The sequence below is a fragment of the Vitis riparia genome, chromosome 15 (assembly GCF_004353265.1).
Source record: "Vitis riparia cultivar Riparia Gloire de Montpellier isolate 1030 chromosome 15, EGFV_Vit.rip_1.0, whole genome shotgun sequence".
Classification (NCBI taxonomy): domain Eukaryota; kingdom Viridiplantae; phylum Streptophyta; class Magnoliopsida; order Vitales; family Vitaceae; genus Vitis; species Vitis riparia.
The window spans coordinates 7701765-7760038 of record NC_048445.1 but is presented as its reverse complement, the minus strand read 5'-3'; the positions used below and the strand labels follow the sequence as shown (position 1 = coordinate 7760038).

The window sequence follows — 58274 nt, the reverse complement described above, 5'->3', positions numbered from 1 at the left end:
AATTGTTAAAAAGCTAAAGCATGCATGTTTATTGGAGAGTTACGGTTTAAGAGAAAAATGGGTTAAGATGCATGATGTGATCCACGACATGGCTTTATGGTTATAGGGTGAATGTGGGAAGAAAAAGAACAAAATTGTAAGTATACGATGATGTTTTTAGGCTGAAGGAAGCTGCATAAATTTCAAAATTGAAAGAGACGGAGAAGATGTCATTTTGGTATCAAAATGTTGAGAAGTTCCCTGAAACATTGATGTGTCCCAATCTCAAGACTTTATTTGTGCAGGGATGTTATAAGTTGACGAAATTTTCGAGTGGATTCTTTCAATTTATGCCTCTAATAAGAGTTTTAAATTTGGCAGGGAATGATAATTTAAGTGAGTTACCTATTGGGATTGGTGAATTGAATAGCTTGAGATATCTTAATTTGTCATCCATAAGAATAAGAGAGTTGCCCATTGAGCTAAAAATTTTGATGAATCTACGTCTAGTAACTATCCCACAAGACCTGATATCAAATCTCATATCTTTAAATTTGTTCAACCAGTGGAATACCAACATTTTAAGTGGAGTTGAAACCTTGCTTGAGGAGTTGGAGTCCTTGAATGACATCAATGAGATAGAAATCACCATATCTAGTGCTCTTTCATGAACAAATTACAGAGATGTATAAGGCATCTACAGTTACATAAATGGGGGGATGTAATCACACTTGAACTATCGTCCTTGTTTTTAAAAAGAATGGAGCATTTGATTGACCTTGAAGTAGACCATTGCGATGATGTGAAAGTAAGTATGGAAAGAGAAATGAAACAAAATGATGTTATTGGTCTCTCAAACTACAATGTTGCAAGGGAGCAATACATTTACAGCCTCCATTACATAGGAATAAAAAATTGTTCAAAATTGTTAGACTTAACATGGGTTGTTTATGCTTCATGTCTAGAAGAACTTTATGTTGAAGATTGTGAATCAATAGAACTAGTACTACACCATGATCATGGCACTTATGAAATTGTGGAAAAATTGGACATATTCTCAAGGCTCAAATACCTCAAGCTCAATAGACTGCCAAGATTGAAGAGCATCTACCAACATCCGCTGCTCTTTCCCTCGCTTGAAATCATCAAGGTGTATGATTGCAAAAGCTTAAGGAGCCTCCCATTCGATTCCAACACTTTGAACAACAATCTTAAGAAAATTAAAGGAGAGACAAGTTGGTGGAATCAGTTGAAATGGAAAGATGAAACCATCAATGACTATTTTACTCTATACTCCCAAGTCCATGAGGCTAAAGCATATTTTGCAGAGGAGTCTGAAACTGGCAGCATAGATGACCATATACAGAAACAGCTGGTATTAAATTAATTTATATCCATCTTTCAGGTATTAATTAATTTTTATGTTATATAGATTACTTCCATAATTTTCTGCCTAGTCCTAATAACTTTCAATCTATTTTTTTCCCTTTTATTTTCTTTCTCTTCTATGTTGCTTTGAATCTTTCGAGATCCAAACAAAGCCAAATCTACACCCCTTTCTATATCATGGTCCTCCCCTTCCAAGATCTTGGATGGGTAATTCAATTCTAGTTGTCCCTTGTGAAATAATTGTTATAAAGCTTCGCCCACATGGCACTTTGAAGGAGGTCTATTGTTTAAAAATGGGATGACATTCCATGTTGGTTACTCGAGAACTCGAAAATAATGCAGAGTTTTAAACCATATTATTTATTTGTCTTAATTTTTTTGATGGATTTCAATCTATAAACAGAAACAGATCGACTTCGTTTCAACTTAGTTCCATATATTTCAAGCTGAACAACAGGGTTTCACAACTACTATAGTTATAGATATTCCATTAAAGAATTATTGCCTTGTTTGATGTGTTTACCAGGACCGACTTCACTTACAAGGGTAATTTCTCTTCTATTGTTATGTTACCTCTATCTGGTTGGCTCTGATCACTTTTTGCTTTTCTGTTTTCTTTTTTTCATTTCTCTTTTTGTTGCATTCAGGGTTGGGGCTGGTTCTAGCAGTTCTGGCAACAGCCGGGTTTTCATTTCTCTTCTATTGTTAATTTGTTGAGGCCGGTGCAGTGTGGTGGGTCTGAAGCTGCTAGTATGCTGCTGCTGGGTCCATGCGGATGTGATATGGGAATGCTTTTGGATCTTTGGGCTTCAGCAGGTTGATTATGTTTCCTCTGCTTACAAATGTTTTATCACCAGATCCTATTGGAGATGGGATGGATTGTTGTAAAAGTGATGGTGTGTGTATGTGATATAATCCCACTGTCAAGTGTATTCAAATGTTTTGTGAGGAAAACTGGTTGATTTTAACATTTGAGGTTGTTAATGGTGATTTTTCTTATTATGATTGTGATTGAAAAAAAGTTGATGAACGGTTGAGATCCCATATATGGTACTTATTTTATATTTTATATATAAATTATTTTTCAAATTTAGGATAGTAATACTTTTAAAAATTGTTTTTTTTTTAATGTAAACTTTAAAAAAAATTATATTTTATATATGAGTTGTTATCATTTTTTGGATTTTCATTTGCATATAACCTAATAATTCAATTAGATAAATAACAATAAATAAAATCAACACCTTGATTATTTAAAAAGAAATTGAAAATAAAATAATTTTTTATTTAAAATCAAGAATAAGAATATTGGTTTTAACGGATATTGATATCTGGATTGTATGAATATATCAGGATATATGGAAAATATCAAAATATGGATAGATATTTTGAAATGATGAAAAATTAATCAAAACTCATAAAATTTATAGAAAAAAACTCTTAAAAATGACAAAAGAAATAATAATAATATCATATTGAAGTTGTCTTGCAGAACTCAAAAACACAAAAATATCGAGAAATATGGATGAAAATTTTGAGAAAAAAATTGAAATTGATCAAAATTCATAAAATTCTCAACAAAAAATTATATATATATATAACAAAGTTATTTTATTAAAAATTTGATAATAATGTATATAATTTAAGAATTTAAAATACATTTAATATCAACATTATGATCTATTTAATATTCAAAATATAAAAGAAATTTATATATATTAAAAAATTGTTATAATGGTTTTTATAGTTTAAATAATTTTTAAATGAAATATGAAAATAAAATAATTAAAATTAATTTACCTATTAATATTTTATTTTAGATAAAGTAAATAAATATGGTAATAAAATAATGATAAAAATGAAAAAGTCGAATGGAAGAAATTTCCATGTCATATCGTTGCCAATTGAAACATGATATTTTAGAGATATTTTTGTGATATATTTAGATATTTTCATCATTGTTTGGGAATAAAACAACATGTAAAATTTCAAGATTTTATGAAAATCATGATTGTATTGTTCAAGTTTCAAAATATCATGTCCTATTAAATTGAAGCTAATATTTTTTCTTTTAAATAGAACAAGTTTTTATAAGTTATTAAAAATAAAAATAAAAATAAAATAATAATCTTGTAGAAAAGGTATTTCCTTTCAATTTTTTTTATGATTTAAGTTATCCTACCAATAGTCTTAACTTCGTTTCATTAAATTATATCAAAATCAATTCAGAACCCATAGAGACCACAATATAACTTGCCACATCATTATTACTTTTTTCCTTTTAATTAGAAAAAGCCGTCTTTTTCTCTTATCCTTCATTGCCAAGAAAATCACTCAAAAAGCATGAAATTTCATGAAAAAGAAGAGAAAGAGACTAATAAAAATGATAACTTGAAAATTGATCCCTCCATGCATGTGGGTTTTGGCTGCAAGATCCTTTCTCATAAACCCTCCGTTTGTTTCCCAAGAAAACAGAGAGAGAAAATAAATTAAAAATCCAATTTATACGATGACTTGGTGCTACCAAAGTCAAGCAAGAGATCCTAAAGTTGAATAAAGGGTGTGTAGTAATAAAATCATGAAATATAGAAAGTATATATTGGATTTGATTCACTTTCCATAATATTATATTCTAAATTTCTTTTTAGTAATTGGTCTTTATAAAATAAGTAAGGGGATTGCTCATAAAGCAAATTACATGAATTCACCATTAAACTACTCTCTACAGTCGACATAGCTCTCTCTCTCATCTTCTTGATTACAATACTTTCCATTCACAAACCCTAACTGCCACCCCCACACTCCCGCCCTGCCACCGGCCTTCTCAGTGCTGAATCTGTCGATAACTTCCTCAAGGAAAATCTTCGCCACTCCTCCGGTTTCTTCCTACGAATCAATGTATGATCTCGGAGCTCAAACAATGAAATCCCTTTAAATGCCTTTAGTTTCTAAATCTTGATGAGTTTAAGAAAGGAATCCGAATTTGAGAGACGAATTCTGATCAACTTTAGGAACCATTTGGTTGCTGAGAAAATCCTAAAAGGGGAAAACGAAAAACGGAAGTCTTTCTTGCAATTAAAGTACCCATGGGTCTGATCAGAATCTATTTCACCTCATATTTTCGTGTTTAGTGAAAGTAATACACAACCATGTCTCTAAATTCATAATGCATCTTTTATAATAAACATTTTTCAATTATCTTATATATATATGTCATCCATGTTTAGCAAATAAATTTATTATTTAAGATTAATCAAAGTAAATATTAATTAAAATTAATAAGGATAAACATGTCATTTTGATGGTTTACAATAAATTTTTTAGAATTATTAATTGCATCCACCAAATCTCTTAACACATCTACATATTTTTTTTTATTAAAAAAATAAAATTTATATTAAATATTTTTAAAATACCATTATCCTTGTTGCTACAAATCATGACAACCAATAACATTTGCGTTATTGCCCATGAACAATAATCAACAATCAAGTTGACAACTTAAAAATAATTTAACTTTAAGTTACCTTAAATCATTAAGTAAGAAATATTAGTTCTTATCAAACACAAAAAAAACTCAATCATATTAAACAGATATAAGGATTTGAAGAATAAAATATTATTATGCAAAAGGTGTATAATCTCTAGCTATTTTAGGAACATTCGTCATCATTTGATTCGGGGTGTATGGAAGTATTGGTGGATGCATGGCAGGCGGGTAGTAGCACGATGATGGTCCAGGATTGCTGTACACTATATTCTCCAACAGTCCCGACGTGGGATCGTAGTAAAATGGGTGTTGCAATGGCAGAGTATACTGAGTGTTGTCAGTGTGGTTGGATGGGCCATTGAATTGAGAACTATTAGTGTTGTCGCTTGCCATCATTGTCATCATCACCTTAGTCATTCTTGGATTCATCATAGGAGTCAAAGGGTTTGGTACTAACGGCATTGAGTCAATCGTGCCCAGATAGGGAACATGCAAGCTCTGTGTTGATGGCATTGCATTGTTGGGATATCTAGGGTTTACCAATGGAGGCCCTTCTAATAGAGCTTGACTCATCTTCAATAACTCAACCCTAGACTTGATGACTTCAAGCTTGGTGCCCAATGCATTCACGAGTTCCCTAAGTTGATCCACTGATAGATCATTTAGTCGGTCGTCCCATGTGGGGTATTTAGTCTGGTCTGCACCTTGGTGGCCTAATTTTGAAATCTCTTTCTGGATCTTCTTAGTCCTCTCCTCGAAAAAGCCTGATAAATCTAGGGTTTTCAACCCTCTTTCCTCCTTGCTATGTTCTTTGTACCTATTGATAATGGATTTCACTTCCTCCGGATTTGAAGGCCAAAATATTGGCTCCATAGGGCGATCATCTGACGTCCAACTATAGATGATTACACATGCATCAACCCCACAAAGAGTTGATATTTCATATGTTTTCTTCTTCAATCCCATCGTTCTCTTTTGGAAGGTAATTTTTCGAGACTTTTCTTTAGGAATGAGCTCCAATGGCAACCTCGATCGACCCATGTTGTGTTCTGCCAAGGAAGAATTCTTCTCAAATTTCCCACCAAAGCTTGTAAACAAATATGTTAAAAAAAAGATAGAATGAAATAATAAAACTAGAGAATCTTTCCGACATGATTTACAAAACATGTTTTTTAAATTTTATCAAACATTTTTTAGACAAAAAACGTTTTCTGTGATTTTTCTCTTTCTTTGAAGAATAAGTATTTAAAAGGATTATATTATAAATTCAATAAAAGAAAGAATTTTGAAATGGATATATGATTTAACTTTAACAAATGCAGGTAAGAAATTGAGAAGTAGATTGAAGATTATATATATGTAAAAGAATTATAAAAGTAAAAAAAAAGTAATACATGTTTGAACATGAAGTAATGCAATAAGGAAAAGGAAGAAGCAAGGAATTTGGGAGAGAGAGAAAGAAAGAGAGATAGAGAGGAAAGTACCTTAGCCGTTAATGGAGAATTTATGTAATTTGCTTTATGAGAACTCTTTCTTCTTTATAGAGGCTAGTGGCTAAAAAGAGTTTAGGATATAATTATATGGAAGGAAAATCAAATCCAATATTCACTTTCTATATATTTGACAAATATATTCCTAACCCACTCTTAATTCAACATTGTTTTATGTGGGTTACAACTTTCAAGTTTGACTTTGGGAGGGCCAAGTCATCATATCACAATCCACTCTCTCATGGATTTTCAAATATTTTTTCCTTCCATTTTCTTGGGAAAGAAACGGAGGGTTAATAATTAACAATGGATTTGAGCAAACAAACAAGAGAGAGAAAATTATATTATGGTATTTTATTGAAAGTTGATTAGGATTTTAAAATGTTTTTGGGCAATAATAGAAAGGAAATATTTTGCCTATATACTTAAATTTTATTAATTTATTTCAATAATTTCGAATTTTATTGAAGGTTCATTAGAATTTTTCTTTTAAAACATTAATAGACAGAGATATTTGAATTTTAAGAATAATAAATATGAATTTTTGAAGTGTATAAAATTAGAATTCAATTAAAAAATATTTGATTTTATTGAATAAAAATAATTTATACATAAATATAATACATATGACATTATAATAGTTTTAGTATCAAAATGAAGATCAATGTGGTTCCATCATATTGTTAGATAAAGAGAGTTAATCTTGTTGAAGACAATATTTATTTTAAAAATTTTAAAATATTTTTATTAAAACACGTTTTATTACATTTTAAATGAAAAATTAAATTAATTTATATAAAATATTTAATTTGAGATTTAATTTCTAAAATTTAATTAAAAATACGTGGTAACAATTTTTTCTATTAATATTAATTTATTTAAATAATTAAAATAATTAATAATTTATTTTATTAAATTAATTTTAATTCATACAATATTGTTGATAAAAACCGAACAATCCATTGAAGTGATTTAATCAAAATATAGATGGGTAATTAATAATTATTTATATAGAGGGAGGAAAATTGTACTCATGATTTGTTTCCTTTTTTATTATTTTTTACTTTTTTATCTCTACTAAATCTAAAAATCAAAAGGGCCACCGCTTCTCTCACTCGGGCCTCGGGCATCAAGAATCCCTTTTCTGAAGTTGCCCTCCAGACGAGAGAATCCGCCCTATTTTTCTCTGCGACTCTCAATCCTCGCAGGTACTAATCTAATCATGTTAAATATTATTATTATTTTTTGCAATCCCCGTTTGATTCCGAAGAAAATCCGTCCCCCATTCGATTTTCGGGAATATTCATCCTCGTTTGATTTCCTAGAAAATCCATGCAAAACCCCCAAGGAAAACCAAAAAAACTGCTTTTTTTTTTTTTGCTCCCTGTGTTTTCTGGATGTTTCTTTGCTTTTGTGCCATTGGATTTAAATTTCACGAACCCTAAATCCACGATTTTTGAGCCAGGCTGAAAAACACAACCTTTGCCTGCAAATCAGGATCAGATTACCAAATGTCATATTATGTTTTTTTTAAAAAAAAAAAAAAATTGGACAGATTTTGTATCCTGTTCGCGGGCTGAACTGGTAGGAAATATCGGGAAATTTCTCGAAATATCGGTAAAAATACCGACAAATACCGAAATATCGGCGATATTTTCGAAAAATTACCGAAATTTTCGTCGACCGATAATCGGTGACGAATATTGTGTTGGAGCCGGCCGATAAATTTTTGACATTTCAATCCTTGCTCTAAACCCTAACCTAAACAGAATCTTCCTTTTATTGCCATTATTAAAATCAAAAGCTAGTTGATCGGCCTTTCATTGGCATCTTCAATGGAGGATCTTCATTTCGATTTTCTAATTTGGCTGCTATTGCAGAGGATTTCTTTTTGAAACCTTGAATGTATTTTCTAATTTCGGTTTTTTATTTATATCCTTGAAATGGGTAGGCTAGGGTTTAGAAATAACATTTGTGTTCTTCTTTCTTTCAAGCTATAGAAATGGGTAGGTTAGGGGTTTTTTGGATTCTTACATTCATATTCATATTGTTTTGGAATGACATGCTTGTTGGGTTTCAAATCAAATGGGTTCTTCTTCCCTAGGCACTTAATTTTGTGGCTTTGAATGGGTCTTTGCCTCTTTTGATTAAATGAAGGTGTGGAAATGGTAATATTTCATCTTTTTATTTGTTCTTGTTAGTTAAATTCTAATAATCTATTTTCCTCTTTTGGTCATGTAGAACATCATTGAATCAAGATTATGTTGATTTTGGTTTCACCTACATTAAACTTGAGGTAAGAAACCTCAAATTTTCCACATATTAGATCTTTAATTACTGGGTACGTTCTGGTTTGCTTTGTGATTTATTGAAGAAAAAGTGTGGATTGTGTGATGGTTGAAATATTTAGTTACTGGGTTTTTTGGTTCTGAGTCTCAAATGGACTTGTCAAGTTGTAAGCATTTGAGATTCTTTGGCTGCCATTTGAATTCTGGACATGCAAATGTGTTGCTCTGGTTTTTAGAGCTGTTTTGCTCCCCACATTCTTTGGCTTTGGTGGGGTTGTTCAGAACAGCTTTTTGGTGATCAACAATAGTTCATTGTCCTCAAATTCCAAGCTCCAAATGTGGAAAGACAAGTTCTTGGAGGTTTCTCAGATTTTATAGGGATTAAACAATCAGAGATTGCATTTGCTAGGGCTTGTCTGACTGCAAGAATGATGAAAGGAACTCTTTTGGCACCTAGCCTAAGTGCAAGAAATTGATCTCTTGCAGCCCAATTCCTTGATTGATTGGTATGGTTCACGGATAAGTTCTTTTTGTATAGAAAAATAATTAAAAAAAAACCTTAAATGAGCAGTTTTAGATGAAACCAGGTATAGTTTGCATTTACATAAATTTGGAGTTGTTTTAGTTCTTGCTGAATTTGTTCATTTATTTTTCCTATCCTCATTCGATATGATGTCATATTTATTTTTTTAATGTCCCTTTCTATAGAGCTTGGTAAACTATAGCTGGTTGTGTTGTCATTTTTTTCTTGGTCTTTCTAAGCAACCAAATGAAGCATTTGTGCATGATTTGTCGGCTATCTTTGACTTGTATAGTTTGATGGAAACCTTGGACATTTCAGGGAAAGTGTCGTGATCTTTTAGAGGATCAAAAGGCATCAAGATCTCTTCAACTACCCTTGTGGGGAGGCTTCATTCTTAAGGTGCATCCCTTTCTCTTCTATCATATATATGTCTCCAAATATGCTGCAAATTGGGCCCCCACAGGTTTAGATGGTGGGTTTAATGATAGAGTCATGTGGTAATGTGTTAGTGATTGCATTTAAAAGGAGGTTGAGTTGGTTAAGGTGGCCCAGGTAAAAAGGTAGATGTAGAGTTGAGCATCAGCCCAATTGTCAAGTACCACTTTGTGGGGTGGGACCTTAATGCTTAATGTTGGATGCTACCTATTCTCTTATGGCAGTGAGTCTTATATGCACTTTAGTGATTAGAATGTAAAAAGAAAGTGTTAGAATATATATATAGATATTTTACTTCATGGTTATCTGAATACTTCTATTTTTTATTATATTATTTATCATGGTTATCATAGAAAAAACCTGGCCAAAGAAAACATTTGCCCTTGTTTCATTTTCTTTGTCTAGCATTAAGTTTTTGCTTTTAAAAAATCATGATAATGATCTAAATAGTTAAATATCTTGGTTGAGGTTGGATCAAAACAATAACTTCATTAGGTTAAAATGATTTTTGTTTTAGGTTTTGCTCCTAAGTTTAGCCTCCATATGTTTTTGCTATATCCATATTTTAATATTTGAGAGTTGGTTTGTTCACCTTTGTTATTAAGAAATAATCTATTATTGTCTAATAAAGGTGTAGTGGCTAGCTTGCTATTAAAATTCTTCATAAAGCTTGATATTTGATTGCTCCTCATTATACATTTTTCTTTTTAATTTGTTAATATGCTCTATAATTCGAAGTTTGGGTGTTGGAAATTTAAGGTTTTCCTGTGAAGTAATGCTTCAAGATGGAGGCAAGAGACTTGGTTGTAGATATATACATGAGCAACTTAATTTAAGTTTATGTATGTTGTCTTATAGTGTGTTTTTTTAATTTCGTTGTATATTATATGAGTTTTTCTATATCGAGAAATTGGGGACAACTTGAAACAAGTTCATTGATTTGTGCTTTAATTAATAATCAAATGTATATTAAATATGTTTTGATTATATATAAAATCATGATAATTTGATTGTCATTATCATTCTTAAATAATATCAAATTGATTATACATGGCAACAAGTTCAATTTTTCATATTAAAAAATAATTTTAAAATTTTTCGAGGGGAACCTTGACAGTTGTACTTATTCCCTACCTTGACATACATTATACTCAAATTTGAGATATATGGGAGCAATCATGACATATGTGGTACCTATCCTTAACAGATATGGTGCCCACCAAGACCTATGTGGTTCATAACCTTGACATATGTTAGAGCAACCTTGACGTATGTTCCTATTAATCTTAACATATGTTAGGGTGATCATGATATATGATAAGTAGTGAAATATACCTACCTTATAGTGTACATATGTCAAGATTGCTTATACCTCAATCTTGACACTGGGATAGATGACATATAGAATCAGAATGCTACAATGACATATAACCCTTACCATTACAGTCAAACACTGTCAAGGAAAGCCTTTTTTCTTGTACTGTATTAGTGTTGTCGCTTGTCATCATCACCTTAGTCATTCTTGGATTCATCATAGGAGTCATAGGGTTTGGTACTAACGACATTGAGTCCATCGTGCCCAGATAGGGAACATGCAAGCTCTGTGTTGATGGCATTGCATTGTTAGGATAACTAGGGTTTACCAATGCAGGCCCTTCTAACAGAGCTTGACTCATCTTCAACAACTCAACCCTAGACTTGATGACTTCAAGCTTGGTGCCCAATGCATTAACGAGTTCCCTAAGTTGATCCATTGATAGATCATTAGTCGGTCGTCCGTCCCATGTAGGGTATTTAGTCTGGTCTGCACCTTGGTGACCTAATTTTGAAATCTCTTTTTGGATCTTCTTAGTTATTTCCTCGAAAAAGCCTGATAAATCTAGGTTTTTCAATCCTTTTCCCTCCTTGCTATGTTCTTTGTACCTATTGATAATGGATTTCACTTCCTCCGGATTTGAAGGCCAAAATATTGGCTCCATAGGGCGATCATCTGACGTCCAACTATAGATGATTACACATGCATCAACCCCACAAAGAGTTGATATTTCATATGTTTTCTTCTTCAATCCCATCGTTCTCTTTTGAAAGGTAATTTTTCGAGACTTTTCTTTAGGAATGAGCTCCAATGGCAACCTCGATCAACCCATGTTGTGTTCTGCCAAGGAAGAATTCTTCTCAAATTTCCCACCAAAGATTGTAAACAAATATGTTAAAAAAAGATAGAATGAAACAACAAAACTAGAGAATCTTTCAGACATGATTTACAAAACATGTTTTTTAAATTTATCAAACATTTTTCAGACAAAAAATGTTTTCTAAAATTATTATCAAAATTTTCGAAACCCTTGATTTTTCTCTTCCTTTGAAGAATAAGTATTTAAAACAATTATATTATAAATTCAATAAAAGAAAGAATTTTGAAATGGATATATGATTTAACTTTAACAAATGCAGGTAAGAAACTGAGATGTCGATTGAAGATTATATATATGTAAAAGAATTATAAAAGTAAAAAAGAAGTAATACTTGTTTGAACATGAAGTAATGCAATAAGGAAAAAGAAGAAGTAAGGAATTTGGGAGAGAGAGAGAAAGAGAGAGGAAAGGACCTTGGCCGTTAATGGAGAATTTCTTTAATTTGCTTTATGAGAACTCTTTCTTCTTTATAGAGGCTAGTGGCTAAAAAGAATTCAGAATATAATTATATGGAAGGAAAATCAAATCCAATATTCACTTTCTATATATTTGACAAATATATTCCTAACCCACCCTTAATTCAGCATTGCTTTATGTGGGTTACAACTTTCAGGTTTGACTTTGGGAGGCCAGTCATCATATCACAATCTACTCTCTCATGGATTTTCAAATATTTTTTCCCTCCATTTTCTCAGAAAAGAAACAGAGGGCTAATAATTAACAAGGGGTTTGAGCAAGCAAACAGGAGAGGGAAAATTATATTATGGTATTTTATTGAACTTTGATTAGGATTTTAAAGTGTTTTATGGCAATAATAGAAAGGAAATATTTTGCCTATATGCTTAAATTTTATTAATTTATTTCAATAATTTCGATTTATTTGTTTTTTTTTTTTGTTGATATTAAAGTGGGGTGCATCAAATCATAAAAATTTGGTCTAATTGGGCAATAGAAATCCATGTTCTTTACAAAAATTTTAGTATTGATTCAAGATTTGAGACATTATATTGTGATATCTTGAAAAACATTTGACGATCTGATCCTATAAAATCTCCAATTTTTATGGGACTTTCCATTCCAAAAAGCTATATTTTGGTGCAAAAAAAAAAATATATTTTATCTTTAATTTCCTTTTTTGAGAATGCTAGAATAAAGGTTTTATTAGGGGGAAAATTTAATAATAATTGAAATTGAGTATTAATGAAAATTATATGTATATATATATATATATATATGGCCTAAATTATTTTTATTTGAATATGTGGAAATATTGAATAATAATTAGAAAAGTAATATTTAAGATTATATTGCAATTTCTTTTATGTTGAAAATGTAAGAGGGTTGTTAAATTATATGATTGATTTTAATGGAAAATATTAAGTTTTAAAAAGAAATTTAAAATAATTCTATAAAATTAGGATTAGATATATAAATTCTAAAAATAAAATATAATTATGTTGTTATATAGAATATGAATGGACATAAATATCATGAATTTTATTTTATATTTAAATTATTTTTAAATTTTAATATTAAAAATTTATAAATAAAAATAGAATTAATAGAGTATATGAAAATTATTTAATTAAATATTAACAAACTCCACTATATAATTTTTTTTTCATGTATAACTTCATTATTTCTTATTTCTCTTAACCATATTATTATAAAAATATTAGAAAATACTAAAAAATGACTTAATAACTTAATTTAAAATCATTAAATATATTTGGTAATATAATTTAATATCATAATTTTAAGTTAAAGATAACTTCAAGTATCAAGTTAAAATAGTTTATTTATTCTTAATCTCAAAATCAGATTCATATTTTTAAATCTGTCTTTGGGACCCACTGTCAAGGGAATAATGCAACACCTTTTACTCGTGTTTTCAAAGCCTTTGTATTAATCTGATCATTAAATTTGTGTTCTGTTAATCTGATCATTAAGTGATATTATTACATACTGCACAATCGTATTTAACACCTTCTTAATTATATCAAAGCATGGTTTAAGCCTTAAATTGATATTTTTTTCATATCCTTATTTGTTTGGATTTACTAATATGATCAGATCGACCATGGAGTAATGTTTTTGACTTATTTGTATGGTTTGTTATAATTATTGCCACTTGAATACCTTGGCTGTTGCTCTAAATCTTGAATTCATAAATTGTAGAACAGATTGAAGTGGGAAAGTGGTTGAGACCCATCAAGAGTTATGTAAGAGTATTGAGTCTGTTTTCTAACAGTGAAATTATTGTAAAATAATAATAATAATAATAATAGGATGTTTAATCTTAGGCATATTTGCATTATGTATTATTGTGTATTTGTTGGAGGAACCATCATCTACAAGAGAAACAATGTATTTTCAACTACATCCAAAGCTGTTTTTCTGGACTATACTAAGCATGAAATTTCTGCCTTTTCCCCTTTCAGAGTTGTTGAATGTTGAGCTTTTCATTGTCAATTAAAGCATCTGCCCCTGCTTCATCTTCACGAGCACAGACCACAACTGCTTCGCCCGTGTTTGGTAACTTTTTTGTCTTCCACATGTTTAAGATGTTCATAATCAACTGCTGCTGAAGTATTAAATATAATAATTGTGGATATCTCTGAAAGACCGTGTTCATGGTTTGATAGTTATTAGCTAAATAGGTTTTATATTGGATAGCAAGAATTTGTATTTTATTTATAGGTTTGGAGGAAAGTTTTTAAGTCTACTGTTTGGATTTGCAGTGTACTTGTTCTTAGCATTCCTTGGCTGTAGCTAAATAGGTTTTCCAGTTGTAGATGAGTGGTCATGGGTGGGCCTGCACCCTATCACTATTTTGACTGTCAAAGATTTGGAACTATGAATTGACTTCTTTTTTTTTTTTTTCCTTTCAAAGTTAAAAATATCTCTGAAATCTACTTTCTCATTAACTTTTTGTTGTGTTCAACTACAATTTCTTTGGAAGTGGAATTAATTCAAAGAATTTGACATGAGTGTCAAAGATGTTTCTTGTATTCTAAGAGATTGATTGGAGATGGGGTTCTTAGCATTCCTTTTTTTTTTCCTTTTTTTCTTTCTTTCTTTTTGATAGGCTGTCCTTAGTATTCCTTTGTATCAATTTTTTGTGGGAATACCATAGGTGGAGCTTTGTTTTATTGATATTTTTCCATGTTTCATCTTATGTAGAGCTTGCAGCTATGCCGTTGACTTATTAATATTGAAATTCTTAATGTTACTAATTATTTGTTTATTTCTTGTCTAAGATTGTTAAATTCAGCAATCAAGTTTCTTTCTAATAGGGCACAACTTGAAATTTTTAATAATCAATACTCTAATTTTGTATTCAAGCAAATGGTTGGTGCTAGCTATGTCCTGTCTCTCCTGGGTGTCTTATTTCTTCTAGAAAAGATTTAGCACCATTATGTTGCTCAGAAACATGGACACTAATAGAATTTTGCATTACAATTTGCTGGTTTCATTTCTTTGATCCCTATTCTTTGTTTTGTGTTGTTACTACCAACCTTTCCTTTCTTGGATGGTTGGCAATCCTTGGTTTTGCTAACAAGAGTAATTAGCCAAGTTGCTGATAATAGGTTTTGACTATCTTCCTTGTTAATCCTGGTAGCTGTATGGTTATTTTGATGTCTGGTTTTCCTTTTACAAACTTTCCTAAAAGTGGAAGAAAAATAAACATTAGGAGAGGCTTGAACTCAAGACATGTAGTAAACCATCACTCTAATCCTATGTTAAGTTCCCTACTTTCTTGAAAACTTAAGTTGTGAAGATATGGGCCTACAATGCATAACAAGCTAGCAATCTTTAAGTTAATAGAAGGTGTGAAGTGCTGCAAAATGTGCCTTGTTCAAAGGTGATGACTCCCTAAAAATGTTGTTTTATACTTTTTCATGGATTGAATTTAGATATGTTTGCCTAGGTTGGTTCATCTTATCCATTTTCTGGCTATTTGGTGTTTGATCGTCTGATACTATTTTTCCCTCCTATGAATTCAGTTACAAAGGTTATTTCTTGTCTTTGTTACATATGAGTGCCTCTATTTGTATTATGTCTGGAGATAGCACCCCTGTCCTGAGGTTTATTAATCTACAATGAATTTTGATTTCTTTATGTTTTCTGTGAGTGCTAATTTCTGCTTTTGTTTTATCCTTTAAGGAACCACATAATACATTCCTGAAATGTTGAGGTTCCCAGATAAAGTAGCACTAGCAGTAGTTTATGCGATCTTGTATATCCTTTTGTAGGTGTTCCTACTTCCACTGCTGCAGCTGTAACAAGTTCCAGTTCGAGTACTACTGCTGTTTAGGCATCATCATCCCTGGTAGTAGCTTCTAGTAGTGGGTCAGTATCCTCCTTCTTGGTAGCTTGACTTTCTTCTGGTGTTTGAACTATATTTTTTTTTTTTTTTTTAAAAATGTTTTAAAATTTTGTTGCTGGCTTTGCTGATATTTTTAGCAAGATGAATTACTCATCAGCTTTGATTATTTCTTCTTCTTCTTCTTCTTCTGCTTCTTTTCTCTTTCAGAATGATGGTTGGTGGCAAATTAAAATTGGAGTTGATTGCTAATGAAAAAATCCGGCACAGAACTTTCCAAAATAGACACAAGGGTTTGAGGAAAAAAGTTCATGAGTTGTCAACTCTGTGGTGTTGAAGCATGTATGATCATATGTTGTCCTAATGGCAACGGCACCTATTCTTCTCAGCCTTGTGTTTGGCCTTAAAATCACTATGAACGGATAATTAACAAGTACATCAAAGAGAGGAAGGAAGAGCATGGAAAGAGGACAGTTGATTTATCTGGTGTTCTTGAAATCAGAAAGATGAGGAAATCAAAGAATGAGTATACGGTGAATACCTAAAGTAAAAAATAAAAGAAAGAAAGAATTGTGTAAAGAATACAGTATACCACAGTCACGATGTTCTACTAAAGCAACTGGGGTTTTCAAATGAAAATTAACCGATAGATGAGTTCAAACGCTGTGCAGCACGTTCAAGACTAAGTTCATGTCATTGTAATCCATGCCACAACTCAATTGAACCACCACCCTCCAACCCAAGCTTTGCTATGAATATACCAACATCCCTTGCATGGTAGGAACAGTGCCCATATTCTGATATGAAGTTGAAGATACCGACATCCCTTGCATGGTAAGAACAGTTCCCATATTATGATATGAAGTTGAAGATACCGACATCCTTTGCATGGTAGGAACATTGCCCATATTTTGATATGAAGTTGAAGGATCCGTGTTATTCTTGAACATCCCATGAGCTGGATCACTACTCTGGTACAGGAGGTCACTGCTGGATGCCCTTCCACCTCCAAGTCGTGGGTATTCATTGTTCTCCATGTTCATCATTATCCAGTTCAAATCAAATTCAACCCCTCCATTACTTAGATCAGTAGAATCCAAATCATAGAAGACCGTTTCAGGGGCAAGAAAAAAAATGGCGAAACCGAAGGCCAGACTTCTGAGACTGGATTGGAATTGGATGGGCTTTCCTATGAAAATTTGATGGAAATTGTTAATAAGTTGGACAAGAAACCTGAAAGTGTGGAGAGTCTGATTGATTTGAAGAAGGGAAAAGCGGGTTTGATGAGTGAGACTCTTGTGAACTGCCTTGATCATATGCCGGGTTTGCCCTACAGTTGAGCCAATTGATATCCATGTGGCCATGGATGACTCACCCTTTCAAGGCTCTGAAATGGTCTTGTATGATTTGGATTTTCCTGAACTAAGTGATGGAGGGGTTGAATCTGATTTGACCTGGACAATGATGAATTTAGAGAATAACGAATGTCCAGAACTTGGAGGTGGAAAGACATCCAACAGTGAGCTCCTCTATCAAAGTGATCCAGCTCATGGGATGTTGGAGGATAACACTGATCCTTCAACTTCATATCAAAAGATGGGGACTGTTCCTACCAAGCAAGGCCCTGAAACGGTCTTCTATGATTTGGATTTTACTGATCTAAGTAATGGAGGGGTTGAATTTGATTTGAACCGGATAATGATGAACATGGAGAACAATGAATACCCACAACTTGGAGGTGGAAGGGCATCCAGCAGTGACCTCCTGTACCAGAGTAGTGATCCAGCTCATGGGATGTTCCAGAATAACACGGATCCTTCAACTTCATATCATAATATGGGCACTGTTCCTACCATGCAAGGGATGTCGGTATTTTCAACTTCATATCAGAATATGGGCGGCACTGTTCTTACCATGCAAGGGATGTTGGTATATTCAACTTCATATCAGAATATGGGCGTTGTTCCTACCATGCAAGGGATGTCGGTATCCGAGAATACGATGATGTTTAACACCAGTCCCATAAATTCCATTCCACAGATGGGGTTATCTCAGAATACGATGCCCGACATTGATCAAAGCATTTATATGCAGCAAATATCGGTGTATATGCAGTACCTCTTGGCATAGCTTCATTTGTTGTAGGTTGAACTTCAAACAATTTTTTGACAGCTGTTTGTTCTTTCATTCTTGTGTCTATAATGCTCTGTGCCAAAAAATTTTACCTGTATTGACACGGTTCATGTACAGTGTAGCTTAGCAATCAATGAAATAAAAAACATTCAAGAACATTCATAAATCAATTAGTCGATTACAAGTAGATATGGCAGTGAACATTCATAAACTTAACATTTTGAGTTACCATTTTGATGCATGCCTTGCTTAGAGATTTGTGTGGCATATCTATCTTTGAAAGAGAGTACATATTAAACGACCCATTGTGATAATGCATGCCTTGTCATAATGCATTATCAACTGTCTGTCTTTGGATTTTTCCTTTTTTGCATTTTTAATTTCAAAGTCCAAAATTATCATGTTTCTTCTATTTTCTCAATGCTTTTTCACTTTTCCCCCCTTTTTTTTTGGTATGATGTGGAATTTCTTGCTATTTTCATTTTTTTATTTTTTTTACCTTTTCAAGGTCTATAATATTTAGATTTTAAGTGAAAATTTTGCCAAGCCTCCATTATTTTGCCATCATGCATATTTGATATCTCATTTGGCACAAGTGACTGAATTGACATAGGTTCATGTGCCTCTAAACACTCATCTGCTTCTTCAACAGCCTCCAAGACGACATGTTCTTGACAGGAAACGGTTTCAACTGATTGACCAATTTGATGGTTTGCAGTTTCATTACTGTTTTCTTCATGCTGCCCTTCACTTCTTTGACTTCCAGTATCATCACCCCCTTCTGCCGGTTGACTATCATCGGACATGGGAGCATCCGATTGTTGATTATGCTGAAGTCTTGAACTCCGGGTTTGCCTTTCAGCGTGAGTGTTTGCTGGAGCAATACTGCGTAATTGAGATAGGAAATGCTCCTCTACTGCTTGTGCGATAATGGTAGCCTGACTACTCCCTGGTGGCTGCTCATCATCAAAATCAAAATCCGAAATTGGCCTTATCAATTTGCAGCCTGTATCGAAACATTCATTTCACGGGATGGATTGTAATGAAAACTAATCTCAATCCCAGCTATGGCAGCGTCCTCACTCGATACCCTCTCCTCCATATTCTAGAACAGAGCAATGAACCCTCAAAGGTTCCTTGGGATCAGACTTAGGAGACTGTCCTTCAAGAACATGAACGCCAGCAATTCTGATAAGCCGTGGCATTGCATCTGAGCCTTGTGAAGAGTGACTTTAGAAAGGACTTCAAAGCAGACTTCTGAACTGCAATGTAATGAGCATGACAGCCTTGGAAGTCCCATCAGAAAAAGCCCAAATTTCCCCCATTGGAAGCCTCAAATTCAACTTCTTGATTCGTCAGAGAGGGTACCCTCATCACTAGAGTTTTCCAAGTGGATGTAAGCATTAGTCCAAGTTGAATAAAGGTGTGTAGTAATAAAATCTTGAAATATAGAAAGTATATATTGGATTTGATTCACTTTCCATAATATTATATCCTAAATTTCTTTTAGTAATTGGTCTTTATAAAAAAGTAAGGGGATTGCTCATAAAGCAAATTACATGAATTCTCCATTAAAGGCATAAGAACTTTCCTCTTTCTTCTTGATTCCTTGATTCTGAGTTTTTTTTTCCACTTTATTGCTTTAAACAAGGTATTTCATTTTTTTTTCTTACTTTTATATATATATATATCATAAGTTTTTTATTCTCTTCTTAATTTCTTTTTGCACTAGTTACATTAAAATCAATTTCTATCTGAAAATTGCTACTTTCAATAGTTTATGTATAACTATCCAACTGCATTATGCATCGAGAAATTAAAGTTTAGTGATTGGGTTAACAAGCACTTAAACACCCTCTTCTTGATGGTTGGTTTTCTAGATGTGTGCATAATAATTAGTATTATAAGCAGACACCACACAGGGATGGCCCTTGTCACGAAAGAGGCAAAAAAGAGGACTAATACCTAACCATGTGCGGGATCCATAAAGTCATATAAAGAATGACCGTGGACGTTAATTTGGAAGCATGGTGGATTGTAATGACCCAATTGCATCCCATATCGAGAAATTAAGGGTTAATAACTGGCTTATGAGTACTTAGGAACCCTCCCATTGATAATTGATTTTCAAATGTGTAAATGTACAACAGATTAAGTTGTCTTCAATCCAAGAAGATGGTAGAGTGCAACTGCAACCAGTAGTGCTTGATAGGTGCATGCATTCAACAAAAGTCACAACTTCAACCTTTAAAGACAAGACTTCTTTTGATGGGAATGGAATATCACAACCAGAATAAAGGATTCTTCAATCTTTAGTTTCCATTTCATCTAGTTTCTTTATTTTAATCTAGTTTCTATTTAGTTTAGTTGCCTTGTCTTTTCTATCCTCTTAAAGGCAAGAAGCCTATATAAAATAAGGAGTGTAATAGGGAATGACATGGAAATAAAATTTTAATAAGAAAAACCTAGAATTCGCATCTTCTCCTTGGATCATTCAAGGGTGGGTTTTGAATTTTGTAAATATTCATTGTTCATAAAAAAGAGAAAAATTATGGTCTTTTGAAGCCATAATCAACCTCCCTAGTGTAAATACACCAAATATGTATGTACGTGTGTATATATATATATACTTATTTGTTTTGTAAGCTATCTAATTATTATGGTTGTGCATTTTTAACATTTTTGGAGAATTCTTCAAAGCACAAGATGGGTCGATCAAGGCTGCCATTAAAGCTCATTCCCAAGGAAAAGTCTCGAAAAATAACACTCCAAAAGAGAGCCATGGGATTGAAGAAGAAGACTCATGAAACTTCAACTCTATGCGGAGTTGATGCATGCTTAATTATCTATGGTTCGAGTTCTGTTGAGCACTTGGTGGAGCCACTATTCTGGCCTTCAAATCCAGAGGAGGTCAAATCCATTATCAAGAGGTACCAAGAACATAGAAATGAGGAAAGAGGGCTGAAAACCTTAGATTTATCAAGTTTTTTTTTAGGAAAGAACAAAGAAGATTCACAAAGAAATTTCAAAACTAGGTCACCAAGGTATAGATCAATCTAAGCCTTCTACTACTTGGGATGATCGACTAAACAATTTATCAGTAGATCAACTTAGGGAACTCGTCAATGCATAGGGCACAAATCTTGAAGTCATCAAGTCTAGGTTGAGTTGTTGAAGATGAATCAAACTTTGTTAGAAGGGTCTGCACTAATGAACCTTAATTGTCCTAGTAATGCAGGACCATCAACACAAAGGATCTATACTCAATATGTGAGCCCAATTGACTCAATGCCATCAGTGTCAAACCCTTATCCCAAATCCAATGATGATTCATTTCAATGATGCATCCAGCTATAATACTCAGTATGCTACACCATTGCACCATGCATTCTATTATGATCAAACAACAAGAATGTTGGAGGATAGGTTTGGACTCGGGGTTTCTACTTTCTTTGGTTTGATGCTTGGAGTTTAATGTTGTTTTTAACCTTCAATTTTATTTTATTTTTGTTTATTAGCTTCTCATTAGACCATCCCTTGATTTCCTTCTTTTATTGGATTGCTTTTGGATAATGTGCAAATGCATGCATGTTATTTAAAGTGAATTATTTTACTTGTCCAATAATTAAAAAATAATAATAAAATAAAAAATAAAAACACGTTTGATAACTAAGAAATTGGTTTTTGTTTTTTGTTCTTAAAAACAAAAAACATGATATTTTTATAAAATATCTTATAATTATTTTATTTTCTGTTCTTAAAAACAAAAAATATGACATTTTTAAATAATATCTTTAAGTTACTTTAAATGATTATAAGAATTTTATAATATTTTATTGTAAGAATTTTATTATGAAGAGGAAATATTTTAAATGATTCATCTTCCATAAAAAAATATTTTAAATATCTTTAATTAAGATTTTATTTTATTTTATTTTTCAAAATTCATCCATTTTGAATTCTAAAATTTATGCAAAAATCAAACGTTATTAATACTCCAAAGTTATAATGGTTAAAGGTTCTTATAACTAATCACAAACATATTATTTCTAAAAAAAAAAAAAAAAATAGCATATTCATTTTCATGTGACATCTAGACACTAAACTATTTTTTCTTATGGGCATTCCGTAGTCATAATAATTTTCTATCGCAATAATTAATTTTAATTTTAGGAAATTAAATTCCATAAATTCTCTGGATTTAATTGCAGATTTCGTTTTATTTATTAATATTATAAAAAGTTTTTTATTTTGAATTATTTATGGATTTATTCTAAAATTTTATAATCATTTTTATTTTAAAAAATAATAATAATTAACTCGCAAAAATTCCAGTCAGGCGATTCATAGCCGGCGCGAGACACGAAATTTGAATCCAAAAACCGCCGCCCGTTGAAGCATAAACCCTAAACTACTCTCTACAGTCTACATAGCTCTCTCTCATCTTCTTGATTACAATACTTTCCACTCACAAACCCTAACTGCCACCAGCCTTCTCAGTGCTGAATCTGCCGATAACTTCGTCAAGGAAAATCTTCGCCACTCCTCCAGTTTCTTCCTACGAATCAATGTATGATCTTGAAGCTCAAACAATGAATCCCTTTAAATGCCTTTAGTTTCTAAATCTTGATGGGTTTAAAAAAGGAATCCGAATTTGAGAGACGAATGCTGATCAACTTTAGGAACCATTTGGTTGCTGAGAAAACCCTAAAAGGGGAAAACGAAAAACGGAAGTCTTTCTTGCAATTTGGGTCTGATCAGAATCTATTTCACCTCATATTTTCGTGTTTAGTGAAAGTATTACACAACCATGACTCTAAATTCATAATGCATCTTTTATAATAAACATTTTTCAATTGTCTTATACATATGTCATCCATGTTTAGCAAATACATTTATTATTTAAGATTAATCAAAATATATATTAATTAAAATTAATAAAGATAAACATATCATTTTGATGATTTACAATAATTTTTATAGAATTATTAATTGCATCTACCAAATCTCTTAACACATCCACATATTTTTTATTTTTTTGTTAAAAAATAAATAAATTTTATATTAAATATTTTTAAAATACCATTATCCTTCTTGCTACAAATCATGACAACCAATAGCATCTTGCGCTATTGCCCATGAACAATGATCAACAATCAAGTTGATAACTTAAAAATAATTTAACTTTATAAGTTAACTTAAATCATTAAGTAAGAAATATTGGGTCTTATCAAACACAAAAAAAACTCGATCATATTAAATAGATATAAAGATTTGAAGAATAAAATATTATTATGCAATAGGTGTATAATCTCTGGCTATTTAAGGAACATTCGTCATCATTTGATTCGGGATGTATGGAATTATTGGTTGCAGCATGACAGGCGGGTAGTAGCATGATGATGGTCTAGGATTGTTGTACACTATATTCTCTAAAAGTCCCGTGGGATCATAGTAAAATGGGTGTTGCAATGGTGGAGTATACTTAGTGTTGTTAGTAAATTGAAGATTATATATATGTAAAAGAATTATAAAAGTAAAAAAAAAGTAATACCTATTTGAACATGAAGTGATGCAGTAAGGAAAAAGAAGAAGCAAGGAATTTGAGAGAGAGATAGAGAGGAAAGTATCTTGGCCGTTAATGGAGAATTTCTATAATTTTCTTTATGAGAACTCTTTCTTCAAGGTGTGTCTGCATGTTATCCAAAAGCTTTCCAATATAAGTAGGAAATCAAGAGGAAGAGGATTGAAGTGGAAAGATGGTAGCCATAGCTAATGTGATACTAATAAGTGAAGAAACAAAGGAAACATGGCAATATCAAAAGGTTAAAAATAACATGAACCCCACGACCAAGAACAAAACCCTAGGTACATATGCAAAAATGGACAATCCTACCATCATACATATCTAATACCTTGCTTGTTATCATTTACATCCAACTCATTCATATCATAATCTCTGGCTATTTGAGGAACATTCGTCATCATTTGATTCGGGATGTATGGAAGTATTGGTGGCAGCCTGGTAGGCGGGTAGTAGCACGATGATGGTCCAGGATTGCTGTACACTATATTCTCCAAAAGTCTCGACGTGGGATCATAGTAAAATGGGCGTTGCAATGGCAGAATATACTGAGTGTTGTTAGTGCAGTTGGATGGGCCACTGAATTGAGAACTATTAGTGTTGTCGTTTGTCATCATTGCCATCATCACCTTAGTCATTCTTGGATTCATCATAGGAGTCATAGGGTTTGGTACTAACGGCATTGAGTCAATCGCGCCCAGATAGGGAACATGCAAGCTCTGTGTTGATGGCATTGCATTATTAGGATAACTAGGGTTTACCAATGCAGGCCCTTCTAATAGAGCTTGACTCATCTTCAATAACTCAACCTTAGACTTGATGACTTCAAGCTTGTTGCCCAATGCATTCACGAGTTCCCTAAGTTGATCCACTGTTAGATCATTTAGTCGATCGTCCCATGTGGGGTATTTAGTCTGGTCTGCACCTTGGTGGCCTAATTTTGAAATCTCTTTCTGGATCTTCTTAGTCCTTTCCTCGAAAAAGCCTGATAAATCTAGGGTTTTCAACCCTCTTTCCTCCTTGCTATGTTCTTTGTACCTATTGATAATGGATTTCACCTCCTTAGGATTTGAAGGCCAAAATATTGGCTCCATAGGGCGACCATCTGACGTCCAACTATAGATGATTACACATGCATCAACCCCACAAAGAGTTGATATTTCATATGTTTTCTTTTTCAATCCCATCGTTCTCTTTTGGAAGGTAATTTTTCGAGACTTTTCTTTAGGAATGAGCTCCAATGGCAACCTCGATCGACCCATGTTGTGTTCTGCCAAGGAAGAATTCTTCTCAAATTTCACACCAAAACTTGTAAACAAATATGTTAAAAACAATAGAATGGAACAATAAATCTTTCAGACATGATTTACAAAACATGTTTTTTAAATTTTATCAAACATTTTTCAGACAAAAAACATTTTCTAAAATTATTATAAAAATTTTCGAAACCCGTGATTTTTCTCTTCCTTTGAAGAATAAGTATTTAAAACAATTATATTATAAATTCAATAAAAGAAAGAATTTTGAAATGGATATATGATTTAACTTTAACAAATGCAGGTAAGAAATTTAGAAGTCGATTAGATTATATATATGTAAAAGAATTATAAAAGTAAAAAAGAAGTAATACATGTTTGAACATGAAGTAATGCAATAAGGAAAAAGAAGAAGCAAGGAATTTGGGAGAGAGAAAGAGAAAGAGAGAGAGAGGGAGGAAAGTACCTTGGCCGTTAATGCAGAATTTATGTAATTTGCTTTATAAGAACTCTTTCTTCTTTATAGAGGCTAGTGACTAAAAAGAATTCAGAATATAATTATATGGAAGGAAAATCAAATACAATATTCACTTTCTATATATTTGACAAATATATTCCTAACCCACCCTTAATTCAGCATTGCTTTGTGTGAGTTACAACTTTCAGGTTTGACTTTGGGAGGGTCAAGTCATCATATCACAATCCACTCCCTCATGGATTTTCAAATATTTTTTCCCTCCATTTTCTCGGAAAGAAACTGAGGGTTAATAATTAACAAGGGGTTTGAGCAAGCAAACTCGAAAATTATATTATGGTATTTTATTGAAGGTTGATTAGGATTTTAAAGTGTTTTTGGGCAATAATAGAAATGAAATATTTTGCCTATATGCTTAAATTTTATTAATTTATTTCAATAATTTCGATTTTTTTGTTTTTTTGGTATTGTTGATATTAAAGTGGGGTGCATCAAATCATAAAAATTAGGTCTAATTGGGCACTAGAAATCCACGTTATTTACAAAAATTTTAGTATTAATTCAATATTTGAAACATGATATTTTAAAATCTTGAAAAACATTTGACCATCTGATCCTATAAAATCTCCAATTTTTATGGGACTTTCTATTCCAAAAAGCTATATTTTGGTGCAAAAAAAAAATATATATATTATCTTTAATTTCCTTTTTGGAGAATGCTAGAATAAAGGTTTTATTAGGGGGGAAATTTAATAATAATTGAAATTGAGTATTAATGAAAATTATATGTATATATATATATATATATATATATATATATATATATATATGGCCTAATTGAATATGTGGAAATACTGAATAATAATTAGAAAAGTAATATTTAAGATTATATTGCAATTTCTTTTATGTTGAACATGTAAGAGGGTTGTTAAATTATATGATTGATTGTAATGGAAAATATTAAGTTTTAAAAAGAAATTTAAAATAATTCTATAAAATTAGGATTAAATATATAAATTCTAAAAATAAAATATAATTATGTTGTTATATAGAATATGAATGGACATAAATATCATGAATTTTATTTTACATTTAAATTATTTATAAATTTTAATATTAAAAATTTATAAATAAAAATAGAATTAATAAAGTATATGAAAATTATTTAATTAAATATTAACAAATCTCCTCTATATAATTTTTTTTTCATGTATAACTTCATTATTTCGAGTTTCTCTTAACCATATTATTATAAAAATATTAGAAAATACTAAAAAATGACTTAATAACTTAATTTAAATCATTAAATAAATTAAATATATTTGATAATATAATTTAATATCATAATTTTAAGTTAAAAATAACTTAAAATAGTTTATTTATTCTTAATCTCAAAATCAGATTCATGCTATCGGATTTTTAAATCTGTCTTTGGGACCCACTGTCAAGGGAATAATGCAACACCTTTTACTCGTGTTTTCAAAGCCTTTGTATTAATCTGATCATTAAATTTGTGTTCTGTTAATCTGATCATTAAATGATATTATTACATATTTAACACCTTCTTAATTATATCAAAGCAAGAGATGGAATTTTGTGCTCAGCGGCTCAAACATGCCTTCATTTGTTCTCTGGTCCTCTGGACTAGAAAGCCCCTTATCATGGGGTCTTCCTTTATATACTTACTCCATACTTGGTCTGCACACTTTTTTATTAGGTGCTTTTAAACAAATATATCTTTGCCTATCAATATATATACATTTTGCAACCATCAAAGACTTCTTAAAAAGGCAAATTATGTATAATTTATCTTGTGTTTTACTTTTTATGATTTTATTGTGTTCCTACTTTTTCTTAATTATTATGTTTCTTTGTATCCTGAAGCATGGTTCAGATGGCAAGGAATTGAGTAAGGAGGTTCTAGATTTAACTCTACATTTGTTTTTACGTCCAAATTTGTCCCATTAGATTTTAATTTTTGGAATAAAATATAATTAAACTGGATTTTCTGTATACTTTTCAGATTTTCTAAATCAAGAAAGCGTATTTGATTTTATGACCGTTATAAAACGGTTCTAAATTCAATCTTTTCTGTAGCTTAGTTTTTTCTATAAATACCACAATGCAATACGCGTCTTTCCATCGACATTGGAGATCATCTGCGCTCAGGTATTTTCTTGATCTCTCTCCTTTTTCTTCCGATTGCTCCACATATTCAAACCCAGAGACTGAACGTGGAGGCGTGCCTAATTATTTCTGATTGGAAAGCTGATGATGAGCGGCCAGTTGAGCCAGTATTCTGGCCTCCAAACCCAGAAGAGGTGAAGTCTCTGATCAACAAATATATAAGGACATAGCAAGAAGGCAAAAGAACTGAAAATCCTGGAAGGCAACCAGAGTACAGAACCAAAGAACTTGTCTGTGGTTCAGCTGAAGGAATTATTGAACAAATGTGATGATAAACTTGAAGCCATTAATTATAGAATGGAAACACTGTTCTTTTGGACGAACCTGATGAACGGGTGATGGACGAAGAGGAGTATGCAGCAAGAACTTGTTGTTGATTCGTTTAGATCCTTTGAAGCTGTGAGGCAAATAGTTTAGCTGCTCAAACATATCTTCATTTGTTCTCTGGTCGTTTGTATTAGAAAGCCCCTCACTGTGGGATGTAAATGTTTGTCAGTTTTAGATTTTCTTGACTGGTTGGGTTTGTTAATAGGAGGATGTTTTCTTTTTCTTTTCCTTTCGCCCTTTATGTGGGTTTTCATCCCTTCTTCTGTATGGTGCTTTTAAATAAACCTATGTTTACCAATCAATATATGATATATACCAACCATCAAATTAATTCTATGTTCTTTTGTGACTGTTACTCATCAATGTAAACACATTTTTTTCTCTAGTATTTGCTTTAGGTTTTACTAGATTTTTCATTTCTGCAAAACCATTTACTAGAAATGATATTGAAATATTGTAATGCTCTACTGATGGTTATGTTGGGGATACTTTTGACTTAATACTTTGCATGACCAAGTGGTGAGTGGATCTATTGGCATTCGAATAGTGGAACTCAATGTCACAGAATGCTTCAGATGAACCCACCCACCCCCCCCCCCCCCCCCATGGACTTATATAGAGCTTAGGAACTTCTGGAAACTCCTACACTTAGCCATTTGTGGGAATAGTGTGAAAAGTTCTAAAAATGTTTAAAGAAGTCCACACATTTCAACACTAGGTGAAAGAGTCCAATGTTTTTTAAAGAATTCTAAAAATCTCTTACATAAGTTGGTACATAGAATTGTGTAAAACATTCTAAAATCTTTTTGATTTGTAAAGAACCCTCCAAAGTTCCAAAGAGTCCTATTGATGCCTATAAATAGGTGAGGCTCTCATTTGGCCAAGACACCACCCAAGCAAGTGAGTTCTCAAAGCACTAGTAAAGTTTCGTTGAGCAATAAAACTTCCATTATTTAAAAGTCACCTAATATGTCTTCTAAAGCTTCGTGAGCATCTTAACCTAACAAGCTAAACATTGGAAGTCAGACTAACTTAGCAAAATCAAGTGTCTTGACTTGTCTAAGTGCCGCACGAGCTTAGGAAAAGACTAAGTCCGTGACATCAAAGACATACCGACTCAACTAGGTCTATCGAAGCAAGGAAACAATCATCCATTTGGACGCTTGTAGTCATCTTTTTTGCCTTCAAAAACATTACCTTACCACTTTTTTTTCTTTTCATTTTATTCATTTCACAATTTCTTTATAATATATTTATCTTTTCAATTAAGATAAATATAGAAGGCCTTAAATAATAATAATAAACACAAGCAAAAACTCCCAATAATGATGGAAGATTTGACATTTTGAGAACCAAAAAAGGGGAATCTGGATTCCATATATGTGGTGTAAACACCAAGCACCTTAGGACCATGCTTCCCAAATCACATTGGACGACCAAACTCCTCTATGAAATTTTGCCTAATTCCCACAAAATTGAACTACCATAATACATTAACCAAACAATAGAAAAATTGGAGAGATTGCTCTTGTTCCCAAACCATATTTTCCATCTCAAACCATGAAAAGGGGCCATTGGAGAAAAACAGAAATGACAAAAAGGCCCTTGTCGTCAATTGTTTCCCCGTAATAATAACAATAATACTGCAATACGTGCAACAACTCCGACGCTGCTCTCCTCTAATCTTCTTCATTCTGAGTTTCATCTTTGACAAGCCTGATCATGTCGTCAATTCGAAGAATTGTTATGGCTGCTTCTGTTGCAAACTGCACACCAGAAAGTTCAGCTGGACTCTTTTGAAACCAAATTTTATCATAAATATTAATTGTTTTGCAGCTTTTACCTGTAGGATCTTCACTTTGCTCATTGCAGGCTCAATAACCCCAGCTTCTAGGTTATTACGGACAGTTCCTTTTAAAAGATCCAGTCCCATGCTGCAAAAATTTTGAAGTCAAAAAAGATTCACATTATAAGCAACTGAAAAATTGCTCCTAGGGTTTCATAGTGTTTCTTTTGTTTTAAACTAGTTTTTTTTTTCTTGGTTGTTTCAGACTAAATATATGTAATAAGAACTGCAAACAGAATACCTTGAGAGATGCTTCTTATCTGCCTTCGTTTGGCAGTGTGGTGGTAAGCCCGTAGTTTTGCAACTAATTCAGTCGCGTCTTTTGCAGCATTCACAGCAAGCACCTGCAGCAGACACATGCCACTAACTTCAATAAAATTCTCAAAACTGAATATGATCAGATGAACAACATGTGTATCATGCACTCAAAGATTAAACAGAACCTTCGGTATTATTAGTAAAGATTCAGCAAATTCTGCGATTGCCAACTGCTCTCGGGATCCTAAAGTTGTTGCAAGGTACTCCAAATACACAGATAAAGCAGCCTCAACAGCACCTCCACCTGCTACCACCTGTATTTCAAATACTGACAAGTTGGTTGACAATCTTAACAATATTTAGCAAACTCTCATATTAATTATTCCTAATTTCTGACATCTTTCAAAACATAAATTAGACAGGATGGCTCATAATAATAACGTTCGAAAGTGATTTTTATCCTAGGAAATTGCCAAAGTGAATATCCATCAAATGCATGCCAGACCCCTGAAGCACATTTCTCATGCTCCAGGCAGCCTTTTAGGAGCCATTCAAGCAGAGCACATAAAAATGAAGCCTCTCCAATTGTCTAAATATCAATAGAAATGAATGTATTTTGATTCACCTGGCAGTAAATGACTCTTGGTTTTTATGACACTGATAATGTAAGATCATTTCACAATTTTCTAGTATCCGTTCTCACTATCAATAAAATGTGCTCAAGCCTACATGAATATGAAGTCCTGTCAAAGTGTTGTGGTTCAACACAAATGGAAAAGAATCAACAAGTTCTTCGTCATCCTTCAAATTTCTATAACTAGTGAAGTCAAATTTTACAAAATAAAATTAGCAAACTCACTCCCATGTCGCATCCAGACGCTACAATTTTTTTGATAGGCATTTAGTAATCATAACACTTTTTGTATTGTATGATGTCAATAACCTCTTCATTTTAGTTGGTATATAATAATGTATCAGGGAAAAAAATACAATGATGCGTCACAGGTGAAATGCCTACACCTTTGCATATAGGCTAAAGATAAGCAGATCCAACCTTCCAGGTAATTAGATTACATAAACTCTTATGAATAGAACACACAAGTAAATAATTTCCTGGCTGAATGGTACAGCTTATTACACCTTATCAGTCTTTTCAGTGTTCCCCTGTTATATGTCATGCCTCCTGTCCTTTCAATTATCCTCAAAGCAGTTTCAGTTTTAAGGAAGAATTTGATGGTAATGGCTCTCAACTAAGATGAGTTCTGACAAAATTGGAATTGGTGGTAAGTACTATCTTGTCCTATTCTTGTCTTCAGTTACCAAGATACGATCAGTATCCATATTTCAGAGGGTAGACAATAAGGGAAGACCAAACTGAGTCCTAACTTAAGCCACTAGATATGTCTGAAGAACAAAGGTAACCAAATGAAACAAATATCAAGATCAATGCTTGATAAGCAATCCAAATTTCAAACAGAAAATGCACAGAAAGAATCAAATTACTAGTTTATTCCACAATTTTTTACATATGTTAAAAAAAATCAAACTTCCAACAGATGGTTACCAACCATGGAAGAACAAAAAACACAATTTTAAGCAAAAGTGGAACTTTAGACTCATAACCATGCATTTCAAAAATAAATTCAACTGCCAAGGTTTACCGTGTTGGATTCAAGGGTCCTCTTGACAATTGATAGAGCATCATGCAAAGCCCTATCCATCTCATCAAGCATATAGTCATTAGCACCTCTGAGGATTAAGGAAACCTGAACAATAACATGATAAGAAGAATCAGATTATAAAATGCAAGAACCTCATGCTGTATAACCATTGAACAGCAGATTGTAGAAGGTTAGTGATATAAATTTGAAATTCAATTATCTTAAACTCTTCAAACATTATTTATGTAACACAAACACAACAATTACTCAGTGCTTGTGTGCATATCTGTCTGTGTTTGTCTGTGTCTGACAGATATGTTTTTTTGATAGGAAGCTATCCTTCAAAGAAAGAGAAAAAGTACCTCATGGCAAACATATAAGTTTGATTAATTTATCTAAACTTCTATAATGAAAATTGAATACCATTATTGAAGAAACAACAAATATAACATGTAGTCTTATTATATTTACCACTGATGTATGCATCTTTTGTCATAATGTTTTTAGTTAGAAGTATATTCTCCTACATCAAAATGGATAGATATAAATATTAAAAGTTTAATGAGAAAGATGATTAGACTCATACTTATATTGTCTCTGATACATAAGTATTTCAGAGGTATCCAAAGCATTCATATCCATTACTACATGCTAACATTCAGCATAATAATTAAAATTAATTACATACGCCGCTAGTCGTTTTGGTTCCTTTTATCATAATAACATCATCATCTGCAATGCGTTCCTCCACAACTTCATCTGCATATCCAAGAAATGATGAATCAAATGTCTCATCCCCTTCCATGTCAGCAAACGTTGAAACCTGCAGAACATCGAAGGGTAACATAACGATAAACAAGATAAGTTGGGTATCTTTGACTATCATAAAAGATAAGCACAAGTAGCATAACATAATATTCATGTCAATACATGTCTACAAGGAAAAAATGTTAAAACAAAAGTGTTAGTGTAACATCATTTGAAAACTTAAAAGATTTTGACAATGGTTAATAGGAAAGAAAATTGACATGTAAGATCTAATGACAAGATCAAAGATGTAAAATTGAAAGCAAAGATTGTTATTGCTGCAATAACTCAAACAAGATTTGCCAGTATCATGCTAATCTGCCACAACAACCCAGTAGCTATTCTATAAACAAGATGTCAGTGAGCAGCTCATGGAGTACCAAAGAGGCAATTGAAAGATGCCATGCATAATGACTTGCATGAGCACCAAATTTCAGTAGCTCCAATAATTTTGAAGCAGAAGGGGACAGCTACTGCTTTATCTTGAGTCTTTCAAGGAAACTGAGGGCCAATCTGGACTGTTGGATTCACAAATTACTGCTCCTTCAAAAGGCTTAGATTGCTCTTTCAGTTTGTTCCTACAGCAGTCAATCAGGCATGAATGGGTTGGCTAGGTAAGGTGATCCAACACAGGAAGGTTTTTTCCTCCCCTCCTTTTAAACAGAAAAAAATCATTTCTATTAATTAAAAAGATCAAAAAGGCAAGCATCCTTCCACAATATGCAAATCTGATCAAAACCAGAGAAATAACTCCTAAAAGAGGTGCAATAAAAGCTGCACAGCTGAGAAAGATAACAAAAATCTAGAAATGGACTAAAATAAACACTAATTACAAGTGAAGGCGGCAAAAAATCCCCAATAAAAGAATCCAAATTTTGGGCTCCTTTTTTTATTTGATTCGCTAAACAAGAAACTCCCAACAAAAGGGATGCCACAACTCTTAACAATATAAAAAAATTTGGTAGACCCACCTATCAAACCTCAATTCACCAATGCAACGACAGTGGCATAATCTCCCTCCACTACAAGATTGGAAAAGCTCAAAGATTTGGTCTGCAGAAAGCCCTCCGGAAAAGCTAGAATTTCAGCCTCAATAGTGAACCCCCACATAAGAGGTTTTTTCAGTAGAAGATTTTTTACCTCCTGAGAAACCTTCTAGGGTCCTCTTAGTTTCCCTTAGCAGACTTTTCAGGATATTTCATCCTTTTTTATTCTGGTTTGAAGGATAAATATTGTGTCCTATAAAAGTAAAAGGTTTCAAGGCTGTACGATAGACCTGAGAACTCATCAGCTCTTTCTATAGATGGCATTGTAAACCATAAGATAGGCCTGAGAACAGACCAGGTCCTCCTATAAGTTAAAAGTATAAATCATACCCCTCAATCTGAGCTCATTGCACTTCAATAAGGCCTCTTGCTAGCAAGCAGCAGCAAAGAGGGGTTTCAGTGCAACATGATTAAATCCAAAATAAACATAAATTTACCAAGAGAACACAAGTTGCAACCGAAAAGCCTCACTACACTGTGATCTGAGTGTTCATATGTGAGGTGTGTCTTGAGCACCATAAAGATATAGCATCTGATAGCCTTGTCCTAAATACTACCAGTCAGCAGTCTCATGATATGCATGCGACTATGGAACCCCCATTATGGACTTAAAACTTAGTTCGTCAAAAATCAACACTAATTACAAGTGCAAAACTCTTGGACCTGTCACCAACAACATTGATGATCATCTAAAAATCCGTCTAAAGAAGATACAAGACCCATTAAGCAAACTATTGCCCTCCATGCTTTCCATGAACAAAAACATTAAAGCATTCTTATTTGTAAATTCCAAGAGCATATTAAAACAACCTCACCCGGTGATATCAATTGGGAAGCAGAGTTAAGAAACATTGAAACCATAGTTGCACCAGTTGCCTTGGCAACATGGCGCATGTCGTCTTTCCGAACACGCCTCACAGCAATTGCCCCAGCCTCCACAAAGTACTGGAATAACATTTAGGTAGCCAAAATAGAAAAAGGAAATTTGTTATCCACATGAAGGAACAACTTTGCATATGGATTTATCAAGGCACGATTACAAAACTTAAACCAGGAAGAAGAAACAGTCACACAAATACAAGAATGTTAACTAAATAATAAGTATAATACACCTACATTACCCAGATACCTAAAAATATCTGGGATACCAATTGGACATAACACTAGGTAGGTATGGGCATGAAAGGTGTCGGATATGCTTGTTTTTGATCCCACACACAGCATGCACAGCCAACTATGGATTAGAGGAATCCATTCTAGTTTTTCCTAGCTATTTAGCATTCTTATTTCACATAGATATTTCAAAATATTAATGGCCAAAGTCAAGCATCCTATGATATGATATGAAAACATTTTATTTTACGTAAGCAAATGATGGGGGAAAGCCTTTTAAAATATATTCAAGAAAGGAAGAGAAAGACATAAATAAACTTTTAAGTAAGATTAATATTAATTGGAGTTAAAGTAGGATTAGTATTTGGAGTCAAATTAGGATTAGCTAATTAAGTTATAAGACAATGAGAATTAGAGTCATAATGGGTTGTTAGAATCCTAGTAGACTTCGGATTTCTTAGAAAATTCTATAAATAAGGCTAATCAATGTAAATTAAAGTAAATTTTTATTGATGTTAATAATATTACATCTTTTTGCAAGTGTTGCAATTTTCAATGGTGAGACTCCATTGATTTTCTTCTAGGTGGGACTCCTAGAAGGCCTTAGTAAGACTCTTAAGGTTTCCATCTCTTCTCTTTTTATCTTCTTTCTATCTATTTTATTTTGTTGCCATGAACTTTATCCCTTGTCCCTCTCCTTAAATCCTAAAAAAGTAAAAGCCTAGCCCACCTACTTGATTGTAGGCAACCATCCTAGGGTTGTCCTACATCAGCAAAGAAAAGGGAGGAATGGATCATTTCCACATTTTAGGGTTCAGAGTATGTGAAGCTTGTATAAACCCAAAGCATTGAACCAAGGTCATGGAGGATAGCAATAAACCCAGAACCAGACCACCACCAATGTGACCATGAGCAGTCATCCCCATGAAAGGCAAAAATATATAGCCAATGCATGCACCTAGGAGCAAACAATATTATCATGGAAGCCAATAGCCAATAAATGCTATGGAAACAGCCATGGCATAGCTAGAATGCTGAAAGGGAAAAAAACACACAGAAACTTGCCTTAAGTGCCATGTCATCAATCCCTTTTGTAGTTAGAACAACATTGGCTCCAGCTTTCAGAAGTTTCTCAATTCGCTCTTTAGTCATATCAGCTTCTCTGCAAAGATATAAGTACAGTTAGTGCTCCATCACAGCAAATCCCCAAAATAATTACAAGAATTAGACAACCATCTTTTGCTGAGAATCATAGAACAATCAGAGAGATCATCTCATAACAAGTGAAGGCAAAAGCATGAGAATCTGTGAAGGTCTCTATCGTTTGCACAGTTTTAATATCATTGGGATATCATAACCTCAGCAACCTTAGAAATTAAACCCATTTAGTTTCGTAACTTGATCTACTGTATTGTGAAACAAAGGTAATCAGCCATAAACATATCCAATTTAGAAGATGTTCTCTTGAGCGGCCAGTTTTAGAAGCATAACACAAAGTCCCAGTACAATAATATCACACATGATACTTTTAAAAAAAAAAACAGATATATCACACATGATAAATTAAAGTTGCTTGAGTACAATGGGATATAGAGTTTGATTTGATGAGATTGATCAGTGTAAATACTCTTTAATAATATAGGGAAAGGAAAAAGATAAACTTATATGAAGCCCAGAAAATTTTCAACATCAAATAAATTAACACCATATTCTTTTTACCAGATATTTTGGGGAAAAAGAAGCAAAAAGTAAAGTCAAATGTATCCTCTAGACAGCACTATAAGTCAGGACTCCACTCTTGGCAAGATAGCAAGCATTGGGTATTAGCAGAGAAAAAGACCCAAATAAAATTGCATTTGAAAATCTTGAAAATATCAGAATGGGTATTCATTGACAAACCGCTGTTACATGGACAGAATTTTTATAAGTCGAGTTTTTTTCAAAAAAGAAAATAAGATGGGACTATTACAGGATTCTCAGCAGAACACTAAAAGCTTCTTCACCCAAGTTGAAGACATTGATGGACATGCCTTCAATCCAAATCTTGGAAAGGGCTATCCCCTTGGCTTCCTAAGAGCCAAAGGGACACACATCTTAGCTTCAATCATCTGAGGCAACAACAAAAATCATTACAGTATCTAATAACCCTGAACCTAAATGTTCCCTCAAACTCTAGTCTCACATTCAGCCAGCTTACAACAAACCATCAAAGTTCTGTCAAGTCCCTACTGGCAGCTTTAATAAAGAAACAATTTAATTCTGAAATAGGACTGAGGTTGCTACCATCCTATAGCTACCAAGAATAAGAGAAACTAGGATGCCCTAGGACCCATTCCTTCTGATGTTCATGAATCAGATTATCAGTCCTGTACAAGTTTGAATCTCAGAATTCATTTTGACCCACTGAAAATATATCAAACTTTGTCGATTTTCATCCAAACATATTGGTATCATCAACATCTATAGTAGGAATACAACTTTTTTATTTCCTCGGCAAAGCAATTCTCTAACTGTTCACTCAAAATATATACAGACTACTCTGCTTTTCCTTATTAATAAAGTCTTCAATTTTTATTTTATTTTTGATAAGCAAGCACATATATTAAAGAAGGCTAAAAAGCCACAAAGCTAAAGTCTTCAATTTTATTTGTCAAAGAAAACAGTACAAGAGGGTTTGAACCTGAACACCCAAAATCTACAAAATAAGCAGATCATTTGTTCATGCTTACATATCAACCATACAAGGGATATGCAACCTCATTCTAGGATTGTACAATGAAAGCATTACAGCTGACAAACAAAGATGCATCATGCTTCAATAGATGTTTTGACAAGAGACTTTTTTTTTTTTTTTTGATTGACAAAGATTTAATATGTTAACAGCACAACAGATAGAGTATATACTATCAACATACAAAAACGATCTCAAGTTATGTGCATTCTAATCTCAAGAAATTTTGAAGCTTATTAACTGATCACCTTTGACGAATTTTCTCAAGCTCCCTTGGATCGGTGACCAATACTTGGACACCCAATTGCATCTTTGTCCTTTGAAGATTAAAGTCAAGGCAGGCAATCCTTGCAGGGGCAACTCTAAGAGGCATTCCTTGGGCCGCACGGCCAGTATTTAGAGCATAACCATTCAACAGGTAGCTATCTTTTGCACTTTTTCCATGAGCTTTCAAAATATTAATTCCCTGTAATATAGCAAAAAACAAGCCAACTCAGATATCTGAAAAACATGCAAGATAACTAACGCCAATTAGTGAGTTAATGAACTGTTATAGTTTAACATGGGAAAAAGCTTGTAATAAAGCCTAAATTCACAATTACTCTCCCACAAATGGGGAAGAGACAAATACCTTTTGGATAAAGCATTGAATCTTATGCAAGTACAAACCTTAATTGGGTATTTAACTTCACCCCGTGCATTGGTTGTTTTTACTGCTTGTACTGCATCTACAACCTGGAAAGCCAAATAAAATGCACAATTAATTTATATATGAATGAATTTCAGAAGTCATTAACTTTTAGAAAATTGTGGAAACCAAGGCTTCATGGGTTTAGCATCAGAAATCATTCTGGCAAACTTTATCAGATATGCAAAAATGCATGCTAAAGATTAACCTATTCAAGATGAGGAATACCAAATGAACACCCAAAAAGCAGATAGGAAATATTGACATATTAAACAGCTCAAATCTTCCATATAATTTTGGAAATAAGTATAGGGTAGACACACAATTCAAGTAATGGGAATGTCTTGATGACCACTTGAAATAGTTAGCATAATACATGTAGCAAACCATAACAATAGCAACAAAAAAATATATGCTCTGGAGCATGTCTTGTAACCAATCAATAACTATTCTTCTCTCCTTTTGATTATTTTTCTCCAGTATAGCCAATAGACAGCAATTTATATGATTTACACCCTTTCTGTGTTCTTAGTCTGCTTTTGATCTTTTAACTATAAAAAAAAAAAGGTGGAACACATACCAAACTTGCGAAGAAGTCACTGTCACCAGCTATCAACTTTGAGGACATGCTTGTCTTGGCACAATTTATAAGTGAATCTTTTCCAAGTTTTTCAACCTAGAAACAGCAAGACAACAGTAAGGTTACAATCACTATACTGAACATATCACGGCTTAACCACGCATTACAGTATGTATACAAACATAAGAGATGGAGGCTTAAAATACCTTTTTGATTGACTGAAAATTTTATAGTTAAAATTCAAACTCAAACATCATATCAATTATTGACTTATTTCTGCATTCGGCATATTTCCCTAACCATAGAAGAGACTAAAAGGAACACTAGACACCACAATTGAAGTTGAACAGCTGTTTACTGTGACTTCAAAGGTGGGGCAACAGAAATGTATTCAACCAATTGACAGTTAAGTTATGAGCTGTCAAACTCGATACTAGTTTTTCATAGGACAGCAATGGTGATGGCATTTTATGAATGCCATGGGTACAAAAATGCCATTTTCAGTGTAAATCATGGTTAATGAAACCAAAAAATAAAGTTCCCAAATGCATTGCACATTGAACATCATTAACCATCCAGAAAACAGATCCTCTTCTCAACAGCTTTTCAAGATCCACTTATTGGATGAACCTTACCTTTACGGCCAATTTTTCATCCACATATTTGCATGCTTCCCTCATAGCAAGCTGTCAGAAATGAAAACAATTGTGTTGCATGTATGAGAAAAATTACAGGACAAAATTCCAAGTTAAAGAAACCATAGGTTATGAAAATACAGACACTTCAAGGACTTTAAAGAACAGACAAACGAAAGACAAATCTTAGAACTACTCACCCTGTATCCGCTAATTATAGATGTTGGATGAATCTTATTTCTCACCAGATCATTAGCTCTCTGCAGAAATTAACGATGAAATCAGAAATTACAAAGTGATCATTCTCCGGTATATCATTTCTGTAAAATCCAAACAGCATTGCAGCAATCAATTTGACAATGCAAATTGGATCAAAGCACTAGTTAGGTGTTACCTTAAGCAACTCTGCAGCAACAATAACCACTGAAGTTGTCCCATCCCCAACTTCTCGGTCCTGAAGTTCAGCCAATTCAACAAGTACCTATATATGCCACAAAAGAAGGTGGAGCAGGCAAAGATATGAAGCCAAAAAGTCCCTTTTCATAAATAAGCAAATCATTTAAAATGATAGAATGGGCATAACCCCACTACACATGAAGTATACAAGCTATACCCAGAAACAAGAGTGTGTCAAAACAATCTTGGCTTTGGATAGCATCATATAAAGCAAGAGCAAGACTAAAGCAACAAACAGAAATGCTCTTTAATCCTACCTTGGCAGCTGGATGCTCAACTTCCAACATCTTGAGTATTGTAGCACCATCATTAGTAATTGTTACATCACCAATATCATCAACCAGCATCTGAAATCATCAATGAACAACATAAGTACAGGGTGTATAAAACACTCTTACAAGCACAGAAGTTAAAACCTTACAACCAATTAAAAATGCACGCTGCCAAAGCCCAGATAATTTTCATTTATAAAGTTGATTGATATGACATTTTTGCTATCAAAATCCTCTGTGAGGAGCAATGATTTAATCCAGATGAAAAATGAAAAACTCCCAGACACTTCTACAATTAACAGTGAATTGGTTTGGAAAAAAATAATTAGCACCAAATTGGCTCAGTTATAGACTTACAGAAGGACATGTATCTAGCGCCTCAAAAAGCTGAAGGATCAAAATAGAGCCACTACCATCCTATTCAATATTCCAAGTTTTGAACCATCTTTTTCAAGTATTTCACTCATCACAATCCACATGGCAAAATTTTCAATATTGAAGTATATGCACCTACTAACTAATAATATAATTAAATTTTATTTCTGGTCTTTAGGGAATGTGGTTATCACCCATAGAAGAGAAACCAAAGGGACCTAAGCATGCCTCTCCACAGTTAAGCAAGTTGAAACGTTTGAAGAAGTTCATTTTTCCACCAACACAATCAAACGCATCTAGGCAACATTGATAATCATCTTGATAATATCAAAATAAATGGCATATTTGATTCAAATTGCCTTCAACTTCCAAAATAATAACCTCCAAGACTAAAAGGAAAAGAAAAAGAAAATTTTCAAAAATTTATTTTTTCCATTAAGACAAAATTATCTTAGAAAAAGTAATAAGTTAAAAAATAAATAATTCTTAAAAATAACTTAAGTTTTAAAACAAATTGCTTTAAGACTTAAGAAAAATAAAGAAAACAAACAACTTAGCACTTAATATTATTTAGACTTCAGTTAAATTAAAGAATAAAGTCTATTTAGATTTAAAACAAAAAAACAAATGCCACCCAAGTCAGTCATTTTTCTATAAAAAACAATGCCCTATCTCCCTTGCAAACTCTGAAGATGCTTCAAACCTTAGACTCTGCTGTTGCCTCTAGCTTATAAAACCTTAGAAAATTTTAATTATTTCCATATAGGAAAGGAGGAAGAAAAATGTGAAATGGTGAAAGTTCTTGAAAATATGCATTAAAGCACTAATAACTGATTTGGGAAACCATCAACCTAGGCCAGCGTTCAACTAATCAACAAAACATTCGAGAGGGATGGGGGGTCTGTGATTGAAACCTAGAAAGTCAAAGCTCCCCATGAATTTTACGAATGACTGACGATCGCAATGTTATTCTATGGAAAACTTTCATTGATATGCACTCTTTTTATGAAATCGATTATATAAATACACCCCAAATTCAACTCTTCCCATATTCCTATGTCTTCTATTTATGCGATAAGAAACTCATACTGTATAAGGCAAAGTCGACTTCCTGCTCAGAAATACACTTGGGCTATGTTCGGTAACGAATGATGGGATTCGACTGGAGGGCTCAGAAAATTTGCAAAAATAAATTAAATCAAATCCACTCTTACTATTTCACAGATACACAATCAAGGTCTCAACTTAAGTTCAATGATTCAAATCCTCGCATTCATTCCAGCAACCAAGTTCAAAGTGTGTGCGAGAAAGAGATATATACCTTGTCCAGTCCAACAGGCCCGAGAGAGGACTTTACAATGTTGGCAACCGCTTGACACGCCACCACTAAAACCCAAACAAATCCACAAAAGAAAAAGCAAGAAAAATCACACCTTTATTCAAAACCTCCAAAACATCAACAACAAAAAGCAGAAACTTTGAAGTAAAATGAAGAGTGGAAGAGGGATACTACCGTTTTGAGAACGGACGTCCTGGCCCGACTGACGTTCGCCCATAATATCGGGAGTTTGTGCTGAGAGAGCCATTTTAAAAGGGAGAGAGAACTGAGTGAAAGGGGGGAAATGGAGGAAACCCTAGATCGGCTGTGTGAGAGAAGAGTGTGTTCTGTAGCTTAGAGTTTAATACTTTAATGTTCAAAAAGAAGAGGCCGGAAGCGAAACGAAGAATTGTATTTCGCGTACAACGACGTCGTTTTGGTCTCCTTTTAACTAGGGATAGCAAATGCCAAATGGGTTGGGGAGGTTGGGCTTGAACCCAAGGGTTATGAAGCCTGTGTCCACCCTGAAATCTAATGTTTTTTTTTTTTTAGTGAAAAAAAATTTCATAAAACTGAATCATCTAGTTGAATTAATTCAATAAAATGTTAGTTATAATTGAAATAAATTTTCTAGATTTTTATCTTTGGTAACTTTACCTATGTAAACTTTTTTCCAAATAAATTTAGTAAAAGTTATCAATTTGAACTAAAATTGAAAAATCATATTTTAATTTACTTATAATTGGATTTTGAAATTGTTTTTATTGGATTCAAAACGAGGTTTCATTAGGATAAAGTCATAGAAAGCATGACATATTATAACAAATGGTTGATTCATTAATAAAATTATGGATTTATGTTTCTTGGCTTCCTTTTTTATCTCGTGTGCATTAATTGGGTATTTGAGCATTTATGTCCATATAACTTATATTATACATAATTTGAGTACATTAAGAGTTAGAAAGAGGATACAAGTCATGAGCTTCTTACAAGATAATAAATAGTTCATAATCGATTTATTAATTTTAGTAATCTAGTATAGATTACTAATCGGTGAGATGATTTATCTTGATCATCCAGATGGGTTTTCCATAATAAATGTACTAGTGAGTACAGTTATATATTGGACAAAACTTATGATAAATCATAATGTAAGGTTATTGGTTGTCATGATGACTAAGGTACTATATAGTATGGATTTTCAATCTCAAGGGAATATTAAGTTTGTATTGAAGTTAACAAGCTTTGGCCTATAGGTAAGACCCTAACAATATGTAATTAACAAGTCACTATTGATGGAAGTTGATAATAATAAGTATTTTCAATAGAGATGTCATGATATCTATTGGGATTGAAATGGTGTGTCCCACTGGGTGATCCAAAAGGCATGTGATAAAAAAAACTATGGTCATAAATTATTTCAGTGTAATTTAACATATGATTCTTAGAGTTGGAATATGTAAATTGATTACTTAATAGGTGGACCTGAAACTCAATTATTAGAAAGGTTGATAGCATTACTTTATTAAATTAGGGACATCATTTCATGAGAAGTTTATATAAAGTGAATAGTAAGACATGGATCCATACTTTGCTTTGTTGTAATTTTATAGGATACTGGAATGTAGTTGATTATCTTCAATGAAATGTTGAATAAACTTTAAAATTCAATTATGCAAAAGTCGCTATTTTCTTATGGGTCTTAGTAGTCCCTGCTCAAACTCCTAATTCATAATGACATATTTTATTTGAGGGATTTAAGTTTATAATTCATAAGTATGCATAAGGGTGTTTTAGTAAAAGTACAAGGTTGCAATAGATCTTTATGGATTGTCTTTATGGACTTGGTCAATTAATTAATTGAAGTTCAATAAAGCCAGTTAGTTAATGAGGACCCAAGTGAACTAGGTTAGGTGACCTAAGCCCAATTTGGGTTAAAGTCACTTAAGCTCACATGAAAGCTTATAAGTACCCCCTTTAGAGTTAGGGCTTCAGACTTTTGACACAAAAATGGTTTTTTCAAAGAGGAACCCTAGTCACCCTCAAGGAAGATGAGAAACTCACGTTTCTCTGGCATGTTTGGGTCCATTTGAGGAGAGATTACATGAAAAAATACTGAATAGACAAGTTCTACAACTTCTTCGATGACTTAAACGGATTAAAAATAATTTGAGAACATCCAGGTCACAAGCATGATTTTATATATTCTCATGATCTGGTAATTTTAATGATTTTTTACTACCATGTTTTCCGCTTTGATTAGATCTAGAGAAGTTTAAGGATATATGCATGCACCTTATTTGATCTAAGGTAAGGGAATAGAGCAATTCAAAATTCATGGTATCCATTTCGTTATTTACATCGTAAACTTAAAATAAATATAAATAACAAAATAACAAACGAGTACAATTATTTAACAACTGAATTTTGAAATTTAGGAAAGAATTATGAAATTTTATTGATTGAATTCTAATAGGAAATCTATACAAGTTAGTATAAATATAAAGGAATATCTCTATCAAACTTGTAATGGACTCTAACAAGCTTACTTGATGTAAATTGTATACTTGGCTAAGCTATGACTAAAAAAGGAAACTTGAACTAACTAATATTCTATTTGAACACATAGAGAAACCATTGATAGATAATTTTCTAAAAAACACTTTTAAAGAAAACACTTTCATTAAAAACACTTTAAATAAAAAGCATTATTAAGTAGTGATTTTAGGAAATGTTTTTAATATTTATAACGCTTTAAATTTTTTATTATTAAAGTATTAGAAATACTATAAACATTTTTAAGAATCACTTCCAAATGCACTCTAAATACATTCGAAAAATTAATTGTAGTACATCATAAATAAGTATTTAATAGATGATTCTCCAAAAAATGTTTAAAAAAAAAACATTTTAACTAAAAACACTTCAAACAAAAAACATTGTCAAACACATTGATATTGAAAATAAGATTCTTGAGATTGATAATAATCGGTCCTTCAACTTGCTCTCCATTTATAAGTTCATAGCCTTCGCGATAACTTCATTGGTGTTATCTCCCTTAAAAAGAGAGAAATATTATTTGAATTAATTGAATATAAAAATAATATATTTTTAAAGAATTGATATATTTTTATTTTAAATTTGTAAGTATCTAATTTTTTAATATTAATTAAAACGACTCAAATGATATAGTCACTATCATGAGACTATTTTAGAAAGAAAGAAAAAATGGGCAAACATTAGGCTCTTTTATATATGTAGTATACTTATCCAAATTAAGTAATTTCTATTGTTCCTATTTTTGAGCAACAATTTATGAAAAGAAATCGATTAAATGTTTTAAAGGAAATAAGAGACAAAAAAATGGACAAACACATAACCAACCTCAATCATATTTGGTTTTTTTTTTTTATTTGATTGAAATCTTTTAATTTTTTGAATTCAATAATTTCACAGTTTGTTTAGAAATTAAATAAATTTTATTTCATGTGAAAAAAATGATTTTAAATATTATAACAAAGTTTGAAATCATAAAAAAAACGATCAAATACAAACAAATAAAACTAATGTAAATAAAAAATAAAAATAAAATACAAAATAATAATATCAAATTTGGGTATAAAACAACACGACCTAAAGTATATATTTGACATAATTGGATTGATATTTTTTCTTTGATATTTATGAAAATCAGTATTGTAATGGAATAGTTATATATGATGTTAAGATAACCATAAATGCAACTACTATATATATAAAAAAGAATTATTGTATAAAATAATGAATTAATTGATTAAAATGGATGAAATGATCCTTAAACTTGTGAATTTAACTCGTGAAAAATAACATATTTTTGACATAAATATCATTTACTATTTCAAGTATTTAAATATAGATTTTAAAAAAGAAGTTTTTTCTTATAATAAAATAATTAGAATATTTTTGTTTAATAAGGTAAAAAAAAAAAAAAAGGCGGAGGGTTAAATTACAAAATTTGTAAATTTTGATATAATTGGACACTAAATTATGATATAATTTTATTTATAAATTATTTTTTTTATGGTAATTTGCACATTTCTTTAATTAGAAAACGCAGCGTTTTGACCCTCCAATCAACTCTCTTGAGCCTAAAGAAAGAGAGAGAAGGAAAAAGAGCAGAGAAAATGCAGAGCTTGAAAGTTTTGTGGAGAAGACGCAGTGGTATTCGCTCCCCTCCCTTTCCCACTCATCACAGAGCTTTTTCCTACGTTCCCAACCCTGCTGCTGCCAATGATTTTGACTCTGAAGTGAGCTTCCTCAAGTACCCATCTATTTTTCACATATTTACACTCATCCAGCACTCACGATCATTTCTCTGGTTGTATACTTGTATCAGGTGCTGGTTGAAGGCGAAGGTTGTTCCAGAACTGCAATTCTCAACAGACCCCATGCTCTCAATGCTCTCAATACTTCAATGGTGTGCCTTCTCTCCCTTTAAAATTGCTTTCCAGTATTTTATTTTTGTTTCATATGTGTAGTTCTCGTAATTTGGGTATATTTGTCACGAGGGTTTATTTATTTTGGCCATTCGTTTGGCGCCCAATACAAATATTATTATCTATTTGGCTTCTTTTCAATTTCCTAGTGACAAATTTATTTATTTATTTTTTTAAATCATTCAATATTAGAAACACATGATTTGTTTTGGGGCAAATTTTTGTTTGAAGCATCTCTAAAAATAATTTTGAATTTTTATATTGAAAGAAATGGGTTTTTGAAAATCTATAATATGTTGATCGGAAGAACAATTGGCAAATTGGATGGAGTAAAGTTAGACCAAATAATTAAAAACAAAAAGGAAAATTTTGGGTTGCACAGAGCTGGCAGACCCCATCAAAGGAAATTTACTACTTGAGGTTTTTATTTGTGGCCTCCAGGGAGCTAGATTGCAAAACCTGTACAAGTCTTGGGAAGAAAATCCTGATATTGGTTTTGTGGTAATGAAGGTAACATCTGTTTCATGTTTTCAGCTTTTGGGTTCGTGTTTGTATGTTAACGAATGACTTAAGGCATTATCTTGAATTTTTGAAGGGCAGTGGCAGGGCATTTTGTGCAGGTGGAGATATTGTTGGCCTCTATAATTTAATAAATAAAGGTACTAAATAGATTTGCTTTGCTGTTTGGGTCACAAAGCAAAATGGTATACATTCAATCTATTCTCAAATTCCATGGTTGTATGGATTATTTCATTTTTCTCATGAAATTTCGTTTCAAAGAAAGTAGCTTTGTTCTTTAGTGTGGAACTTATTAAGATACATTATAGGGATAGATGGAATGAGGAAATTATTGCAGATGATAAAAAAGCTGGAATTCTTGGAGTTGGATTATAATCAATTCTTTACAGTCTAATCTCTATCAAGAAGACAAAAAGGTTCCTCATTGGGTCTGTGGCAATACATGATCCAGGATTACATTCTTTAGGACCATCATTTTTTTCTGTCTAGTAGAAAATGCCTGACTGTAATAAGGACTGAAAACCTTTTGTCATGGGGGCATTCAAAAGGTGAATTTTTTCCATTTTTGAAGGAGCTATATGATACTACAGAGAGAAAGCTTCACTATCTGCATATTTTTTTGTTGGTTAGTTTTGTCTTTTTACTGTCAAATTACCCTCTATGAATGCTTGGGTTATCTAAGCTACAAAATTTCCTAATTAGGTTTATAAATTATTTAAAATTTTGAAATCTCTTCAATTGTTAGTAAACCGAGTATCATAGACATATGAGACACTATAATGGATTTGATTTACAATCCATATTTTCTTTAGGATTCTTTACCCATGAGATTCTTCTTTATGTTTATTTTATTTTCACATTCTATTTGGGGAGAGACTGAATGTTGATACATAATATTGATTGGATGATCAGGTGTAGGAATGCAACATTTTAGACCATTTAGATGGCAGTACGGCATAAATGAATCCATGGAACACCTTTAATGGGGAATAAATATTGGTATGTTCCATAGATTATATAGAAGAAGAGAAATTGGGAAACCAAAGGGTTTCCACTTTCCAGCTATATGATAGAAACAGAGCTCTAAGGAGGACACAGATTTCTAGAAATCAAATACTAGAAACACGACAAGCTTGGCTAATGAAGAGGGGGACTTGGATGATTACTACTAACCATCCCAAGTCCATCCTTGCCCAATAAAGAACTGGACACTGGAGAAGTTGTTTTGCATCTCATCTTCCCTTTTATTATTATTTCTTTTTTTGACTTTTTGGATTCTTGCCTCTTAGTTTAAGCCTGATAATGCCTTTGTATACTTGACACATGACAGACTTCAGCCTTTGTCATTCTTTAACATTTAAAAAAGATTCAATGTACACTCAGATCAATGATTTAAGCTCAAATGTGTTATCTTTTGTCACCACCATGGAAGTGCCATTGTTAGTCCAAGAAACATGCTGTCCAAGCTCTTAGATCTAAGCTTCTTGAAGAATACTAGAGGTTTCTTTTACGAAAAACCTAGAGATTGTATCCACATTCAAAATCAACAAATTCAATATCTGTTTATTTTTTTCTTTCCTTTTGCTTAGAGCTTTATATTTGCGTAGACACAGGGATTCTCTTGTTTTAGTCTTTTTTTCGTCATGCACCTTTGTCTATGCCCCTGTTATTTTTCTACTTCACAATTCAGTTCCTTTCAAAGTCATTATATCGTATGCTTTGTGCCCTTGTTACATGGATGATGCAATGTTTCAGCATCTAATTGATATGCAGGTTGCATTGTGCCCTTTTGTAATGTTTTGGTAATTTTTTATTCAATTTAATTAGTGAAACCGAATTTTGTTTTATAGCAATTTTGTAACCTTTGGTCCACTCTATGCAGGGAGGATAGAGGACTGTAAGGAATTTTTTAGGACAGTATATAGTTTTATATACCTTGTAGGCACGTATTTGAAGCCAAATGTGAGTATTCATTATTTTTATAGCATTTGAAAGTTGAAACATATAGCTGGCTCTACTGTTTGGTGTGCTTTGTTTTGCTTTCAATAATTATTACTTTGGTATGATCATAGAGGTTTTTTCATGAGATTCATGAAATGTTGGTATCATATGTCAATGAGAGAATTATTTGTTTTTAATCTATACTGTAATTACATGCTGGATTTAATGTTTTGTAAGTAGGACTACCTTTTGGCTGTATTGCTGGGTTGTACTTGTTCAACCCAAGGTGGATGATGACTGTTGAATCATTGACATTAAAAAAATCCTTTGAAGTCATAAGAACCAAAATTTGTCTTGCTACATTTAGATGGATATAAAATAATTTAGATGGAACTTCTAGTTTATCTATTTATCTTAGCTACATTAGTCATCATCATTATACTAATGCATTAAGAACCTCCATTTAGGTGGCTATTTTGGATGGCATAACAATGGGCGGCGGAGCGGGGGTTTCGATTCCTGGGATGTTCCGAGTTGCAACTGATAGAACTGTATGTAACAGTGATAATGTGATGGATATTCCCTTTTAACCTCGTCATTAATTACTGGTCCTGATAACTGTAATATATATTTTTGTGTGTGTGTGTCCTTCTACTATTTTGTTTGAGAAATTTGTCAATTACCCTGCAATTCTTAAACAAGCTTGACATATGTAACCAAATTCTTGAACATGTTTGTGTTGTTTAGACATGTAAGTAAACTCTTTTCCTTTTAACTTTTACATGAAATTGAACCTGGAATGTCGTCACCTCCACCCCTATTTTTGCCACCTGAGCCAGCCTCAGGGACTTGTAGTTGAGCTTATATATATGATTCATATCATCTGGTATTTTAAGGTGGTTTTCCCATTTTGTCTTGACATTTAAAGGTGTAAACTGTAAGCATTTCAAGGAAGTAAATAGTTACAGATGCATAGAAGAATATTATAGAAAATTTTAGGAGATAAGAAAGACAAATGAAGCCTTGCATTTTATATACTGTTGGCACTAAGCTCCAGATGGTAGAGTCAGAAGTAGGAAAGATGTTTTTGTTTTTGAGGAAAATATAAATGAAATTTTGAATGTCATTAAATAAACCAAAAAAGTACAAGACAGGACGGAGATATTTCAAGGAGAAAAGACAAGATAAGCAAGAACAAAATGCAGGGGCACAAGTAGATCCAAATTGAACAACCCTCAAGGAAGGGAAGAGACTGAGGGTGGGGTGTTATTACAGTGGTGGTGTTAGGTGTTGTGTGTACATTAGGGTTAATAGTTCCCTCTCTTGCCATCAGCTTCTTGTTTAGCTGATTTACGCTTCCAACTAAAGAAAACATATCAAATCCTTTGACTGGTCTAGAATGAATTCGTCTTGTTCATCTTTCTAAGAGCTAATGTTGGCTGCAGCTGACTTTTGTTCTTCCAATATTTTGTTTCCTTTGCTTCTGTTTCCTTGTACAACTCCCCATGTGCTCAGGATGCTTCTCCTTTGGCATCACAAATTAATTTTTTTCTTCTTTACTTATAATAAAAAAAAAAGTTTGCAGCCTATTCAGTGATAATACCCTCAACACCCATTCCCTTCCTTTGGAGTGCAAGAGATTACCAGCTAAAAAATTTGTTTTTCCTGTGAGGTTTCTAGCTCCCAGTTTGGAGGCTTCCAGCAAAGCTAGCAGTTCTGCTTCGATGGCCATCCCAAAACCCTTCTTCAAAGATTTTTGAGAGTTTTTGGATATACTATAGAGTGATGGCATTATATTTTTTGTTGGCTCAGCATCTAAAGAATAATCTCTTCGTATTTATATAGAGCCCTAGGTTTTTAGGTCAAGATAAATTAGGAAACCTCTTAATTTGAAAAATAGAATTTTTATGACTTTTTTTTTTTTTTGAGTTTCCAAAGCAATATGTGCAGGCTGCTTAAGCATCGAATATACAACCCAAGTTTCCAATATTTCGGCATTTTTTGGATCTTTGAACACTTCAGTCGATGTCCAAACTTCCCTAATGTACTTTTTAATCAAAGAGTGACATTTTCTCAATTGTCTCTATTCCTCTATATCGTGTGGTAGATGGAGTTGTTCTCTTATAGTGTTGTTTGGAATTATAGTGTACCATAAAGGGTTGGCTCTTTTGCATGGGAAGCTACACAAGGGAGGATACCAATCTTGGATTGGTTCTAAAGGAGGGAGTAGAGGATATTGAAGAGATGCTATCGGTACAAAGAAGAAGAGGAAGAAGAAATAGTTGATCACGTCCTCCTCCATTGCTATAGAAAGCAACTATTTTGTGGCATTAATTTTGCTCTTTTTGAAATAAAGTGGGTGATGCATTCCTTAGTGAGACATGCCTTTTTGATATGGTATAGATCTTTTGTTGGAAAGAAGAGGAAAAAAGCTTGGGGAGCTACTTTATTGTGAATATTCTGGACCATTTGGAGGGAGAGAAATAGGAGTACATTTGACAACACCGAAAAATTAAACCAAGCAATTAAACAAACTTTTATGTATAATTTTTTAAAGTGGGTTAGAGTGTATAGATGAGACTGCTCCTTGTCCATGATGGACTTTGTAGAGTGGTTAAACTCTAAGTAAGGTGTGGGTGGTGTTTTTTGTGTATCACCTCACCTTGTTTTGCCTTTTGGTGTCCTTGTATACATTATATATGCCTTTGTGCAGTCTTTTGTTAGGCACCTTTGATATAATTGATCTATGCCTTAAAAAAAGTACTTTTTAGCCCTGACTTGACTTAAAAATTGAATTGAAATCTTATTACTTTTATCTCAATCCAAAATCAAAACATACTTACTTGAGCCTTCAACTGTAGAATCTTCAAACCATTCTTATGGCCTGTGAGTTTCATTGGAAGTGGAGTAGTTCGGAGCAAAATTGCCAACCTAACTATTACATTAACACAAACATCTTATGAATAGGCCTAGACAGAAAAGGCATCATGCTCACCATTTAGTGGCTGATTATGAAAGTTTGTCTTCTTTGTATAGAGGAGACAAAGGGGATACTTTCTTCACCCAATTGATGTGGATGGCAACCTGTCACTCTTCTGTCTATAAAGAGGTAGCCTGCTTTGTCTACACATGCATTGGTTGGTTTACCTGGCCTGTTACTTAGAACTGAACATTAATCAGATCAATTCTCAAATTCTTTATCTGATGAAAATAAGAATCTGCAGTAAACCAAACAAAGTAGCTTGTTGGCTTGGTTTGGTTCCCTGGGGTTTATCTTAGTGTGGATTCTTGAACGTATTTGATATTGCCCTTAATCCGATTTTTTCTTCCTACTGAATAATGAGAAAAAAAAAAAAAAAAAAAATCAATTCATGTATTCTTTTTGCAGCACAAAAAGTCTCATCTAGAACTACCTTTGCTTTGAATTCTTGTTTGGTTAAATGGTGGTTGCATCCTTTCATATTATACTCCCATTTTTGTACAATATGTCTGTTCATGCAAGTCAATAGGTTTTTGGTCTTCTGTGTCTTTGCACATGGTTGATTTTATTTACTTAAGCTGTCAAATAATAGGATCTTCACTATTGCAGTACAGGCTGGACTTGAAATCCTGAAACTAATCATGTTAATATTTTGTTCCCTCTTCATAGTGATATAATGGTGGAAACAATTATCTGTGTTTCTTATCTACCTTTTTATTTGGAATTTGAATTTAGTTCATGGGGCAGAAGTCCAGTTATATCTGTATAATTTCAGGTGTTTGCTACTCCAGAAACTTTGATTGGTTTCCATACCGATGCTGGGGCTTCCTTTCACCTCTCACATCTACCTGGGTACTGGGGTAAGTAGCTGCATGTTGCAATTTGTTTTACTTTGTGATGAAATTCCTTTTATAGTATCTGGTTCATAGTTTGTTTTAACTGGAGATGTTGACTGGAAACTTTTTCTATATGCTTCTTGATGGATCAGTGTGTTGTTTGGTAGAAAAGAAAAAGAGAAAAAGGAAAAGGAGAAAAAGGAGAAGAGAAAAGATTTCTGGACAGTTCTCTACGGTCCATACCCACCCCGAATTTTATACTTCTTGACAGTTAAAAGCTTAACACTCCTACTGAAGTTGGCACATGTATATACTACAAGTTCCCAACTTACCTAACACCTAGTGAAATGTATGACTTATTGCCCCCTTAGGAAGAATATCTGTGAGTTAATTATTAGTTTTCACATTGTACATATTTGACCAGACAAATTTTTCCTACTAAAGTGTTGACCTGATTCCAACTCAATGTGAAGGGTCCTATCATAATGAACTGGATTATGAGCTGTGCTAGTTTTGGTTTTGTTTTATAGCACAAATTCATGGCGAGCTTAGTTTCTATATCCAGTTCATCTAACAAGCATTAGAATTCAACATGGAAAAAAATGGATAGCATATGAGCATCCTTGTAATGTAAATATCATCAATCAAAAGTTGTTTTGGGTCATATCACTTTCTCCTTGACCATTTGGACTGCTAGGGTTGTAGCCCTTTTCTGGTTGATATGCATTGTTGGCCCGTCATGACCTACAGCTTTGGCTTCTGGATTAAATTGGTAGCCTATCATGGATTAAACTGATTTCAGACTTTGATGGATTATTTGTTGATTAATAAAGCAAACTGCAAACAGGGACAATGCTTGCGGGTTCTGGTTCTAGTGGACTGCAAACAGGAAAAATGCTTGATATACAGCTACAATTTAATATTCAAATCTAGTTCTTAATAGGAAATTGTATTCTATTTACAGGGGAATACTTGGCTCTAACGGGAGAGAAACTCAATGGACCAGAGATGATTGCCTGTGGACTTGCTACACACTATGCACCGAGTGCAGTTAGTTCTGTTTGACCTTTTTTTCTTTCTTTTTTCTTCTTCTTCCATTTTCTTTTCTTTTTTGGTTTTCTGTGTCAGGTGACCATTATTTGTGTTGTATAAAAATAGAAGCTTCCTTTAATTGAAGAAGGGCTAGGGAAATTGGTTACCGATGATCCTTCTGTCATTGAAGCTTCTCTGGAACAATATGGATCCCTGATCTCTCCAGCTAACCGTGGCCTACTTCAGAGGTGAGTTCAAATTGTTGTTGTCTTGCTGCCCATTCATCTCAACATCCCTAAAGCATTGTTAGTCTTACATTCTCTTATAAAATCCTTTCCTTAATTTGGTAGACCTTCAAAAATCACTTTACACTCCACAAGCAATTTTCTCTTCATTATCTTGTTCCAATTTTGTGGGCAATGTACTCTTCAACTTTCTCTTCTTTATGGATGGTCCCTTCCAGATAGGAAAGCCGGTGCTTTTAGGCATCTATTGGCCATTGTCTTCCATTATTCCCCTTTCTGCTCCTAAATTCACCAAAATTACAACCATATTTTCTGTTTCCTTGTTTAATCTTTTGATTCTAAAGCATCTGTGGATAGTTCCAAATAAGATTCTTCCCTATAACTCATTTTGACTAAAACTATACCATCAGCAAGTACATCTAGCAACAAACCCCAACGGACATCTTCCTCAAATTGCCTAGCTAGTTCGTCCATGACCAATGCTAAAGGATACTGGCTCAATGCCGACCTCAATGTTAGCATATTTTGAGTTCTCATATTATACATTATAGGACATAGGTACCTAATATGTTGAATTAATAAAAAAACTAAATGTAGAAAGCTAGATTCCTAACTCACAAGTTACGTAACTCTTGTAAATTCTAAAATCTTTTCTCAGAGCAATTTAACTTCCGAGATTTTTCAATTTGTCTCTTCAAAAATGGTACACCTATTTATAGGCTCCATCATAGGTCTAGTCCTGTTCACATTTTTCTTTTCAGGATTTGAATTATCTTTTGATATAGTTGTGGTATTGTTCAGTACTTGTGGGGTTGCTTTAATAGTTTTCGCTTGGAATTTTTGACTAGGCTACTACTGTCCTTTTAGTCTCAAGAATGACTTGCTATCCCAGTTATATCCTATCTTTACAAAGTGAATTGAAGTCTCAACTTTTCTGTTTGGGCCTTCTAACTTTTCTGCTCATTTCTTTTAAATAATGATGCTAGCTATCTTATCCTTTGTTCTTTCATTTGTTTAGGATTGAAACACTTGACAAATGTTTCAGCCATGGTACAGTTGAAGAAATAATTGATGCCCTGGTAAGCATATTGTTTTTCATTTCATATTTCAACAATAAAATATGTAAATATATTTTTAGTATATATATAGGAAATATAAATTATTTTAATGTTTATAAAGTATTAAGTATGGTATTCAAGTCTATTCTTTTTATGGAATCCTATCTAATTTTCTTTAATGATAATAAGGAAAATTATACTGAAGAAAATTTTAGAGAAGGGAAGAAATGTGATAAAGGAAACAATAGACTTTAAGCCCACAATATACAAGAAATTTAATTCCTTCTTAGAGACGCTTATTTTATCAAGGCAAACCTTCTCATGTCAATAAGTGCATTGGAGATGTTCCAATTTGATGAAAAGATGATGTTCCTTTTTTTCTTTTGGTTAATTAGAAACAAACTCTTCATTGCTAAGAAATAATTAGGTACAAGGAAAGGGTGAGAAATCCTCCCCCCATAAAAAATTAAAACATCCTGATCAAACAACAAGAAAGAGTTTACAAATATAAAATCAATTCCTTGTGGAGGCAACCCTTGAGACCTGCTCAGGTGGTAAAGGGCTGGGGAGGGTTTGTGGGAGGTTCTAGGTTCAAGTCCTAATGGGGACAAAAAATTTATCTATATGTATATATATATATATATATATATATATATATATATATATATATATATATACATATATGTATAAATTTCTCATGGAGGCAAAAAATCCTCTACAAAGGAAGTCAAGTGTTTTACTCCTCTTTCTCCTAATGAATCCACCACTTTGTTTGCTTCATGAGGAATCCAATGAAAAGAACACTCTGAGGCAACATAAAAGATCTGGTGGAGCCCATGTATCTGACTTCCATGAACTTCTTATTCACCCAAGATATGACTATTGCAGAATCTTCATCTACTAAAATATATTGGAGAGATCTTCAGCTTTGGCTAGCTTCAAATCTTCTAGCAAAGCAGAAGTCTCAGTCTCAGTGACTTTTGAGAATGCTTGTGCTAATGTTCCAACACGATTGGTGAGCTTTCATCCCATTCCTAGTTTTCTTGGATTACCTAGAGAACATCTATCAACATCCAGTTTAACAACATCCACTGCAGCAGGAGTCCAAGTAGGTTTGTGTTTCCTTAGATGCCCTAGTAGATTTGCATGCTAGGTTCCAAATCTAGCAGTATAATGCTCAAAGGAGTACCCTCAAATGTTGCACAAGCTGATGCCCAGATAGATGAAGAGAAATAAAATAAATTCCATAATGCCTCAAATTCCTCCATCTACCATAAAAAATCCACATGTTCCTCTCCTGCCAAATTGTCCATAGTAAGGTGAGACTAGCAAATCCATTACCTCTGGTCATATGAAGATTCAAATCTGTTTGAGTTTTAAACCTAAAACTAGGAGTAGCGATTTGGCCATTGTCTGAACCGCTTGATAGATTTAACAATGCTTGGATGGTCCTTCTATCTTTGGCTTTGGTAACTCTTTTTAGTTAGTAGTAAGTACTGATCTAGTGCATATCCATATAGAACTTAATAACATATTTCCAACTTTCTTGAAATAGTTTTGTGTTTGTTTCCCCCTGCCCCTCCCCCCACCCCCACCCCATTTTGAATAAGCTTCATTTGCTTTTTGTTTTTTCCCCTGATAATTTCAGTGGGCTTGTGATGTCTTTCCAAGTGTTAAGTTCAATCCTGATGTTTATGGAGTTTACAACTGATTATTGACTTCAACATTCCCAGTTTTCTGCTAAAACCCAAATTAGATGAAAGTAAAATTTCCCTGAAATTATACCAATGAATCTACACAGAGCTTGTGCTTGTGCTTGTAAGACTGCAAGAACCCATGGTGCTGGGTGTTCTTCGACTTTAAAAAGACTTAAAATACCCTTACTCAAAGTAGATGAAAATTTGGATTTTCCTGAAATTATACTATTCAACGCTTTTATGAAGGGAGCTTGAGATCATGTCTGAAAAAAACTAAATTTGTCAGGAAAGTGAGACTGCAAGAACCCAAGACCCTTGGTGTTCTTCAACTTTAAAGAGACTTAAAGAAGCTTCACCATTGAGCTTGAAGGTTTGCCTGAGATCAGTGAGTCCCTTCTACTCATTTCATTTCTGGTTGACCCCAGATGACTTTGCATTAGATTCTAACTCCGCATTGATGGCTTGTTTAGATACGAGAAGGCAGATTTCAAACTCTTGATCAATGCCTTGTTCGTGAGTATAGAATGTCTGTTCAAGGAATTTCTGGACAGATTTCCAATGACTTTTGTGAGGTACAAGATTTCTTTATTTCCTAGTGAACATAGAAACTTTGTTGGCCTTTTTACTGTATTTTTGTCCCTTTTTTTATTAGGGGATCCGCGCACGAATGGTGGAGAAGGACTATGCACCTAAGGTAACAGTAGTGTACATTATTTTTCCAATGCATTGAAGGGTGATGATATTTCCATGGCGGTTGTGACAATCCAATTGAAAAAATCTGTGTTTCAATGGCGAAAATGGTTGTTAATAAGGGAGAAATATACAAGTGGGGGGTTCTCACAATCACTGAATTATCATAATCCTCTGCTTACAAGATTATCAAAACCCCCTTGGGGTGATACTGCTACATGTGTGATTAGCTATCAGGCAGTTTGGATAGTAAGATTGTTGTGATTTTTATACATGCAGTGGAACCCCCCTAGCTTGGAGGAAGTATCCAGTGACATGGTGGATCAGTATTTTTCACCTATTAGTGAACTTGAGCCAGAACTGGAGCTGCCAACAACTTTGCGAGAAGCATTTACCTAGATGGAGATTTTTTATTTTTGGTTACCTGATTTAGTTGGCTTCAGAAGTAAGGAAAATGTGGATGCAAAAGACATTTTACTGGATATGATATGAGATACTAGTCCTTCTTTTTGAGAAAATTGGTTATGGGTGCATAAGGATTGTAACATACACAGCAACAAGCGCTAGAAATGCAGCTGCATGGCTCAACTTAATGATTTAAGTTAACTTAAAGTTAATGATTTAAGTTAATATTTCTTACTTAATAATTTAAGTTAACTTAAAGTTAAATTATTTTTAAGTTGTCAACTTGATTGCTGATCATCGGTAATGGTATTTTAGAAATATTTAATATAAAATTTATTTATTTTTTTAAAAAAGGAAAAATAAGTGGATGTGTTAAGATATCTAGTGGACGCAATTAATAATTCTAAAAAATTTATTGTAAATCATCAAAATGAAATGTTTATCCTTATTAATTTTAATTAATATTTACTTTGATTAATCTTAAATAATAAATTTATTTGTTAAACATGGATGACATATGTAGAAGATAATT

General features: G+C 32.9%; 4 protein-coding genes and 2 long non-coding RNA genes across 6 annotated transcripts; 3 read left to right on the top strand and 3 right to left on the bottom strand.

Moving 5' to 3' along the window:
- Positions 1 to 4083: 4083 nt before the first annotated feature.
- LOC117931927 (agamous-like MADS-box protein AGL82) lies at positions 4084 to 5824 on the bottom strand. The gene is made up of 2 exons (XM_034852997.1): positions 5030 to 5824; positions 4084 to 4254 (listed from the first exon to the last, which is right to left on the bottom strand). Exons 1-2 carry the CDS (start codon positions 5822 to 5824, stop codon positions 4084 to 4086), a joined length of 966 nt encoding a protein of 321 aa, XP_034708888.1.
- A 1626-nt stretch (positions 5825 to 7450) lies between these two features.
- On the top strand, positions 7451 to 19757 carry LOC117932509. The gene is made up of 6 exons (XR_004654191.1): positions 7451 to 7556; positions 8590 to 8644; positions 9478 to 9558; positions 14231 to 14324; positions 16046 to 16142; positions 18968 to 19757. It is a non-coding gene; the product is annotated as an uncharacterized LOC117932509 (long non-coding RNA).
- A 2969-nt stretch (positions 19758 to 22726) lies between these two features.
- On the bottom strand, positions 22727 to 25020 carry LOC117931925 (agamous-like MADS-box protein AGL103). Its single transcript, XM_034852996.1, has 2 exons — positions 24154 to 25020; positions 22727 to 22807 (listed from the first exon to the last, which is right to left on the bottom strand). Exons 1-2 carry the CDS (start codon positions 25018 to 25020, stop codon positions 22727 to 22729), a joined length of 948 nt encoding a protein of 315 aa, XP_034708887.1.
- Positions 25021 to 27060: 2040 nt separating this feature from the next.
- Positions 27061 to 28419, top strand: LOC117932726. Its single transcript, XR_004654212.1, has 2 exons — positions 27061 to 27733; positions 27833 to 28419. It is a non-coding gene; the product is annotated as an uncharacterized LOC117932726 (long non-coding RNA).
- Positions 28420 to 29378: 959 nt separating this feature from the next.
- On the bottom strand, positions 29379 to 42229 carry LOC117932358 (T-complex protein 1 subunit alpha). The gene is given in 18 exon segments (XM_034853588.1): positions 29379 to 29844; positions 29922 to 30012; positions 30166 to 30199; positions 30202 to 30268; positions 30368 to 30496; positions 31844 to 31948; positions 32532 to 32666; positions 34555 to 34641; positions 35875 to 35971; positions 37789 to 38006; positions 38210 to 38275; positions 38809 to 38904; positions 39444 to 39494; positions 39644 to 39703; positions 39838 to 39924; positions 40157 to 40246; positions 41868 to 41932; positions 42060 to 42229. Coding segments are annotated over 18 exon segments (1638 nt in total). The 5' UTR covers positions 42133 to 42229; the 3' UTR covers positions 29379 to 29757.
- Positions 42230 to 46001: 3772 nt separating this feature from the next.
- LOC117932646 (3-hydroxyisobutyryl-CoA hydrolase-like protein 1, mitochondrial) lies at positions 46002 to 57870 on the top strand. Its single transcript, XM_034853924.1, has 14 exons — positions 46002 to 46150; positions 46240 to 46320; positions 46781 to 46849; positions 46935 to 46998; positions 48741 to 48820; positions 49267 to 49350; positions 52555 to 52639; positions 53580 to 53665; positions 53774 to 53895; positions 54911 to 54971; positions 56934 to 57032; positions 57118 to 57219; positions 57300 to 57341; positions 57617 to 57870. Exons 1-14 carry the CDS (start codon positions 46028 to 46030, stop codon positions 57734 to 57736), a joined length of 1218 nt encoding a protein of 405 aa, XP_034709815.1. The 5' UTR covers positions 46002 to 46027; the 3' UTR covers positions 57737 to 57870.
- Positions 57871 to 58274: the final 404 nt, after the last annotated feature.

Excerpts from the sequence above, each read along its gene's own strand:
- LOC117931927 (XM_034852997.1), bottom strand. The coding sequence starts at position 5,824 with ATGGGATTGAAGAAGAAAACATATGAAATATCAACTCTTTGTGGGGTT. Across the intron at positions 4,255-5,029 it reads CGAATCAAATGATGACGAAT|GAAGAAACCGGAGGAGTGGC; the intron begins GTTCCTAAAATA and ends ATTGATTCGTAG.
- LOC117932646 (XM_034853924.1), top strand. The coding sequence starts at position 46,028 with ATGCAGAGCTTGAAAGTTTTGTGGAGAAGACGCAGTGGTATTCGCTCC. Across the intron at positions 46,850-46,934 it reads TTGGTTTTGTGGTAATGAAG|GGCAGTGGCAGGGCATTTTG; the intron begins GTAACATCTGTT and ends GAATTTTTGAAG. Across the intron at positions 57,342-57,616 it reads AGAAGGACTATGCACCTAAG|TGGAACCCCCCTAGCTTGGA; the intron begins GTAACAGTAGTG and ends TTATACATGCAG.
- LOC117931925 (XM_034852996.1), bottom strand. The coding sequence starts at position 25,020 with ATGGGATTGAAAAAGAAAACATATGAAATATCAACTCTTTGTGGGGTT. Across the intron at positions 22,808-24,153 it reads ACAAGCAAGGTATTAGATAT|GAAGAAACTGGAGGAGTGGC; the intron begins GTATGATGGTAG and ends ATTGATTCGTAG.